Source organism: Castanea sativa, chromosome 5 (assembly GCF_040712315.1).
Source record: "Castanea sativa cultivar Marrone di Chiusa Pesio chromosome 5, ASM4071231v1".
NCBI classification, from domain to species: Eukaryota; Viridiplantae; Streptophyta; class Magnoliopsida; order Fagales; family Fagaceae; genus Castanea; species Castanea sativa.
In genome coordinates, this window is record NC_134017.1 from 60,719,757 (window position 1) to 60,791,845 (window position 72,089).

Here is a 72,089-nt window from a genome sequence, read left to right on the forward strand (position 1 = left end):
ATAATAATCTAATATCTAATTATTTTATTTACAAATTTACATAATCCAATATCAAGTCTATATAAGTGTATCTTATACATATAGACATATTAACATATAATTTTTATATATTTAAATCAAGAAACATACTTACAAGCTTGTTTGCAAATACTTTTTTTTTTCTAATGTTTATGTTATATGTATGATTCGTTTAATAATTGATTCTATATTTAGACTTGCAACTTGCCTGATAATTTGCTAATTAAATGAATATAAAAAATCGTTTTCTCGAATCAACCTCTAATTTTTCAAAAAAAAAAAAAAAAGAAATCATTTACAATCCTAACCTTTGTGATAAAAATACATTGCACGGTTCATTGTAAACCCATTATTTTAGTTAAAATGAGATAATGCAAATGTACTCAAAATTGTAGAGTTCTCATTTTGGCTTAAAAATATAAATAAAAAAGAATAGAAATGCACAATGCATTCTTCAAAGAGTATATTTCACAAAATTCAAAAAATTAACCAAACACACAAGCAAAAATTTACAAAATACATTTCATTGCCTAGCTAGGAAATTTATGAAATGCATAAAGATGCCAGACATTTGGCCTCATTAACTAAAAGTTGCTCAACTCCTTAAAAGAAATATCCTTCTATGGTAGCTAAGAAACAATGAAGGTCGGTGGTAAGTGTGATGCGCGCCACCTCAAATTACGGGTGGCTCGCTTGCTCGATATTAGACAACGCAACTATGTTATGTCTTATGTACATGTGTTTGATACTGCATGCGATAACAACATCGATTCCCAGCTATATACAATATATATCTTAGTGATAACTAACTGCAATTTTCTTTGTTCATTAATGTATGAAAGTACTTCCAAAATGTTAGTCAACAAATACTTTTCGAAGAGAATAATGGCTCAGAAAGAAGGAAGCGGAACACAAAGACAAGCTAGGATAATATTATGCAATACGTAATTTTGCTAAACTATATTCATCTGTCTATTATAATTAAAATATTCATGATACAATAATGTTTTGCTATATTTACTGTTCCCCTATTTGTTAAAAGGTAAGATAAAAACTGATTTTAATCAAATTTATTGATTAATTTTTGGATAAATCTGTAAAATGAGAGTGTTTCGTTAATTCACATCAGGTTTACAGGTGGGTGATTATATATACACACGCATGTATGTTTTCAAATTAACCTGATGTGAATTTGACGTGAGATCGAGACTCTCTTTCCTTGCTCTCTTTATTCTATGCTTATCCATATCTCTCAATGCCATTAATATTGGCTAATATTAGGAGTTTGTTGAGAATTAATGTACCGGATGATAAGGAGCATTTTTCTACGATTGAGAGCTGTGGATGACAAAGGATTGTTGTGTGGAATGATTTGTCTTCGCCTGGCTATGTTGATACGGGTGCACCCACACAAGTGCATGACCTATTTTGCACTGAACTCAGTATAATATTGGCTAAGTAGAGAAGGCTCTATCGTCCTGATGCATGCGAGAAGTCCGGCCATGAGCATCTATTACAAAAGTCAGTTTTTCTCGAGTTCATTTAGATAGAATTTATTGTTGAAAACTAAAAACTGAAAATACTGTAACAAAATAATATTGGAAGAGTAAAAAGTACGGTCAAAAGTTATTGTTCATTGGTCAAAAATTACTGTTCATTATCAATAAACAGTAACAGACGCGCTGAAAAAAAAAAAAAAAAAAAAAACCCAGACGTGTACGGGCTATCCAAACTCCACCTCTATCTTTTTAGCAAATAAACTGGCGGAAAATGGGGATGCCAAACGCAAGAAGCACGACCCATGTTCACGTACTAAACCCTCTCCCCTACTAGTATAAATATAGCTGATCATGTTCACCTTAACCCAATGTGTGTTTCCTTCACTGACCAGCAGACATGGCTCGGTTGATTTTACTTTGTCCAACTTTCAAACTTTTGATAAGCTTTGCCCTCTCTGTTCACTCTGTAAGCCCTCCACCAACTCAGACAGTGTCTCCTCTCACTCCGTCTCTTCCTCCCACTCTATCTCCTCCTGCGGTTGGTGCTGGAGGTGGTGGCAGTGGTGGTGGAGGAGGAGGTGGTGCTGCAGCTCCAGGTGGTGCTGGGACTGGGTTTGGTTCGGGCAGTGGCTCTGGCAGTGGCGGTACTGGCAGAGCTGGTGGTGGAGGAGGAGGTGCTGGAGGTGGTACTGGGCGTTCTACGGGTGCTGGTGGTAGTGGCTCTGGTTATGGTGGTGGCAGTGGTTCTGGTGGTGGTAGTAGCAGTGGAGGAGGAGGCGTCCCAAGCATACCTTGGAAAGCTAGGAAGACTGCGCCAGGCTCTGATTAGAAACACATGATCACTATCACTATGTAGTGTCACTGTATTTACTTCTAAGTACGTACTTGTCTCTGTTGTGTTTGCTTCTACTTGTATGAGTTGTGTTTACTTCTAGCCTTCTAGGTTCTAAGTACCTGCAATTGTATGTGTTGTGTCTACTTCTACTTGTTTGAGAGACCATTTACTGTATGTTTGTAAAGTAAATCGTGTCAGCACTAAGCATAAATAAATTCTACCTACATATCCATACATAATTAAGTATGTGTTTTTTGTGTATTTTCCTTTGCTCTACTCTTTTTCAAATTTCTATATTTTGTGTATCACTATTGTGAATTTGTGTTTATTCACCGTCATGAGTCGATATTTCATATTGCCTTATGATTATATATATATTCTCTATTTTTTAGACTATATTTCAATTTGATCTCTAATCGATTATAATGGTATTAATAATTTAATTTTTAACATTTTTAGTTCGTGTTATTCCTTATATGAAAAAATATGATGGGTCAAACAAAATAATAAAAATTTATTTTTCATGCCATGTCAGATTAAAAATATAAAAAATTACAAATGCATAAATATCATCATGCCCGCTGAAGGTTTTTATACAATAATTACCAGAACCATCTCGTAATCGTATTTTCCCATCAACACAACTTGTAGCCAGTTAATGGAATGCACCAAGCCATGTCAAGCATGTCATTCCATCCTGTTAGAAGGTAGAAGTCCCTGCAGATCCCAAATAATAAGCTTTTGATCGATGCCTCTAGTTGCAGCTCAAAGAGAGCAACCATGCACAAATCAAGACTAAAGAGTAGTATGAATCATCAAAGAATTATCACTATCAATTTCAAACAGAACGATAGAACAGAGACAACAAAAGTCTCATCTAGAAAATAGAAGCCAATCCTAGAAATTTCTTCCAAGATATACAAATGCATAAATATCCGCTAGCAAACAAGAATATCATGAATATCAAGACAAGGCTGCAAAGGGAGGCTCTGTTCTGTCGCTTCAACAGCCACCAAACCCAAAAGAAAAACCATAAACAAATTGAAAAAAATCCCACATCTCAAATGAAAATCCTCTGTTTCAAAACCCCCAAATTCGAATCTCCAAATCAGGGATTTTAAGGGAGAACTAGAGAAGAGATGGAGTACTAACTAACGAAGGAGAAGAGATGAAGTCCTAATTTTAGGGATTTTTCCAAACTTATCTCATTTGTGGATATTTTAATTTGAGTTTTTTTTTTTTTTTTTTTAAAATTAGCATGTCAGTACACTGGGTATGGAAAATAATTTTTTAATATTACGTTTGGCATATCAGTTTCTTCCATGTAAGAGATAATGGTAGAAACTAAATTGACACAGCATTAAAAAAGTTAGGAACCAAGTTGACACAATTGAAATATTAATGACTAAATTGAAATATGATGTAAAAGATATAGACCAACTTTGTAATTATATATATATATATATATATATAGAATGAGATGGGTTCAAGTTATACCTACGCTCTGTTTGTTTCAATGAAAAATTTTGTGTAAAGATAGTTTTCCTTGTTTTCCAGTATTTGATAACATAAAAAAAGATGAGTCAAAAAAAAAATTATCTTTGGTCAATATAAAAAGTATGGCTTATTTTTGGAGATTGTTTTCCATTAAATTTTTTTTGGAAAACAACTTTATCTCACAACAAGCTAAATAAGGGAAGTTAGGAAGTTATTTTTCAACTCATTTAAATTTGCTACCAAACATTAGAAAATGATATAGTTTTATAGAAAATGTTTTTTTTAAAAATAACTCATTTTCTAGAAAACATCACTGCTGAAACAAACAGAATACTAGTGTAACTCTAAAGAGTTACACATTTTCTAAACCATTGAATTTAAGTAGATCCAAGAGTTAAAAAAGATACTCATTAATGATAATATTCTAATTAGAATCTCATTAATTATATACCTATCTCTGAACCAAAAAAAGCATCTACATTTTTCTCTTTCTCTCCTCCATAATTCACGTTTTTCTCTGCTCTCTCTTTCTCCTCCATCACTCAAATCCCTCAAAGATGCAGTTGAAATTTTGGAAAGCTGAGTTGAAGAAGGAAAAGTGACACATGTGAATAAAAATCTGTAAAATCTTTCCAAGTCCCAGATGGGAAAAAGGTTACATTAGATCTTATTGGGGATCACATTTTAAACACCAGCGTCAAAGACCAGAAATCAATCTTACTTCATTGTGGTGAAAAATTGAAAAGAAGGTTAAAAAAAAAAAATTGACACTGTACACGGAATCAATAAAATTAGTGTGCAGTTTCCTTTTTAGTTTACAAGGGTTTTGTACATAGACACTCTTTTCTCTGCCTCAGATCATTAACAATTTCCGCCAATGCCAACGTAAATCCAATTGAGAGAGCAAAGGTATGCGAAACTGCACAATATTCTCAGCCATTTCGTGCTCATTTAATGGTTCCTGCCTGCACAAGTTTGTCATATGTGCAGGCTTATTCCGGAGAAGCAAGCCGTTAAATAATCCATCATCACATCTTATTCTATGTTGATTCACTATAGGGTATCTCTTGTCACATTGGTGTTATTACATAATAAAAAATTCTCAGCCGTCTTCGACCATGGTGTAGCCCATTCCACAGACTGTAAATCTGGGTTGAAGAAGTCCATCCATCTCTTGTTCTCAACCCAACCCATGAGGAGGAGCTAAGTGCCTAGCAGAGAGCCTAAAGAGAAGGGAGCAATTGCACCAGAGTTAGCCCAGATTCACTATAAGAGTATGACCGACTTAAAAGAAGGAAAAAAAAAAAAGAAAAAAAAAGAGCAGTATGAACTCAACCAAAAAAAAAGTATTGCAAATATATTTGTAAAGTCATTGGCGAAAAAAGGAATATATGTAAAAGATTTTAAATAATAAATCAAGAGAGAGAAACAAAATTGCTATTAATTAAGTGAATGAGGTGTAAGTCAATAAGCATTTAATACTATTTTTTTAACCATTAGATCAATTACAAATCTATGGTTTACAAATAGTGTAACTCTTGTCAAGTTACACCAGGTGTAACTTGAACCCATCTCATATGGAATTAAGTAATCTTGTTTGAAAGTTTTAAAATAAAATAATGAAAAGTAAGTAACCTTATTTGAGAGTAATATAGAAGAAAAATAATAGAAACATTTAGGGTTTGTTTGAGATCCGATTATTTTGTTGAAGCTGAAATTTTTTTGCTTAAAGTACTATAGATAAAGGTAAAAATTAGCTGAAATAGTACAGTGAGACTCATGAATAGTACCAAAAAGTGCAATTGGATCCATAAATAGTAGCAAAAATAAACTGAATAATAAAATATGCTTCCAAATATAATCTATCCAAACACAACCTTAATCACAATCTTACTAGCTATTAGACACCTGTTTTAAATAAATTGCTAAATATATAAGGATATTTTGGGAGTTTTAGTAAATATTTCATTAAACCTCTATGTGGGTTCTTTTTTTGGACAATACCCAAGCCCAAGTAGAAATAAGGATCCTAGGCCCTATACTTATTGTTTGGTGAACTGGGTTTGATTCACCGCAGCTAAATTGGGCTGATTACGAACCAAGTTGTGCACAAAACATGAATCCTACAATACATACACACTAATACATACGAAATGTATACGTATTGCACAGTAGGGAACAATAAAAAATGATATAAGTAAAGGAAAAGTGAATAAAAAACATTAGGGGTCCTCGGAATAATAAATAATATTTCATTATTTCCTAAGTTTCTAATACATTATGTTCTTTTTGCACTGAGATATGTTACAAGATCCAAATAAGTTCAAAAATCACAAACTTAGATGGCTTTTTTAGGATTCTAAGACTTGTGAGGTTTAAATCCCTTTAAATCCAAGTGTATCCACTAGTGTCGGTCTTAGGATCCCGGGCGGTATTTTCCCTCTTTTCTCCCTTTTTGAATTCTAAAGGAATTTTTTAAATGATCTTTTCTCTCTAATTCACTGTTGCTGATTGGTTTTTGCTAGCTTCACCCCCTTTTTATAGCATCTTCCTAGGGTTTTTGATGTACCACAAATTCCCTTCATTTACTACTCTGGGTACCAGAACCAATGTTGTGTCAGCAACATTGGTGGTTGGCCCTTTCTTTATTTTCTCACTATATTCTTCTTTTGAGATTTCTCTCCAAAAAGTCCACAGCTAACCTTCCTCCTTTGGAGAGGTCCTAGGGGCTGACCTTCAATGCTTCTTTCCTTAAAGCTTTTAGACACTACTTTTCAAGCCCATTTTTTGGCTGCTTCACTTTTTTGTCTTTTTCTCTAAATGGGCAGATTCCTTTCTCATCAAGTTGAAAGATCTTCAGCCACATTCTTTCATGGTACATCTCCCCCCGAGGTACCAGACTTCTTTTCATGAAGTGCTGGTTCCCAAGTCATCTACCATTTTCTGCATCATTGGACGCCTGATGGGACATATCCATTTTTGTTCTTCGTGTTTATGGGCACGCTCCCTTGAGCTGTCTCAATCCCAGCTGGTCTCCTACTGCATATCCCAAGGATCCTGTGGTTTTGGCAGTCCCAAGGTAGGTTCAGTCCTTTTCCAGGCATCTAGAAAACTTTCCTTGGGCTGAGCTTCCTTTTTCCTTTTCCTTTCTTTTCAAGACCCTAAAGCTTACCCATTCATAAGTTTGGGCTTCCTTTTACCTATTTTAAATGGATCTTAGCTCGTGGATTGGGTCTTTCCTATCCTTAAGGGCTCATTAGTTTTTTTTTTTTTTTTTCAATACTTGTAATATTTTGGACCTCAACAACCTCATTTCATTCTCTTCAATATTTTGGAACATAAATATGGGAGATTTTGAGGGATTATAGATGAATGAATGTTCTTTTCTATTCATTTCATTCTTTCCTACTTGAAGTTCCAAACAAAGAGATAAACTTCTATTCCCTCCATAAAAACTCCTAAACAAGAGAAATGAATGAATATTTTAAAATTATTATTTTCATTCGTTTCATTTCCCTTCTCCCAAACAACCTATAAGTATTTGGGGAAACATAAAGAGAAAATGAGTACAAATTAGGAGGGCAACATATTTAGTATGTAATCATTTCTAATTATTTCAAAAAGAAAAAACAAAACCATATAATGTGCCGAATTAATAAGATGTAGTGTTTGAATTTAGGCTACATTTAGTAGACTATAATAGACACTGTAATGTAATAGTTATTCCTATAGTTTAACTATTCAGTAATTTGATTATACTTTTATTACAGGAAATAATCATTCTTTATTAATAACTATTCTTTAAAATGAGGAATAAGTATTCATCTATACAAGGGTTGTAATAGGAGAAATTATTATTTACACTAGGAGGATTGTTGATGTGATCCTTTCTGACCAAAGAGATAATGTCATCTATGCAAATATATGTGTGAACTTCCTAATCAGCACAAGGAATAAAAAATAAAAATTACCAGATGATGTCACATCTGCATAAATAACAGCATTTTATTGGTTGAGATGTCAGAGAGGACCACATCAACAATCCTCCTGGTGGACCTAATAATTTCTTGTTATAATAGTTATTCCTTAGTAGGTGTATTAATTTCTAAAATTAATATATTTCCAAATAAACAAACTCTCTATATGCACATAACAATTATGAAAATAAAAAATCATAAAAAAAATAACTAATCTCTCTTTCAAATTTAAAAAATATTATTTTTTAGGAAATATAATTATATGAGTAATATTTTTCCTAAAATATATCTTAAGTTTGATTTAGAATGCTTTTATATCATTGTCTTCAAGTTCTATTAATGTGTTGTCACCAAACAAATAAATAGTAACATGTATTAGATTACAACTGTGGGGGGCAAAAAGATCCTGATGAGAATGTGGGCCTTTTGGGCCGTGTTAAGGAAGGCTGACCTGCTACTGGGTTTAGAATTTGTTGGTACTATGGGTCGGCCCATACGCCGATGGTCCGAGGATCCAGCCGAGGGTGAACTTACCCTCGGATGGACACCGAAGAACTTGGGATTTCGTAATAAAGATTAGGGGATGACACGGTTAAGGCCAATGGTTAAAAGGGGTAAACCCTAGAATGCCCCAGAAGCACTGGTGTTGAAGAAATGTCAAAGATAAAGGCTGCCACCTCCACATTAAAGACCCTGCACCTACCACCCTGGCCGCATTTATAGGGAAGTAACACCTGAACAGTGGAAGAGAAACTTCTGGTTACTATTCAAAGGCACTGAGAAAAGAAATATCTAGGCTAAAGGGGAGGTAAAACAACACGTGTACAAAGTATTCAAAAGAGTAGTATTTAAAGAGCAATTTAAGACAGAAAAAAGGATCCCCCTATTGGTAACCTAAAGGAAAGAGAAAAAGAGAGAGAGAAATTATATAAGAACAGTTCTCGGCTTACGTCCGAGCAGATTGACTTATAGCATTCTTTGTTGTTTTTAAGTGTTTATAATCTTTGGTTTGCTATTTAATCCTCAAACACTTCTAACCTGGGTTTCAAGCCCACACTCTACAAATTATATTGTTTAAGGCTCATTGGGCCTGAGCCCATAACTGTTCTTGGGGCCAGGTGCAATTGTGCACTTACAACATCTTTTATTTCTTGTAATACCTATTTCTATGTAATTAACATTACAGTCTACCAAACGTGCCCTTAGTGTATTTCCAATTCAGTCATTCCCATTAAAATTGTATAATTTAAGTACTCTAGTTTAATGCATGAAGTAGATGTTTGATTGATCTTTGTGAAGTGTAAAGTAAATAAGAACCTACTTTTGAGTTAATTATAACCCTAAATCTTTTATTCAACCATTAGAAATTTTTTTAGTTGAGTTAACTAGAATTCACTTTTGATTCAATAATAAGGGTTATAAATTGGTTATCAAAACTTCCAAAACATACTGGCATGGCAACTCCTCCTTTCTGCCTTAGCCCATGAGGCTTGTGGCACACTCTAAGGTCCATGTGTAGGCCAGACATGTTCGCACCGGGCAACCTGACCCACTTCGCTATGATCTATAATTAGAGACCCTTATTGAAAGTTGAGACCAATAATGGGTCTAAATCTAGATGCTCACGGATTTTGTGAAACTCTTCGTGATAGATTAGTAGGCTGAGGTGGGCTAGGTTTACTGAGAAGCAAATGCCAATGTAAATGTGTGTAAATGTGTGTGTGTGTGTCTATATATATATATATATATATATATATATATATATATATAATTTTTTTTTTTTTTTTTTTTTTGACACCCCTTACCAGTTTTATAACATCTTTTATAGATGTTATGCATCAAGAGGCACCCTACATTACGAATTATAAAATAAGAGTTATGTTATAAAAGCTGTGATTAATTGGATCAAACAAGTGGCTGCTTTTATTAAAAGTTTAGGTAAATTACATAGTTTCTTTATAATTTAGAGTAGTTTAAAATTAAATCCTAAATTTTAAAATATATTAATGAAAATCATGTACTTTCGAAAACATTTCAAGTTACACACTTAATGAGTCACCATTAATTAAAAGTAATAAGAATTCATATAAGTTGCGACTAAAACAGCTCTAATTAAATATCATCAATTTTTAATTATTAATTTTATATATTTGCTTTCTCCTTATATCATGTGACATACGATAAGTAATATATAAATAATTGACATAATTACTCTAAGTTAAACTCTATTGCCAAAATTTCAAAAAAAAAAATCTAAAAAGTTTTGCTAATTAAAATTTTACTACAAAGACTTTCTAAAAATTCAAGAAAAGTTTCTTTATTTATTTTAATTTTTAAATAATCCACCATAACTTTTTGTTTGCGTTAACACAATATAATGCAAGTTGTGCAACATAATTATGATCATAATGTACATATTGTATTATTATACTTTCCTTTAAGTGGAACTTTTATTAATGAAGATTTGAAAGAAAAAAAAATTAAATACCATTATGATTAAAGTTTAATTTATCAAAAGTTTCAATAAATTTGAAAAGAGTTTCATTATTTATTTTTGATCAAGTATACTTTTTGGTTTTCAATTATACATTTAAACTGCGGTTTAAATACTCTTTTAGTAGGGAAAAAATTGTTACTTTTTATTTTGTAATTTGTTTAGTTTTGGGCATAAATGTGAGGAAATGATAAAATAATAATAAAAAGGTTAAGTGTACATTTTGAGATTTGCTTTAAAAAGTTCTTCTTTTTTCCTTCTTGTTACAGCTTTTTTTTTTTTTTTTTACTTTATAAATAATTAAACATTCAAATTTTTGAAATAAAGAAATTTTTAACTTTTTGCAACACATTTAACATTAAAATTATAAAAAAATCATTGTTATAAAGATTAAACAAATAATTAAGTTATCAAAAATAAGTAAAAATCAAACTAAGGAAAAAGAAGCTAAAATGTATAGTTTTTAAAAAAAAAAAAAACTGGACACGTTACAACTTTTTTTATTATATAAATAATTTATTATTTAACTTAACAATACACCCATTAATTTTCTCAAAAAAAAAAACTTAATTGTTTTATTGTTTAGTTATATAATAAATGATTTTTTAAAAGAAAAAAAAAATTCTTTAACTTTTTTTGCTTCAAATCTGACAGACGGAATTGATATCAAGTCATGAGTCATGACAATGATGTCAGGCATTAAAATTGCACACCGTGCAATACCTAGGGTATTGCACGGGATCTCAATCCAAAGCTGAACACCTGGTTGCCATGCAAAATAGGAGTTCAGTATCATACATTCATACCATCATTTCATTTACTGCATGCCTTGTAAAGTTGTATGTCAGTCAGAGCAAGCAAAGGTCATAATAACCGTGACTTGCGGTCACCTCCCCAATAACCGTGACTTGCATTAAAAAGTGACATGCATGCATGCACTATTCTTGGTTGATTTTCGTGATCTTCACTGGAACATACTGTTCATGATAAAACTTTGGTTTCACAATAACTACACTCACTCTGTTTCAATGGATATATAAGATTTTTTTTTCGCCTTTTTTAGTATTTTAAAATTTTAAAAAAAATTAAAGAAAAATTATTTTTAATCAACTAAAAAGTGTGATTTGTTTTTAGAGGTAGTTTTTTTTCTAAATCTTGTTAGAAAACATCTCACAATAATCTAAATAAAGGAAGTTAGAATATTTTTCAACTACCAAAATGAAATAGCTTTATAAAATATACATTTTTTTAAATGATTCATTTCCTTGAAAATATCATCGCCGAAACAAACAGAACTAAGCTAAGTGGAAAGTCACTTGTATGCATAAGAGTCCAATTATATTATAAAGTAAATATATTGGAGCATTAGAAAACTTTGATATTTGAATTCAGAATAATTAATTAAGTGGATAGTCTATTGCATGTTAAAAGGTCCATTGATAAAGTGAATGGGAATGTTAACCAATATCCTTAGAGTATTGGTTTATGAGCTATTTTAAAAACATTTTATTGAAAGAACGATAAAACAATAAATGTTGTTGACAACTTTTTATATTTTTCCTGAAAAATTCTTAGGTAGTTTCGGAGTATAGTGAAATGGTGCTCCCTACTCTCACATTCATGGTAAACCCTACCATGAATTTAATGAGCGGACCCCACCATAAATGTGAGAGGAGGGAGCACCATCCTCCGTGTTTCGGGAGTATCTAAAAATTACTCATTTTTCCTGAAAGTAATGTTAAAACTTTTCTATTATGGTTTATTAACACTTGCCCTAAAAACATCTGTTAAAAACATCTGTTAACATGAGAAATCTTTCCTATTATTGGAGCATGAGAAAACTTTTGATTTTAGGATAATTAAGAGGACAATCTCTTGCATAGTTGCATGCTTAGGAGTCCAATTATAAAGTAAATTTATTGGAGACACCAGCGAGAATTCCAATCAATTTCATCATCTCAAGACAATAAAGGAGGTAAAAATAACAATGCAATATAATTCATGTGTACGTTTATGGAGTAGCTAGACCTCCAAATGATGTCTTCAAACTTAATTGTGGTGCTTCGATCGGTGCAGTCAGATACAGCTGTTTTTGCTGTTGTTCTAAAAGACTGGAATGGCAAAGCATTGCAAGGATAGGCGAAATCAAATCCCCAAATGTAGCACAGTAGTGGCAGATCGAGGCCATGGCTAGCTTAGCTATCAGATATGGTTTAATATTGGTAGCAAAGAATTAACGTAGGGCTAACAAACATTATTATTGTAGGAAGTGACTTAAAGATGTGTGTTAATAATGTGCTGAAATGTAAAAGGAAAATGAATCACCTTTGTGGGAGCTGCATTAGGTTTTCTCAGATATAGAAATTCTTAGTAGAAAAACTAATTTCTAGACTGTAAAATTTGTTGGGTTAGTAGTGGCTACTGGCTCATCATTGCCTTTTTTGTGAGGTTCTCAAGTTGTCTTTTGTCTTGGTCTCCTCTTTCCCCTCTCGTCTTTTAAAAGCGTTCTAGGGAAAAATAATTGTACATTTTGATCCTCCTTTAAGCGTTCTACATGATCTACCCACGTTTAATTTGCATGCATAATGAAGAAGAGGGAGAACTTTTGGCAACACTTGAAACATCAAATAAAAAGCCAGAAACTGAATCACATAATATCCAAATTGATTCAACCACGGATACAACTAAAACATGCAAAATAGGAAACACAACAACAAATACAACTGAAAATCATCGGACCTCTCATATATATAAGAGGCTGCTAACAACCAAAGTACGTAAGAACAAAAAAAAGCCAACATAAACCACCCGGACCAAGACCACCTTCCTAAATCAAGGAGAATCAAAATAAAGCAAAAACTAGCAAACTTATTAAGGAGTTGGAAGATATCCTTTATGCCCAGCAAGTCCGCCTATTCCACCACCCAAACCACCAACTCCACCAACACCGCCAGCTCCTCCATGGCCAGCAATTCCGCCATTTCCACCACCCAAACCACCAACACCGCCAGTTCCACCACCCAAGCCACCAGCACCACCAACTCCAGCTCCGGCTCCACCACCTGCACCACCTAGACCACCTACACCTCCTGCACCACCTAAACCACCTACGCCACCGAGACCACCAAGACCACCTGCACCACCGAGACCACCTAGACCACCTGCACCACCCCCAATGCCAGTGAAGCCACCTATCCCTCCAGCCGCACCAATTCCACCATATTTGCCAATCCCACCAACGCCACCAAGGAGTGGCAATCCTGCAGCCCCTGCATAGCCACCTACCCCTGCAAACCCACCAACACCACCGTATATAAAATTCTTCTTATCTTTAAGGGCTGTGCTGCCACTTGGTGATTCTGCCACTGGTGCAGTAGCATGCACTTGTAGTGTTTGGTCATCGTGACCAACATCACTACTGGGCACGGTACGCGCATTTGCATGTACTACTACCACTAGGACTAGCACAAAAATCACACACCAATTTGCCATCTCTCTCTCTCTCTTTCTTTTTTTTCTCTCCCTCCTATGTATGACTTCTGAGTTTGTGTTGCATGGACATGGAGGACCTTTATATAGGAGATTATGGGGTAGGGGACGGTTGAGAGTAATAAAAGTTTTTTTTTTTTTTGCACTGAGAGTAATAAAAGTTTGGAGTAAATAGGAACGAGACTTTGCTTTCTGGCAATCTCGGTAAGGGGAATTTCTTTCAATTTGAAGTCAGAAAGTTGGTGATATCAAAAGAAGAGAAAATTTATAGAAATGTTGTCATATCATTCATGTGTGTTGCCAGAATTGTTCATGCTAGCTCTTGTGCCGTAACTATGACGGTCCAATGTTCTTCTGTTATATATTGGCCAGTAATTGATAGGATGCAAAAGAGTACTGAATAGATTACTAACTCATAGGCTCAGAGCCAAAAGTCCTATATTTGAGTTGACATTTTTTTTATAAGTTTAGGTAGTAAAGAGTTCGAACCACAGGGTTAGTAGAATATTGTAATTATCTTAACAAAAAAAAAAAACAAAAAAAACTCATAAGCTTAACCATTGCTGGTGTTAATTACTAAAATTAATGAGCTAGAATATTTAATTTTGGAAAATGTTAGAGATACTATATATATATATTACAATCAATTTCATTTGAAATAAAATTAATATGGAACCTATGTGTTTCATAATATATAATTATATTGTCACACATGTCCTTAAATTTTTTTTTTTTTTTGTGTTAAAAGGAAAAAATAAATAAAAAGTCAAAGATAACAGCGAAGAAAACTAAATTAACTAATCTTACAAAAGGAAGAAAGATTCGAAATGAATGAAGAAGGAACCTGTGCAAGAGCAACGGCTAGAAGGTTAAGCCAGTGGCTCTATTATCTCCTCCATATAAAGACAGTCTTGTATAATATAGATTAATCAATATAGTCTTCTTCTTCATTCCTTTCTAATCTTTCTTCAATATCGTTGTTAATTTTTTTTTTTTCGTTTTCAACTCAATAAAAAAAATAATAATTACGGTTTGTTTGACAATATAAGTATTAAGTACCACATGTGGATTCTAGTTAGTTTAACCGGTAAAATCTCTGATGGTTGAATAAGAGACTTGGAGTTCAATCTCCGCCTACACCAAAAACCAATTGATGTCTTGGTTTAATGATAAAGAGTTACCATCAGGAACGGACGTTATAGATTAAAATGTCGGGGAATAAATACCTTGGGGAGTTTCCTTGAGTAATTAATATAACATATAGAGACACACTTTAACCTAAAAGGCCTAAGCCCAATGAGCATGTGCTCAATTATATTATATTAACTACTCATTCTTCTTATCTTTATTCAATGTGGGACTTCACTCACACGTGTAACTCAACAATCTCCCCCTTACGTGTGAGTCTGCCTCTCTGTGGGTTTCGAGACCTCTCTGTGGGCCATAAACAAGTCATAGTCACTCCCCCTTGCCTAATGGGCTTTTCACTTCATCAATGCGTCATCCATGGGTCTCTTGTACGCCATTCATGGGAACCACATGTCAACCCCGCACATCCATGTCCATAGGAACATCGCACTACACCGTTATTTAGCACCATTAGCAATATTCCTTTATTGGGCTTTTTCTTTTCTTTTCTTCTCCAGGATCTTTGTGTGTGGGCCATTTAGGCTTTCTCTGTCCTCGCTGGGTATGGACCATGAACACCTCACCACCTTCGCCACACACCACCATGGGCTTTGATACCACTTGTCGGGGGATAAACACCTTAGGGAGCTTCTTTGAGTAATTAATATAATATATAGAGACACACTTTAACCCAAAAGGCCTAAGCCCAATTGATATGTGCTCAATTATGTTATATTAACTACTTATTCTTCTCATCATTATTCAATGTGGGACTTCACTCACACATGTAACCCAACATAAAACTCTCTCAAAAAAAAATTATTAAGTCTACATCAGTTTGAAAATAATACACAATAATAAATAAATGAATTTTCCCTATTAATACATTTTTTAAAATTATATAAAAAATTTTCAGGTAATTACACTATTTTCTATATACATTGCATGTTATTAAAAGGAATCAAGAATATAAACTTTTAGATTAATGTAATTATTTTTTTTATACAAAATAGAAATTCTACTCTAACCTAATTTAAATGTATATGTGTGTGAAACTCACTCTTGGAGACTTAAACCACAACACTTGCCTCCCATACCCTACAAATACTTATACTTGTGGAGTGACCACCGCATCAATGGTGCACAGTGGTTAGATTAATATAATTAAAAATATAAACATATTAATTCAAAAAATAATTAATTATTATGACTAATTCACAAATGTACTTTAATTTTGTCCAAAAATTAATTTAGTTATGTAACTTCTAATTTTTTTTCATTTCAATCCTATTGTAGGGAAATAACACGATATTCCTAAAACCTGTGAGAAACAAAATAAAGAAAATAGACACCAAAAGAAAAATAATCACATGCACAAGACAATATTTACGTGTTTCGGCAATTTGCCTACATTAACACAATTGCAGGGATTTTACTATTATCAGGAAAAAATACAGAGTGTGGTAGTACAATTTCGGGTCGGGTCGGGTCGGGTCATCTCGTTATCCGGATCAAACACAATTAGGCTCCACAAAGCACTACACCTATAACTTCTATTTGTTTTTAATATTTATTCTGTTGACTTCTGTTAGAGTGGTTATCATTAAGTGTCTCAATATGATGTAGTTTTGGTATTTTTGAATTTCTTAAGTTACAAAAGTCCAATAAAATTAATAAAAAATATTGAATTTTTTTATAAAATAGAAAATTTGATTTTTTTTTAATCATTAAGTTGAGAGAAAAATCAAATGTTGAGAAAATAAGAGGAATATTTAATGAGAAGAAAAAAATGTATTCGATATGCAATTTTTTCTCTCCAAATTTGTTTGAATGAGCATAAATTATATCATAATTCAAGATTTCTATCACAGACTCAACCAAAAATTCCAATACATACGTTCAATACACAATTTACATACAAAGATCCAACCAAAGTTAGCTCACTGAGACCCCTCAAAGCAGCAAATTTTAAGCTTCCCATTGGCAATGATAGACATAGTAACTCAAATTCTCCGAAAAATTACACACCCTACAAATTAAAAGGTCATAAAAAGAAGGGTAAATTGCAAATTATATCCTTGAAGTTTGGAATTGCTTGGATTTTGGAGTTGCTTGGATTTTAATTTGAAATTTGATTTTACACTCTAAAGTATGGTTCTGTTAGCAAAAACGCACCCTAAGCTAGTTTTGAGTGTTAAATGACAAATCATCGTGTTGGCTTTTTTGTTGTGCTAAATCAGCCACAAACGACGTTATTTCACTTAAATTGAAGTGAAGAGTTGCTCTCCAAAATAGAGTCATTTTGCCCAAAAATCAAAACACAAAATTTGGTTGCATTAATTATTTAATTATAATAAAATTTTGATTTCATTTTTCAAAGATTCTTATGAGAAACAATTGGTTTGTAATATGGTATTCTTGCTCATGTTTAGTTGCTTTTGCAACAATTGAAACAAAGTCCAATAAAAGAAAAAAAAAGTTTAATATAACACAAATCAATAATGATAAAAACTATAATTGAAGGATATTTACATTTTATTTTTCAAAATGAAATTTGCATTATGGAGTAGGCATGAAATATGTCAATCTATATCATACAATTTTCAAATTTATAAACACACATTGTATGATCAAATCATTACAACACTCTTATTGTCGTTTTATTTTGCCTTTAAAATAGAACATTAAATATTAAAATTTTGCCTATAAAATTTTTTATAAGAAAAATTATTAAAATATTGGAGGAAACTAAAAAAAAGTAAAAATTCACAAAGCAAAGGGATCTTTGGTGCTGGAATAAAAGTACCCAAAAGATTACTAGTGAAGAATGGCTTGAGGTGAGAGAGTTAGTTAAGGATTGTTATATATTGAAGAATGGATTGAAGATGAGAGATATCATGAAGAAAATAAATGAGAAGATGACTAATTAGTATAAACTAGTCACTAAAACGTGTGATGCACGAGAAAACTATTAAAAGTGAGATTTGAAAGAAATTATTTGCAAAATTATAATATTAGAATGTATTAAAATTCATGTAATATAAATACCCTCTAAAATAAATAGAGGATAAACCCTTTTTTTGCATATTTTATAACACTATTAATAATGTAAATTTTCAGTTAAGTTTGTATATTGCCTTGTAGAGAGGTGCATAATAGTTGCATATCTAACTTCATAGGATCTATACATTGCTATATATTTCTTTATACATTACTATATATTCTTCTTAAACACAATCTATATTATTAGGAAATTTTCTAAAAATCAAATTGAATTAACCATTGTCTTTTGGAGAGAGAACCTCTCATATTAATGAATTGACTATAAAATATTATTAAATTCTTGGTCAATCACATTGACCATCAATCAATTAGTTATAACTTGTTCCATGACCATATTTAACACAAAGAGAGGAATCACTAATAATTACAAATTTCATAATTTAAATCAAAATACTTACATAGTAACTAAAAAAAATCAGAACCAAATACTTTTCACTAACTTCAACAATAAATTTTACAAACAGTTGATGAGCATATTCTAACATAAAAATTGATAAGTCTAGAGTTTTTTTTTTTTTCTTATTTATATTAATTCAATAGTTACAACGGAAATGATATTTTAAAATAAAAAGCAAATCAAAGTTGTCCTCATCAAAAAGTCAATCTTCTAAAGTATACATCAAAGCACTGTCCCAATAATTTTGGTTCGGTTTGGTTTTTTTTTAAGAGAAAAATTGCATTAATTTTTATTAGGAATAAATTTTAAACAACGAAAAGGAACCATCAAAAGTCTGAAAGCTTGGATTTGTGTTAAACCACAAGAGCTATTCAGATCCCAAATTAATAAATTACTGCTTGATTGATTTTACTCTAACTTAAACTAAGTGTGAAATAGAGTAAATGAGAGCGAACAAACAATAAAACAACTCTAAGCCATATTCAACAAATCACAGCAGTAAAATGAAAGCTAAAAGAGTAGGGAAGAGAAATGCAAATACAAGATAACACGCCGATATATTATCTAAAAGGAAACCAAAGAACTCGGCGAAAAACCTCTTCGCCGCCCTCCAAGCGGTAAATTGATCCACTAGACAATAAGTTGGGATACACAAATAGCAAAAGACCCTCCAAACCTAATATGCCCAGTGCACCTAAGCCCTCTAAGCTCCTACGCCCTCTAAGCTCCTACTCCAACAAAGCTTTTTGGAATCGTGTCTTGTTTAGCTTTCCGGATCCCGCAATGCGCCCGATTGCATCTACCAAAACTTGGCTTCTTCCAATACTTCCCAACAGCACCAAAACCTCACTTGACACTTAGTATGAGTGTGGTAAGTGTTTGGGTTATCAACCCTTCAAGGGTTTGGAAATAGAGAGGTAGAAGTAGAGAAAAATCACAATAGATGGTGTAAAGAATTGTGGGTATGGCAATCTCTCACTCTCAAGGGTTTGTGGCTAGGGTTTTCTCTCTAAAAAGCTCTCTACTCAATATGTGGGTAATGATGGTATATATATTGTGTATGAGGATGTAGTGGAGCAGATATGACAAAATAGCAAAACAGACTGTTTCGCGGGTATCTCGCAAGAAGGCCTTACCTGTGAGACACTCGCGAAAACCAGCTGTCACCATTTGTCTTGACTCTTCGCATTCTAGTTATGTGTTGAGCACATGTCTCACTTCGCGGGAAGGCAACTTGCGAGCTACCCACGAAAACTTCTTTTGTCTTCAATAGTTGCCTTGAGTCTTCACACACTCTCTCTCTCTCACATAACCCTTAGAAATAAATCTCACATGAAATACAGGGTACAAAAGATTAAACAAAATTACAATCAAATTTGGCACGGAATTAAAGACAACACAAAATAATTGTAAATTACAACTTTACAGAGTCACATGCACAAAAAAATAAAAATCTTTACAAAACAAATATAAAGAAAGACATTAGCTTTGAATACAAACATTAAACCCTAAATCTACACACAAAAAATAAAACAACACCAATAGTAAGCAAAATTGAAATAAACAACCAATGAAGAAGCTAAAGTTATAATCAAATTATGCCAAAACTATTTCAAAAACAAAAGCATGAATGAGAGAATTTTTACCTTCATGGAGAGATCAGAACACCCAAAGAGAAAGAGAGTAATATTTAGAGTGCTTTGTATATATGTAGAGATAACATCCCAAAGAGAGGGGGATTTCTTTTTCTATTTGATTTTGGATTTTACTTTATACGTTTTTTTAATCTTAAGTTTTTTTTTTTTTAAATTCTAATCCTAATTTGAGTCACTCTAAATGAAAAAAAAAATTAAAATTATAATCATGATGTGGTAAGTTCTGGAGAAATCAACAAAAAGTCAAAGGCTTCGATTTTATATATAGATAAATATAAATTGGTGGAGGCAGGTGAAGGACCTGGGTTGGCTTAAGAAGAGGAGGGTTTTACTTGTTGGTGTGTAGAAGGATTTTCGAACAGTAGATGGAGTGGCTTGGCAAGTGGCTAGTATCTACTTCTTTGCTAATTCACTCTATAATTCGCTAAACCTCATGCCAATCCATTAGTTTGGAAACTTCATTGCTTTAAAAGTAATTCATGTTGTCACTCCAATCACCAATTATGTCTATCTACTTTTTGATTCCGACGACTTGCTCTTTCAAATTCAAAAACGTCACTACAAGAAATCTAGGTTTAGGGCACATTTGTAAAACATCACTAAAAAACCAAAAAACATCGCTATAGACACAAATGATCTATAGCAACCTTTTTTTTGTGACGTTCAAAAACATCGCAATAGAGCAGTCGTTATAGGTCTATTGCGACGTTTCGAAAAACGTCGCTATATGTGACTCTTTGGTGCCGTTCAAAAACTTTTAGTGATGTTTTCTAAAACGTCACTAAATAATATAACATTTTCGAATATAATGAAGGAAAATACATTTAGCGACGTTTTTAAAATGCCGCAAATAATCACACCAATAACGACGTTTCAAAAACGTCGCAAAAGAATTTGTCCTCTTGCTGTTTAGTGATGTTTTTAAAACGTCGCTACATAACTAATTATTTGCAGTGTTTTAAAGGCGTCGCTAAAAAGGATTTCCTCTTACTTTTTAGCAATGTTTTTAAAACGTCGCAATACCTACTCATTATTTTTCTTTTAAAATATTAAAAATACTATATAAACCTGCTTAAAATTCAACAATAACTAACATAAACTTGTAATAGATCAAATATACCTATCATCAATATTCCACGTTATCAAATGTCCAAACTAACACACTAACACATTAGCCATAGATTCAATACATGTATCATCTTGAATTGAACAAAACACTTGTCTACTTACAAAAAAAAAAAAAAAACAACCACCTAAACTTTGACAATATTAAACACAGTATAATACTTTCAAAATAAATGTGGTTGTAACAAAACACTCGTCTACCTATACAAAAAAAAAAAAAAAAAAAAAAAAACCCTCCAAAACTATGACAATATCATAAACAAAGTACAATAGTTTCAAAATAATTGTGGTTGTTCAAAACAACAATGTAATAGCTCAAGGAGTCCTTAAAACACTGCATGTACTGCTATATGCTAGTTTCTTGATGGGATGAAGCCTGCGATCTATAAGGAGTTGGAGATTGATGATCTATAAGATGTCAATTTCTATCCATATCTTCATTTACACCAACAAACTCAAAACCACTTAGTTTCATAAACATGCAAATAAGATTACACATAATCTTAAATATAATAACCAAACCATATCAAGTCTATCTATATCCTCATGCACACAAATGGATTAAGTCTTGTATCTCTACAAACTAAGCAAAAACAATAGAAGTAGAATTACACATACACTTAAATATAGTACACAACATATCCAAAACCACATAGTTTCATAAACATGCAAATAGGGATTACACATAATCTTAAATATACTAAACATATCATATCAAATCTATCAATATCCTCATTCACACAAATGGATTAAGTCTTAAAGCTCTACAAACTTAAGCAAAAACCATGGAAGTAGAATTACACATACACTTAAATATAGTGCACAACAAATTCAAAACCACTTAGTTTCATAAATATGCAAATAAGATTATACATAATCTTAAATATAATAAACAAACCATATCAAGTCTATCTATATTCTCATTCACACAAATGGACCAAGTCTTGTATCTCTACAAACCTAAGCAAAAATTATGGAAGTAGAATTACACATACACTTAAATATAATGCACAATATATTCAAAACCACATAGTTTCATAAACATGCAAATAGAATTACACATAATCTTAGATATAATAAACAAATCATATCAAGTCTATCAATATCCTCAGTCACACAAGTCACTCACTTGCTCCAACACAACAAACCACCCAATACAATTATCAATATAATAATATAAAATGCTTACAAGTATTGAAGTCCAAAAAGTAATTAACAAACATAACTTAACAACATCCAAATTTTCAAAAAGAAGTAAACACTTCCAATATGAAGGTAAACTAACTTATAGCACCATGCAAAACGCCCGCTTGCTCTAACTCAACAATCCACCCCAACACATTATTAACATTTCAAGTACAAAGTTATAAGCAAAAGTTACTTACTATGCTCAAGTCAAGCAAACACCCTCTAAAAAAAGTCCAAACTTATCACAATAAATGAGTACTTAACCTGCAAAATAAAAGAAGACAATTAAATGATGTGAAAGGCAAATAAATGTGTCATTGCAGAAAATTTTTATGAGTTAGGACTTGAAACAATTAGGCAAAAAAATTAAGAACCATTTTGCAGAAAATATTTGAAGTATAATTGTATCCAAACTTTGTCATTTGGTACACATAAGGAAACTTACCCATTATGCCTAAATGTCTCAACTAGAAAAGGTGTTCCAAATCATCCAAATTTTGCATATGAGAATGCTATTGCAGAAAATTTTAATGAGTCATGGTACATGAAAATTTAGTAACAAAATATATATATATAAAGAACATCTAGTTGAGATTATTTACTCACGACAAGAGTGAAACCCCAACACCTAGGCTAATAACACCAAATGAAACCTGCCAAAAAAAAAAAAAAAAAGCCACAACTTTCTTAATTTTCCAAGATTCTAAAGAAATTACTATAATTTCATATAAAGTAATAATTGAAATTTCTAATATAATAACACACACACACAAACATAGCTTAATACATAGAATATAAAATCTTATCAAAATATATAAATAAGCATGAATACCATATGGCACCACACTATTGGCTCAACCATTCCTTAATCTAATCAACAATGAATTATACTAGGGACACAGCTTTTAGCACAACATTGTGCCACAACTCGTCATATGGTGAGTTTAGCACAACATTGTGTCACAACTCGCCACATGGTGACTTGTGATTGGTAAGGGTATGTTAGTGGACCATGTGGGGACACATCCATAGTAACTAACATAGTTGTGTTTCAATTTATATTTACCAAAGAGCTTTTGCAGGCCAGCCAACAGGGATGGAGCCAAAATTTGAATCTAAGGGGGGGCAAGCTTAATATGAACTCACGTTCATTAACATCGATATCTCATATTTGCATATATAATTTTGGATTACGCACCATATATATAATTAGAATTTCAAAATAGTTATACAAACAAATGAAATAATATTACAACATAAATGTTTGTTTATTTTTCCATAAATATACACCAACTTGTAGTAATATATTTTTTTAATAATATATGTCAAAACCCAAAGACAAATTTCTTTAGCAACTTTTACCCAACATGACAAAAACTCTTACTATCTATTGTCCTTGTAAATTGAAGAGAAATGACATGAAATAATATTATCTGACATTAACAATAGTAATGATTATAATCCAATGGCTCATTGTGTATGAATCCAACGGTCCCTAATCAAACCATCTCTTTATAGTGACTTTCATCCCACACTGCCTTCCCTCTCCTTTATTCTCAACCATAACTAATTCTCTCTTATTCTCATTCTCTGCATTCAATGAAAAATCAAAACTAAAGCAAGCATATATATATATAAAAGAATAATGATAAAACATTGAAGATATAATTTTTAAGTAGAAATCCTCACCTAATGGAAGTATCTCCTTGTACACATTAGTGGGCAGTGGGCTTTTAAAAAAAATTAATCTCAAGCTAGCTAAACCACATAACTAATAACAAAAAATTCAAAATCTACACACTATAGAAAAATTAAATAGAAAAAAAATTACAAGAAACTTGTACATAAACTAACAATGATTCAGCCTTTGATGCTCAGCCTTTTTTGCTCAAAAATCCAAATTTGAATAAGAGTTTTTAGTACCAAAATCCAACCAAAACAAGCAAACAACAAAAATTAGCACCAAAGTTCCATGACCCATTAAAGAAAAAGTAAATCAAAGCAAACCCATCAGTCAAAACACAAAGACTCCATGACCCATTAAAGAAAAACCAAATCAAAGCAAACCCATAAGCTAAAACACAGAGACTTACACTTTAAAGAAACTTGAACACCAAAAAAGAGGGAAAAAAATATGGTGGTGGTAGTGGGTAGTAGTGGAGGTCGACGATGGCCGCGGTGGCTATGTTGGTGGTGGCTAGAGAGGGAAGAGCTTGTACTTCGGTGGGTCGGCGATGGCAAGGGCGGTGGCAGCTAGCGGCGGCAAGGGCAGCGACAATGGTTGGCGGTGGCTAAGTGTGAAGAAGTGATGGGGGGTGGGAGAATATAGAAGTGGGATGAAGGGAAGTTGTTTGTTTGAGAAAAAAAAAATGATAAGAAAGAAAAAAATGAAAAAATGTGTAGGGAAAGGAGAAAAAAAAAAAGGGAAAAAGGAGGGACAAAACGGTGGGAATTGAAACTCAACGAAATTTTGTGTAGGAAAAAGACAAAAATGAAAACGTTGCTATATGTTTCCCCAAAATTTTTTGGACTATACGTTGGGCGTTCTTTAATAACTATAGCGACGTTTTCTAAAAAATGTCACTATAAACAAAACATACGCCACTAAGACTGTACTTTTTGTGGTGTTTTATCGGCGTTTTTAAAAAAAGTCACAATATACTATTTATAGCAGCAAATTAAAAAAATTGCTAAAAAAAAGCCGCTTAAACCCATATTTCTTGTAGTGTGTGCCAAAGCAAGCATTTGATCCTCCTATAAGAACACATCCCAAATTTAAACTGAACTTTTTACTTCATTAATACTAGTAAGTATATACTCTTTTTTTTTTTTTTTTTTTCTATAATTAAAATATATTCAAATGGCATGAGCAACTCACTAGGCAGTAGAGTCAGTATCTTACTGGCCCATATACTGTTTATTTCTTCTTCCTACAAGGAGGTAGGGGTTTGCCACATAAGCACATATTGTGGGCATGGTATGTGCAGGGAACATATTAATTATCCTTCATTGTGTCGCCTTGAAGCTTGCATGCTTTAGACTTTTGCGAGGTTCAATGAATGTTACCTATAATCTGATTGCCTAATATATGTTTTAATCTTTTGTACTGTTTTAGGGTATTGGAGGTTGAAAGAGAAGGTGAAATAAGTATATGTTAGACAGTACTGTAGGTAGTTTTACTTTTTTGCCTACTTTCATTTTTTCTTACTGATTGAAAGATCTACATTTAACAAAGGTTTATTTGTATTGTATGGGGTTGGGTCCTAGGCCCCATAAGCCTCGAGCCGAGCCTTGGTACGGAGATGGGCCCCAAACCCCATGGGCCTTGGGCCCAAATCTCGCGGCGCGTTGTTTGGCCCTACCCTCATTTTTGGTCCATCGGCCTTGATCTGGACACCCCGAGGCCCAATCTATACACCAAAACTGAAATAAGACCTCGCTAACTTAAATATCACGGGCAAATTCCCTCCGATTGTCTTTAACATGGTCGGAGATATTGTTGCTTAGAGAACCCAACTCATACCTGGTTGCCTGGTAGTGCATTCGGGAATATCACTACAGGGCGGGTTCATGATGGTGGGCATCATTTCCAATGCCACTATCACTTTCCTATTAGAAACCCACCTAAAAATGATAGAATTGGACCCTCATTTACACTAGGGAGGAGAGTAATCATGACACCTCCACTTATCTAAGGCTATAAATAGAAGAATGGAAGAGGGAAATGGGGTTGACAATTTCAGAGAGAAACACAGAGAGAAGAGAAAGTCTACTGCAAGAAAAAAGAAGAGAGACTTAGAGAAATAGAGGACCTCTCAGAGTCCTAAGTGATTGCATGGGTCTCAAAACGAAGGATCGCCCATAGTAGGAAACTCAAAGCCCACAAAACAAATAGATTATGAGCCCAAAAATGCAAACTGCATATTTTTGGCCCGCATATGTATCCTTTAGAGTAATGGAGTTTCAAAGAAGTAAGCAAAATAAGTATTTTATCGGTAATATAGTTTCAAAGAAGCAATTTTACATCATTGTAAAAGATGGCAGGTCTTATTGTTATATGCATTGTGAGAGGCATATGTATTACTTTTTGTGCATTCAGCAGCTGTAGTGATCCAACTTTTATAATATACAATAGAAGTTGTTGCTTTTGATAATTTAGCGAACATTATTTTCCACTTATACTTTTATTTAATTTATCCAAAAACCAAAAAAGGAAATCGAAGAAATTAGAGGATATTAATTTATTTAAAATATTTGTTTTGTGTTCTTTTTTAGTTGATATGGATGCTTTGTTGTTTATTTTTTTTGCCAACTAAAGAATGGATGTGATTTATTTATGCTAAGTAGATAAATTTTTTTTTTTGTTTCTCAAAAAAAAAAAAAAGTAGATAAATTTTTTTTTATCATAATCAAATCCTCTAGTGTGACACGTAAGCATTCCATTAATCAAGTTAGCAAAGTGTTTTTTTAAAAAGAAAAAATAAAAAAAAAGGGAGAGTAAGGATTAACATGAATTTCAAAAAGGTTGTGAACACACAACAATGAAACCATCTCCTGACTAAAAGCCTCTCTACAAGTCAAAGCTAGCCAGTGAGTCCAAATAAAGGTGTACATTCACCCTACCAACTTGATGCCTGAGTTGGTTTTCAGTGAGTTGATGTGTTGGGTTGAGTTTTAATTTTTAATTTTTAAATCCAGGTTGAGTCGGGTCAAGTCGGAAACAATTTCAATGCAAGTGGAATCAGTCCAAACCAATGCCATCCTATTAATAGTTAAAAGAAAATTATATAGTTTTGAATTTCTTTGTTTGATTTATATTAGATCTGGGTATTTGTTTAAATTTTTACTTTGATTTATTATGGTATTTTGAGATCTAATTTTGATAAAATTGGAGCATTAGGTGCATTTAATAAATTGGTCTAAATAATTAAATGAAAACTTAAAATTATTATTTTTTATTTTTATATATTAAGCTTGACAAATAACGAGATGACCCAACTCAACTTTTTTGGAGTTTTAATAGGATAGGTTGGACCAGAGATTTTTCAACCCGAAAAATGTTGGGTTGAATTGAAAAGATACCCCAAATAGATTGGCTAGGTTCCAAATTTCAGCCATTTGGGCCTAATTTACACTTGGGCCAGAACTTATCAATTGGACATATTTACAGAAATAAAAACCAACCCAATGTCCCAAATATGCCTCCAATTCCAAAATGACCACAAACCCAAACCCCCAAATTCCCAATCTGTCTGTCTGCGATTCCCCAACAATATATATTCAAAACCCCTTGAAATCAATCCTACAGAGAGTTCCCAAAACCCTGTGGCCTGTGGCCCTATAGCTTTCCTTACGCCGTCGCAGTCTTGCGCCATTGCCTGCCAGTATGTGTTTCTTTGATTCATAGGGTCACATAAGTTTTTACACTACAAACAGCACAGGTCTCTCAATGGGCACGGACCGAAACTTCTTTTCATTTCGTTCTACACTGCAGCACTAGTACCATCAACTGCGAATCCCTATAATCTATCTTGCCACTTCATCTACGGGTAATTTGTTTCTTTGGCTTACATTTTACATTTTTCTGTGTGTGTTGAGACTAAGTCACACCCACCACCTGTTTGATGAAAATTCACACAGAAAAAATAAAATGGGAATTTTCAATTTTTTTTTTGGTTGCTCTGATTGCTGATTTTCGGTTTGTGTTGTTGTGTGTAATAGCGTATGTGTTTGTACACAGCCACATTTAGACCATTTTCATGTCTCTGTTTATTTGATAAGCTTTGGGGGCCTATTTCTGCTCTTCATATTTTTAGGGTTTGGGGTTTTATTTTTCCTAAATATTTTGTAATGACTTTTGTTCTTAAAAAGGAAAAAAAAAAGCATAATTTTTCTAATTGTTTTTTGGGTTTCAGCCTTTTCTATTTATTAAAACTTGTTTTCCATACTTGTGAACTTGTAGAGATGGCGTCAGATATGGCAGGGCAGCTTCAGTCAGGGAATGCCTGCTGTAAAATGGTATGGACTTTCTTTGACTACATGGGTTTGTGTTTCTATTTTGAATTTCAAAGTGTTTTTATTTTTTTTTTAAATTAATTTTTTATTATGGGTACTTAATGGTGGTGTTTTGTGGCAGTGGAAGGAGAAATATGCGAGCCTAGAATATAAGCGGAATGCGCTACGACAAGCTGTGAACATCCTTCAACCTCAGATTGATAGATTTCAAGCTGAGAATGCCAATCTTAGGAAAGGTTAGTGGATGCAATCTTCATTCATACTCTATGTAGGGCTTAATATGAGTTAAATTTGTAAAAATAAAGGAAATTTGAAGTTTACATTGGGATCTATTGGGTAGCTTCTAGTTTTAACATAACTACTTCATTTAGCCATTCAAATGTTATTCTTCTTTCTTATTGCCTTTTATTTATGTATTTATTTTGAGAGTTTTTGGCTAAGGGATGTATAAATATGGTGTACAATATTAAGTTTTATATTATCTCCCCCAGTCATGTTAAAGACAATGCTGCACCTTTAATTTTGTGCAATTGGAGGTGTGAAACCTCTGCTCACATCACTAGGCACATAGATTTTGACCTTGTGTGCGATTATAATCTAAAGGATAGAATGGAAAGCATAGAAACATTGCATTTTGGAGGGCTGTGCCACATTGCATTGTGTGTTGTCTTTGGAAAGAATGGAATTCCAGAGGTTTTGAGGGATCTGAACGGAATATACTTGAAATTAAAGTCTTATTCCTTTGTACTTTGTTTGATTGGAGTGCTGCTTTTCTTTATCCACCTTGTTGTTCTCTTTTAAATTTGTTTGATCATTGTGTTTTGACTTGATTGTACTTCTCTCTCAGTACACTGCCGGTGTACTAGGGTTATTCTCTTTCTAATACAATTTTTCATTACTTATCCAAAAAAAGAAAAAGAAAAAGAATCTAAAGGATAGAAATGAAGGCAAATGGAAGACAATGACAGGCCAAAGAGGTAGGAATGAATGGACTTTTATGAAAAGTACCCATGCTTTAGTGATACATTCTGCATTCTGTCTCTGTATGTGTGTGTGTGTGTGTGTTTCTTAGAATGTATTTTGATTTGTGTATATCACTCCTCCCCTTTTGTTAACTTTGTACTTTTGTAGCATATGAGGAGGAGCAGACACGAGCAGACAATGAGAAAGAGGGGAGGCTTAAAGAATCTATGGCTAGAGTATCTTTGGAGAATGAAATCTCCACCTTGAAGTCTGAGATCTCTTCATTACAGCAGAAAACAAGCACAAATGCTCTAGATAGAAACGAGGAAGTAAAGCTTCTTCAAGTTCGTGTTTCTGAAGGGGAAAAAGAAATTAATCGGCTTAAGGAGCTTCTTGGGAAAGAGAAAAGAAGGGCGGATGCTGAAAGGAAGAATGCTGAAGGGGAGAAAAAGAAAGCTGCTGAGGAATTGAAATCTATAAAAGCTGAAAAGAGTAAGGCTGATGAACAAAGGACCTTTGCCAAAATTGAAGGAGCAAAGGCTGAGCAATATAGGCTTCAGCTGGAGATGTTGAAGAAAGAAGCTGATGACGCAAAATCAAAGTTAGCTTCTGAGACATTAAAGTTTGAACAAGCAAACAAAAAACTTGAAGCAGAGAAACAGAAGGCTATCAAAGAGAGAAAGCGTGTGGACTCAGAGATGGCTAAAGTGGAGGAGCAAAGGAAGCTTGCGGAAGCTAATGGGAAGAAGGCCTTACAAGAAAAATGTCGTGCTGAAAACTTGTCCCGCCAGCTGGAAGAGAATAGGCAAAGTGTAGAAGAGTTACAGAAGGAGATACTTGAATTTGTCTCCTCTGGAAATTTGGCTCCTTCTGGTGGTCAAGTTGATAATAAGTTGAATCCTGAATATGAAAAAATGAAGGATAAACTTCAATCCAAGATATCAAATGTAAAAGTGGAGGAACCAAAATTGGTTCTGGAGCTCTTTAAAGAGTCAAAGAAAAGGTTTGAGATTGAAAAACAGAAGGCTATTGACGAGAAAAAACGTGCAGATTTAGATTTAGCGAAAGTAGAAGAGCAAGCAAAGCTTGTAGAAGTAAACTGGAAGAAGGCCATGGAAGAAAGATGTCGCGCTGATCAGTTGACTCAGCAGTTACAAGAAGACAAAAGAACAATTGAAGAATTGCAGAAGAAGATACAAGAACTTCTGTCCTCTAGAAAGTTAGTTGAGGGATCTGTTGTACCACCTCACAGAGTTATCAATTCTGAGTATTCAAACGTGAAGTATCTGAAAAAACAACTCAAGTTTGAGAAATTGCAAGCAAAGCATGCCAAACAAGTGGCTAAGTTTGAAAAAAGTCGTAACCATATCATGCAACAAGAATTTGGTCGTTTGAAGATGGAGTTTGATAAATTTGCAAATCACCTGTATATATCGAACAATTCATTCTCACCCAGCACTGAAGGTACAGATGACCTGGAAAAGGTTGGTTCCTTCTCTCATTATCTAGAACTCTTTTGTTTTCATCTGAATTGTGTATTAAATGTTGCTTGTCATGGAACTTATCATTGAAGCATAGAATACAGGTTTTGGCATCTCAAACTTTCGTCTGCTAGTGGTTGATTTTTTCTCAGATGCAGGGTTGATGACAGTTGAACCCAAGTATTCATCTGATGGCTTTTTTATTTTAATAACCTGGTGGGTAGAGCATAAGTTTTTTGTTTTTTATAGTTAAACATTTCATTGATCAAATGAAAAAGGGTAGAGCACAAGTTTGCTTTTAAAACTACTTTTAATGCATGAACAACTTTAGAATTGGTTACAGAGAAAAGCAGCATGCTTTACACCTTGTGTAAAAGTTTGTTTACTACAGTTAAATCAGTCTGTTGAAGTAGCCTGCTTCTTGCATTTTCTTTTTAACAAGAACAAATAAACAAAACAACTGACCTTCCTCTCACATCCTATTTGTTGAGTATTTCCTCTCAGTCATGAAGTAAGCATCTTATTTTTACATTTATTCTGATAAATAAGTTAATAGTTTCAATTCTGTAATGAGTAGCTTTGTAACTCACAGTTATCAAATTGCATGAGCTGTTTGCTGCATGGTTTGAGAACTTGTATTCAACTTTCCTCAACACCTGGATAAGTTTCTGCTCGCAGTCTACTTACTGAATGGTTTAATGACTTTGCAGGCTTGGCACATTGCTTGTATGCAAAGGTTAAACATGAAGCAGCAGCTCTGTTGTTTGGAACAATCTCAGGCACACTTTCAAAGTGAGAATGAACTTCTGAAGCCTAGCTGCATGAATATGGATTCCTCTGATCCTGTCAGGAAAACCCTACAGTGTTCTGCACCATTGCTGCCTTTATCTGGAGGAAATTTTGCTGAATCCATTTCAGGTATTAATTCTAAATTGGAGCCTCCGCTTGGATGCTCTAACCGAAAATTGTTACAGACTTCTGCAATAAATTCCAGTACGGCATCTTTTTCTGATGGACAGTTGATGGGCTCACAGGGAAGGGGTGCTTTTTCTGTTACCACATCTGCAAAATTGGTTGAAGAGAACTTGAGTGCGCAACCAACAATATCCAACTTGTCTGGTGAAGTAACTAAAATAAGGTGCAATGAAAAATCTGCTGAGGTGGCTGAAAATAATGTCATAATTCCTGATAGAGATGATGTTGGAAGAGTTTGTGAGCATATTAGGAAGAGAAAGAGAGTACCTGATTCAGTTGAATCCATTGAATATTTGTATTCCAAGGGTAAGAAGTTGCATATGCAGATTGAAGAGAAGCTATCCATTTTGCATGGCATGTTAGGCAGACAAGTAGGAAGCCCCTTGGGAGAAGATAGATGTTCGACTCCTAATCTGCAATGCATTCCATATACTATTCTTGATGGGTTCCACAAGAGGAGGAAGTCTCATGATGAGGTACTTGAGAAGCAATTTTGTGAAAGTGACGAGCGAAAGATGACAGAAAAAGTTGTAACTGAAGTCCTTGTGGATGGAATAGATCTTGAAACTATGGTAAATTTTGAGGATGTAGCTGATGGTGACTATATGAAACTGCTGGTCTTGGATAATGCTGCTGATGAGGAACGTTACAAGATGGCCATGGAAGTGCCCCTGTCACCAACTCTGCCTAATATTGACTTCCATGGTGCTGAAAATTTTGATGTGGATAATTCTGAAGCTTTAGTAGTGGAATGGGCCTATGAAGGATTGTCAACTGATAAAGAAAACCTGTTGCCTGCACACAGCTTTGACGTCATTGATGTTGAGATTAATTCCAATAAACTAAAATATAATGTTCTAGAAAATTCCTGTACTCTGTTACTGCATAAAAGTGTAGGCCCTCTTGATTACTGCAGTGAGAATGGTTCCCGTAGTGTTATACAGGCAGGAAAAGTTGGTTTTGACCAGACCCAAGACTCTGGAGAGGTGTTGGCTATGTCAAATTTAACTACATCAAGAGATGAGGAACTGAAGTTTCCAGTTGAAAGCGAACTTGGACCATCACATGCCAATATTCCTAAATACTGTGTTTTGTTTCCTGATATGAGGGACTGTTACACTGTTTCTAGGATTATTAGTGCTGCCAAAAATTGTATAGCTCGGTGTTGTTTGCTTTCTCAAACAGAGTGGATGGTGCCAAAGATTCTTCTTGCTATTAAGATGGAAGAAAATCTTTTACTTGCGTAAGTGATTCATTGCCATCTGAGATGATATAGGTGTTCTTGATTTTAATTCTTTCATGAGAGTTCTTTAGCTTCAGTTAATTATTATTAACGCTGTTTTTCACCAATGAGCTCTAGCTCAAATGGCATCTCCTCCTCTTGTAAGACCAAATGGGAGGGTGAGGTTGTGTGTTTGAGACCCACTAGGTGCTTGTGTAATTACTGGTAAAATACTCTTTAGATAGATTTTAAGATGTAACCTTAAAAAAAGATACATGGAGGCTTTGAGATCAATAAGATGATGAATATTGCCATATTTGAGTTAATTTAATTTTCTTTTCATTGACTTTTTTTAGGGAAAAGGTCTGTGTGTTCTTTACACTGTTGCTCCTCAATCTGTCAACGGCTGCTCCAAGGAAATTTGGGAGCTTTTTGAATAGGGATTCCATCCTCTGCATGGATTCTTTCGCTGGGCATATACATGCAGGTCTGTTGATTTCTTGCATGTTTTTTATAATAGCTTATTGTGATTCAGTAGTTCTTACAATTTTGTGATTTGGCTGTTCTGAGATTCTTTTAATTGAACTTTATAATAATTTTTTTTCTTTTTTTCCAGTGATGTCTGATGTGGAGACAAGAAGCATATTTACAGATTTTGGTTTTGTGGATGAACTGCTTAGTCTCATTGAGGATTTCCTCATATATGGAAGAGTTACTGTGTATGATAATGCATCTTCTGAGACTTCTATTGAATGTGATCCAAGAATTGACATCCTCCTGGATGGTGTAAACATTAAATTATTGGATGTAGTTGCTTCAGCTGACCTGTTGGTGGCTGGGAGCATTATACTGGCATCAATATGTGCATCAATTGACCACATTGCTTTTATTTGTGAGACATCATGCAACATCATTCTGAGGCGTGCCTGTGATTCGTCATTGGTGCTGACTATCCTTCATGTGTTTGCTTATCTGGGTGGACAGAAGTTTTTCAGCCTGGGCGATTACAAGTTGATGATGATGGTCTTGAAATCTATAGTAATGTTACTTGAGGGAGTACATTTATCAGTCGATGCTGCTGCATGTCCTTCGTCTGTCAGCAGGGTTCAACTTCAGTTCCATCCATGTGTCAAATGCCCATTTTCAGAGGGTGCCATTTCTATAGATACTTCAGCTTTGTTGCTCTTAGAATTGCTCCAGAATATTGCCGTGCTTGGAACCACAAATCATGATGTGATTAAATCATTTAATGCGTCGAATTCCCAAGTTTTGTGTGACAACTTTAACTCTGAACGATATCCAAGCCATGAAGAGGTTCATTGTGTTGCTGATTTGAATTGTGATGCCTCCTGTGGTTTGAAGAAGTGTGAGATGCCCACTTCTCAATCAGACTCTGTTGATAATATGACTCTCTGTCACCTTAGTGATGTTTTATCGTTGGTGGAGCTGGTTGCATGCATCATGGTATGTGATTCACTTTCTTGAGTTCATTGTTCCACTGTCTTACCAATTTTTAGTTTTGTGTGCTTCTGTTGCATTGCTTGCCATCCTTTTTTTTGACTAAGAAGATAGGCATTGCTTGCCATCCTGAAATGTGGGTTGACTTGGAATTTTTCTGTGAGGTTTTTATGTTCGATTAGATTGTAGAATTTCATATATATTTATTTAGATATTATACTTTAGATAATTTTTTTTTTCCTGTTTTTATTATATAAGAAAAAATGATTTTGTGTCTTTATGTTTTACCACATAAGGAGGTGATGTCCTGGTAGACTTGGCTCCTTGCTAAGTGATTTGGTTTTAAATGAGCTTGAAATTCATGTGGAAGGCAGAATGTGAACTTGGCGGGTGTTAGGTAATTAGACTTGGAAGTCATCAGGGTTATTTATAATGCTTTCTTTATACAACAAAATAGCTAAAGGATGCACTTGAAAAGTATAAACAGTGGCTATAGTTTCATGCAAAAGTAGGTGGTTAGTTGAGTTTGGCTATTCATGGTGGAGAATGCTGGGGTACATTGTATGGATCCCATGCTACATTTTTCAGCCTTTTTTTATTTTTTATTTTAATCTTGGCTGCTGGCGTAGTCTTTTTAGTTTGATGTATTGGCTTTCCCATGTTGTCAAGTTATATGGGAATCCAGAATCCTAATTTTTATGAATGTCTTAATGTGTATCTTGGCTGCTAGCCTAGGCAACTTAGTATCCATTTGGATACTGCTGAAACGCAGTGCGTCTGCGTTTCAGTTTTTTTTTTTTCATTGAGAAGCGTGTTTCAATGCTGTTTAGTGGGTCCTGTGCACTGTTTACGGGACTCACAAACCTATTTTTTCAGCAAATTTTTTCATTAAAAATGGGTCTTACGGCACTATTCATACATTTAAAAATTATTTTACTACAGTGTTTTCACTTTTTAGCGGTATCCAAACAGATTCTTAGTTTTTTTAGTTTGACATACTGGCTTTCCAACTAATAAATATCAATTCTTCTGGGACCGTACACTTTGCCTCACACACATGCCAAATTTCATTTCAATTGGATATTGTTTACTATCTAATTTTAAACTCATGTTTTGTGTATAATTTTGAACAAAAGACTTGAAATTTAAATATTTTATAGGTGAGAAATTTATGATGGCCTTCATATTTTGCAAGTATGAAGGGTATAAAGAGAATATAATCCAAACCGTGGATTTGTTGTTTTTTGATAAGTAAAACCATGGATTTGTTAATAAACACAACCAAAGAAAGTTACATGTGTATAATTTAACTCATGTTATTAAGTGGCGTAAAATTGACAAAAATTACATTAGGTGTAACTTGAACCTAACTCTACATTGTTGTCAATTTATGTTGAATTTGTTTCTCTTTTTTACTTTTATGGGGCTTGTATGCACATTTGCATGTCACATCTGTGATCTGGTTTTATCAGAATAAAGTCCCCCACCCCAACCCTGTATTTCAATTAAGTTGAAAAAACTCAGACTATAGTATTGTTTTCGAAGCAATAATGTTTTGAAGGGAGTTTCATAAACCTTGAGGAAATTGTTAGTAATGCAAGTAATGTATCTATATAATCAAGTCATGATTCAGAATAAGCTTATTCTATGTTTGGAATCAATAATATGTTAACGCTAGCTACATGGAAACATGTAAATGTTACAACAGCTTTTAACTCTTTCATATTTATTTATTTTTGGTTTCTGTTTCTGGCAATGACAGAAATGGTTAGGGTTGCTTGATGCTGGTCCTTTGTCATTCTAACCTGTTACTTAGTATAGCCTTACAAATTAAAAAACTGGTTAAAAAAATGTTGTGTTTAAATTTAACGAGTCGTATATGTGGGGCACTACAAAGGATGCCATTACTGTTGGGCTGTCACTTGAACCCTAAAGGGTCATATAAGTTTAGGATTCAACTTTATCTTATTTTCCTCTAATCTTTTAGAATTTGGTTGAAAATTGTTGTTGTTAAATACAAGTTTTGATATGATCAATGTGTAAAAAAACTCAACAAATATAAAAATTCTAAGAATGAAGTAGCATTAGGGGTATTTCCCAAGAATGTCCTCTTGTATAGGCTCGCATCATCGATTGTATAAGAAAGAAAGTAGGCCTTTCAATGTTATTGAAAGTTCTTGAGGGCCCTACCAGTACAGAAACATAATAGTTTTTGAGATACTGTGGTTTTTCCTTGGGCAGAGCTGTTCTTTTGACTGCAACCCTGAATGATGCATAGGTCATTCTGTCAGTTGCAGGCTACCAGATCTTGGCTACATGTTTCAAATATTTTTTCTTAAGATTAATTTCAAGATTAATACAGATGTTTTTGGATTTTGGAAATTTGTTTTGTTCCTGTAATTGCCTTTTCTGTTGCTGGAGAACTTTAATTTGTTCAAATGGTTCTGGGAGGCAAAAGCCTGACATTCTGCCTGTATGACTCTTTTATTGCAGAGCTGGGACTGGACAAGCATCAAAATGGTCCCTCAGCTGTTGAAAATTTTGGAATCGTGTGTGTTGGAGAACTTTGCTGCTGCTGTTGTTGTTCTCCTTGGTCAACTTGGGAGGTAAGTTAATGTTTAAATTGCTTTTCTGGTGGGTGGCATTCGAATCCTAGAAATTACGCTACTATATTTAATAAAGTTCAAACATTAAGCTATATTGAAGTTTTATGTTACATTTATTTATTTCAAACTTGTTATTCTGCTTTTAGCTCTGAGTTTCCTCTCTTTTTAAATATATTTTTCATTATTTATTTATTTTTACTTATTAAAAAAATGGAACAAAGTCAACCTTCTAATTTTGGGGGTTTAGTTTCATGAAATTTTTTAAAATTAGGAATTGTGTAAACCATATTGATGGTAAAAAATTACTTATTAAAAAGGAGAAAATTTAGTTTGTGACATTAGGAAGAACCAAAAAATTGCAAGGCTTCACCCATCCTAGTCTTAAATATTTGGAAGGATGTGCTTAAGACAGTATTAGGGGGACCAAGCTTTGTTAAATGGATATTCTTTAAATGTTCTTTTATTGTAAATTGTCATGTTCGTGTACAAGTGCAATTGCATGCACACATTAAAGTCTTCATTTACCAACCAAGACATTCGACTTCAATTGGGCTGTCATAAACTTCAAATTGTCATGTTCATGTACAAGACATTTGATATTCATTGATCCATGTGCTTTGATCTAATGAGTTCTTTTTTAATTTTCAGGCTTGGAGTTGATGCTGGTGGATATGAAGATAAAGGAGTTGAAAACTTGAGATGTAATTTGTCTGCTTTTCTGAGTCGGGATGCAACCATGAAAGCAGGTCTTACTGTTCAAATTGCCACTGTTACTGCTTTGCTTGGGCTTCTTCCCCTTGATTTTGAAACTCTTGTTCAGCGTAATGTGAAGCTTCAGGAAACTGCAACTCAGTCTGTTCTAGTTGATTATATCTGGAAGTGGTTTTCTTTGCTGAGCAAGGAGCAACAGGAATTGTCAGTTAGTCTTTTCAAACGGCTGGTGCAAAAAAGAAAGAACTTTAATACTCTTCAGAGTTGCAAAACTGTGTATATTACTACTGCGAGGGTACTGTGACCTGAGTTTGATGCAAGTTCTTTTATTCAATTAGGATTGAAGTAAGAAATTTTGATTGATTTACCATCGAGAACTGGTAGATCTCCAGAAGATGATGATTCCGGGATAGTTATGGGAAGGCATTTTTGTTTGCTAGTTCACTCCTTCCTAGAGAAAATGTTATGTTTTTTTTTTTTTTTAGTACCGTGCAGTTGCATCGTGTCTCTGCTCAATGCTAGGAGCCCATGCTTGACTTCACTGTGTGCAACAAGTCTAGCTTAATGAGAGCAGTGTACAAGTTCATGGCAAGTTCAAAACATGTAATTCAAGCATGTGTGGGAATTGAGTACTAGTTAGTAGTTGAATGAGCTGGATGAGTTAGTTAGATGAGCCTGCAGTTAGCAAATCTTGGCCATTCCCTTGTAAGAGCTTGATGAGCTCAAGTATAAATACTGAAAAGAAATTTACTTGTAATTGTCATTCATGAAATGGGAATGTGATTTTCATTAAGACTTTTTTTTTTTGTCTTGGAGGCTTGAGCTGCCAAAAATTAGCCATATAATCCTTTAGCGGTTCCTCTGATTAATTAATTGAAATACCAGAATTTTAGCATTCAAGGATTTTAGTCTAAGATCTTTAATTTCAAGTTCCTTTTTATTTATTTATTTTTTTAATGGGGCTGCGATCTTGATGATTTAAGGGTTTCAATTTCATGACACTGTTATAATGCTCAATGAGTTACAATGAAGGTTCCATTTTTCTGGGTAAATTTGTGGTTCGCTTGTATTGTTTAGGTGGGATTTCCTGTGAACTGTTATGTTTGTGGTCAAGCGGCATTCATTACCAAGTTGCACTTTGTCATTTGTTAATTGTTATTGTTGCCTTTTCTTGTTCCTTATTTATTTATTCTTTTCTTGCTAAAGAGGATGATTGTAATGAAAACAACCAAATTTGTTCAAGTTATTTATAAATTTTGTTAGGTTCTATGTGCTATTTATTTTGCGTCAATTATAGACATGGAAGTCTTTCATTAAGGAACGCCGTATGTGTTTTGTTTTTCGCCTTTTATTTTGTTGTGATGTAGTAGGGCATTTCAAAGTGACAATTCTACGTGACGATGGTTTACATGGCGGAGTATGTCAAATAGAAATAGAGATGCATGGCCTGGCCGAGTATTCTATTTGGTGTTTATAAAATGGCTATAATTTGTTATGATTTAAAACGTGATTAATTATTCATAGGCTTTAACCTCATAGACTTACGGATTTTATCTCATTTCCCATGATGGTTGGAGGCTTAATAAAATATGTCCTTTTTCCTCCAAGGTTCAAAGCAAGAATGATGAAAACTTTCATGCTTTTTTATGCTATTTATTTTCTTTCTCAAACCGATTCAAATAGGATTGAAAATGTTAAGAGGGACCTACAAGATAACACCGTGTCTTAGTGAAAAAAAGGATATATATGATAAATAGAGATTTGATAGGGTATGGATGGGATAAATTGATGAAAAAAGAGAGGAAGATTTAGCAATTTCAAATGGTTGATAAAGCATTCATAGAGTTGCACGGAATTAATTGGGTGAGACTTACAGGCGGAGTTGAAAATAGATAATTGACAGCATCAACTATTTCTATTTTTTTTGTTTGAAATTTGGATTTACTTGCTTTATCTGCATGCACCGCTAACATGTATATATATTCTTGGTCTAGATCAGGAAAATCAGTATTCTGGAAGAAGTGGTATACTCCGTTCATTTCTGAAGAAATTGTTTGGATCAACGTTGCTCTTCACATGTGCTAGTCTCTTGAAGTTACCCTTGAAGTACTTCACACCCCAAACTCTTTGCTTCTGAGTAGCTCATGCTACCCTCTTTGTTGGTACCTAAATCAAGATCTCTATAGTTAAGATAGGTAGCCCTAGGATACCTGGACACATAAGGCTTCATGTACTTGTAAAGCATTCCTATCCAATGTACATGCGTGTTAGATGCCCTAATGCTATTCACTTCCCATTTAACTAGGTACCGTAAATTATACAAATTACCTTTTCTATGTGGGAAAGGTGTCTCAGATTCTGCAATCTTGTTCATTCGTCCCCCATAAGGATCCATTATCATAAACACCATGTCTTCTTTCAAAAACCTATCCCATACCCCTTCTAGTCCAATATCTGATATAGGTTCCTTAACAAAGTCGGATTTTGCCTTGAAGAAGCTCTTATGGAGGGTTCTGTCCAGTAAGACTTCTAACGGATCACCCTTCTGGTACCCATTAAAATAGAGAAGAGATTGTATCCAACTCATTTCAATGCAGTCTTGGGCCTCGAGTCCTTACTCTAGGAAGCTTTCATTCATCAATGGAATTAGTCTGTCAACTCCTGCAAGAAATAATGATTGGAAAGAAGCTTGGACTGTCTTTTGAGTCCCATTTTCCACATCTTGAATGATGACTCTAATAAAGAGATCGTCATGTAGCTTATCTGCAATGTGCTGCCATTTGCTGACAAGCTTGGTGGCACCTTGCTCAAGTGTTTTGCGAATAGTGAAAGCTGTCACCCTTGGTGGAACTCGAACCAGCTTGATTTTCCATGAAAGTATGATTCCAAAGCTTGCTCCACCACCCCCTCTAATAGCCCAAAACAAATCCTCTCCCATTGCTTCTCTGTCCACAATTTCTCCATTGACATTTATTACGTAAGCATCCAGGACATTATCCGCAGCAAGACCATACTTCCTCAATAAGGTATCTGTTAGAATAATGATTGAATAATATAAATTTCATTTTTCAATAGTTTAGGTTCTTAAAATAATTGATAATTTATCATCTTATCAGAGTAGGTTTTCATGAGTTCAAATCCTGATTTTGCTCAACATCCCTTTTAAAAAGTTAAAATCTCATGTGTTGAACCCCATTTAGTATGAGAGAGTTTTGGCTCACACATGAAGGGAGGTTTAAAATAATTGTTAAATAATCAAATTCACAATCTCTTAATAATTTATGTTTTTGGAATAATTACCAAAACCGCTGCCGCTAAAGTGCCCACCTACTCTTACGCTAGGGCATATCCCTGCTGGAAATTCGTGTATTTCATTTTTCTTGGCAATACTATAGTAAAGCTCACCAAGTGTTGCCCCAGACTGGACCCATGCTGTTTCATCTTCAAGATTTATCTCATTTGTTCGAAGATTGATAAGGTCAACTAAGATAAATGGGGTCTTGTAGAGGTAGGATAGGCCTTCATAATCATGGTCTCCACTTCTGACTCTGATTTGTAAGCCATAGTTTTTGCTACAGAGAATGGCTGCTTGGATTTCAGACTCTCGGAAAGGTGTAATGATGAGAAGAGGTTTTGGTGTTGTGGAATTTAACCATCTAGGATTTTGTTGGGAAGATTGCAAAAGATATGAATACGAGGAGGAGTTTGATGCATAGATAATCTCCACAAATTTGGTGTAGGGTCCAAATTGTGTTGCCATGCACTGCATGAAGGTTTCTTGGGTTGAATAAGATGTTGCCCATGAAATTGAAAGCAAAAGCACAAAAACTAGTGTAAGATATCTCATCTCTCTTTTTTGTGTGTCCCCTACGGGATTAGGCTTACAGATTGATATTGGCTATATATATAGTTCAAGATGCTCTGTCTTGGTGGGGTGGAATATTTGCTTAAAAGATCTGATGATATCGGCTTCTTGCTAGCTTTCACCAATCTCTACATACGAACAAAACTTGAGTGATAATTTCAATGAAGACTATTGTTATAATATGTGTTTGAATCTGAGATTTTGAGGTGCACATATTATGTATTACATACAATCATGTCTCCTAAAAATCCCGCTCCAACCAGGCTATAGTTTTTTGGTGTTAGCCGACCTTGTTGGCTTTTTCATGATATGAAACTGAAAGGCATGAGTATATGTTCGGCTTTTTTTGTTGTTTTCAAGTATTGAAAGTTGAAGCTGTACCACACCATTTTGATCTTTTGGTTTAGTGAAGAAATTAAGAATTCTTGTGGTATGCTAATTGTGACGAGATAGTGTTTTTATGAGGAATTATTTATTTGGATGTAGTTGGTGATTGGATTTTGTTAGTCTTTTTATACAACTTTTGTAATCTTATTTTCAAATAGTGAAATTTTATCCTTGAAGTTACCGGTGTACGTAGGTCTAAGGCAAACAACGTCTATTTTTGCCTTCTTTGAGTGATTATTTACAAGTGTCAAATTTTAGAGGCCAAATCTTCTATATCACTTGTAAAGTTGTGATTTCCAACTATGTTGTATTGGCTTTAATTTTGTGTCAAATTTAATTAGAATTTCTTCAATCATTTTTCCCGTATGTATGTGGGATTAATTGTAAAGGATGAGTGTGAGAGATCGGTGAAAACTCAAGCTTAAAAGAATGAACAAGTAGATTTCATGGCTGGCTCGAGACTATCTCGCAAGAAACTTACTCACGAAAAGAGCCACGTGTAGAGCACATGACTGGAAGATGAAGAATCGTTCTAGGCTGTATGTTTTCGTTAGTGTCTCGTGAGTAAGGCTAACCCGCGAAGGACTCGTGAAACTTTCTGTTTGGTAAAAAGTTATGTTTTGCTTTACCATGTCTTTACCCACACTATATATACCTTCATTACCTACAAATTGTATAGAGTGTTTTTCAGAGAGAAAACTCTAGAAAATACACTTGAGAGTTAGAGATTGTTATACCCACAATCATCTACATATTTCTTTGTGGTTTTCCTCAACTCCTACCTCTCAATTTTTACATCCTTGAGAGGTTGCTAGCCCAAACACTTACCATATCCATTCTGAGTATAAAGTGAAATTTTGGTGCTATTGAGAAGTATTGGAAGGAGCCATTTATTGGTGGATGCAATTGGGTTGAATTGTGGGATCTGGAAAGTTAGAGAAGACAAGATTCTGAGAAGTCAGTTGGTAGTAGGAGCTTGGAGGGCTCAAGTACATGAGGTAAACTAGGCTTGAAGGGTCTTTTGTTATTCGTGTACTTCAATTTTATTCTATAGTGGATCGATTTCGACTTGGAGGGTCACGGAGGGGTTTTTCGCCGAGTTTTTCAGTTTCCTCTTCGATAATAAGTCTTGGTGTTATCTTGTGTTTGCATCTCTCTTCCCTACTCTTTAAGCTTTCTTTTTATTGTTAATAATGGAATAATATGACTTAGGGTAGTGATAAAGGTTCTTTGCGCTTACTTACTCTTGTTCCGCATTTATTATAAGTTAGAGTAAAAACTATCTAGCCGTAATTTTTAATTGGGGGTCTGAACAAGCTCGTGTTTTTGCACAAATCCGAGCTTTCATCTCTTTTTATGTACTACTCTATATTCCATCAATCACTACTTGCCATGTTTTCATTTTACTTTCTTTATAAAATAACTAAAGTTTAAAATGGAAAGCAATTATACATATGGTAAGTAGTGCTTAGTGGAACATAGAGTGGTATACAAGAAGTGGTACAGAGGATTTGCATTCCAAATTTTATCCTTAAAGTTCTGTGTATGTAGGTAAAAACTCATTATTATTGCACTCAAAACAAATTTATATATCAACTGAAGTGTAGCATTTATTGTTGTTGTGCTCTTGTTTAGTCACATCATCCACATCGACCTCTCTTTTGCCTTTTCATCTCTTCAATACTATCTACCTTAATATCATTTTTCCTTTATCCCTATATCTTCCTTTATTTTTTCTTTTCTTATTCCTATTCTCTTGCAATAAATTTACAATTTTCTTTTCCATTCTATTCATAATTTTTTCGCACACAAAATGTTGATTATCTCTTTCTCTCTTCCTCTCTCATTTTCCACACACAAAAGGTTATTTACGTGATTAAATTTTGTTTTTAAGTTGTTATCTTTTTATTCTCTTTGATTTCATAGATGTTATTGATGAGGAATGAAGTACTCCAGATCGTCCACGGTCATCCACACTAGCAGCTGTCCAGAAGAAAGCATCAAGACGGGAGCTAACGCTATAGCCATCCATGGACGAAGTCAAACCCACGTCTCTCGTCTTGAGAAGACGACCACCTCGTCCTAACTAGACTCGTCCACACGAGGACCCCTGGACGAAAACGTACACTTGAATTACTAAAATACACTTCACCATTCCGTAATACACGCATAACTTCCGATGACAGTTGTGTGAGAAAATGCAACTATCAGGTGGTTATGGGACTTATCCAAGAACCCCGGACCTCCTGAAATCCAAGGGAGGTTGCAATTTTAATAACTGCCCCCAGGACACTATATAAATAGCCATTCAGACCAATGGAAGGTAGGTTGAACATTTTTCCCAAGAAATTGGAACTCCAAAGATATAGAGAGAAAACTGACTTTACCATCGGAGGGTTCTTGGCCGGCGATCCTGGTCACCTTTGATCGTTTTCCTTTGTTTTTCAGGCCATTAAAGAGCGAGTGGTCATTTCAAATCTGGAGCATCCAGCCTGCTGATTTTCCTTGCATCATCGGTTGGCGCCGTCTGTGGGAACAGAGCAAACAAACACTATTCACTGTTCTTTTTATTCGATTGTGTTTTTGTTGTCAAGGGTTACTCTGTCCTAGACAAAAGACTGAATGGTTCGAACAAGATCAAGGGCTACCAGCCCAGGCCACTAGGAGAGTAGGGATGCATCTAGTAATCCCCTTCGCGATTGCAGGTCAGCGCCTGTCATGCAATCTCCTTCTATTCAACACATACAATCCATGGTTGCCGCTATAGCAGAACTGACGTGTCAGAATCAAGAGTTGAATAGGGAGATCAACCTCATGAGGCAGCGCCAGGATGGGCACACGGAGGGACGGGCACCGAGTCAGGAAGGAGGAGAAGAAAATGTTGAGTCCGAGAATTAGACAAGGGGTACTACTTCAAGAAGAATGCCGCACTTGGAGAGAAAGATGGACCAGATAAGGAAAGCCATAGATGAGATGAGGGAGAATATGAGACGGGTAAACCCAGTGGACGATATGGTTCATCGAACGGACTCCCCTTTCACAGCTTCTATCAACAGTCATCCTCTACCCCCGAAATTCAAAATGCCTTCTTTGGACTTGTATGATGGAAATCGCGACCCTTGTGATCATATTGCAACTTTCAAGACGACCATGCACCTTCAAGGAGTCCTGGATGAGATTATGTGCAGAGCTTTTCCCACCACACTTAAGGGACCAGCGCGAGTGTGGTTCAGTAAGATACCCCTAAACTCGGTGGGATCATTTGAAGAGTTGAGTAAGTTGTTTGTCAACAATTTCATTGGAGGACAGCGTCACAAGCGTTCCTCCTCTAGTCTACTGACTATAAAGCAAGGGAAAAATGAGAGTTTGCGATCCTTTATCACCCGGTTTAATAGGGAGGCCTTGACGGTGGACGAGATGGATGACAAGTTATTGCTGGCCGCTTTCCACAATGGGGTCAATTCTGACTTATTCATTCATAAGCTCTACGAGCAGGAACCACAAACTATGGCCGAGCTTGTCCATTCGGCCCATAATTTTATGAATGCTGAGGACGCTATCATATCCAAGAAAAGAAAGAGGGCAGAACGCTCGAAAGCGGGTCACCATCGTTATTCGGATCAGGGACCTCGTCCAAAGAAAGCTCGGGTAGACGAGAGGAAAGATAAGGATGGTAAGAAGGCGAGTTCCTCCCCGAGGAATCAGCAATACACGCCCCTGACTATGCCACTAGAGCAGGTTCTTATGCAGATCAAGGATGATCCGTCCTTGAAGTGGCTGTATAAAATGAAGGGAGACCCCAACAAGCGTGATAGGAGCAAGTACTGCCGCTTTCATAGAGACCACGGGCATGACACGGACGAGTGCTTTGACTTGAAGCAGCAGATAGAAAATCTCATTAGACAAGGAAAACTGAGGAACTTCCTTGGACGAGACCAAAGAGATGAGAAAATGAAAGCCAAGGTGGAAGAATCATCACGTCCCCCACTAGGAGAAATAAGGGTAATTATAGGAGGAAACTCGACAGCACAGTCATCCAAGTCAAGGAAGACATACCTGAAGGTGGTGCAAAACATCCAGCTATCCGGACGACCTCCTAGGACGAGGGAAGTAGACCAGCAGACCATTACGTTCACGGACGAGGAAGCAGGACGACTTCATCACCCACACGATGACGCGATAGTCATCACCCTACTCATCTCTAACTACATGACCAGGAGGGTGTTGATAGACAATGGCAGCTCTGCAGACATTCTCTACTACCCCGCATTCCAGCAAATGAGGCTAGGAGGAGATCAGCTTCGACCAGTGAACTAGCTGTTGGTAGGATTCGGAGGAATGAAGCTGCAACCGGTGGGCACTATCACATTACCAGTGGTCATTGGAACATATCCACAGTAGATAACCAAGGAGGTAAATTTCCTTGTTGTTGATTGTGCATCGTCATATAATGCAATTATTGGAAGACCAACTTTAAATAGTTAGAAGGCGGTAACCTCTACCTACCACTTGTCCATCAAATTTCCAACCGAGCACGGAGTAGGCCAAGTACAAGGAGATCAGTTGGCTGCCAGAGAATGCTACTTAGCTATGCTGGCAATGGACGAGCACATGCAGGCAATGAGTATAGACGGGAGAAGGATTGCGGCGGAGCCCACTGAAGTATTAGAAGACGTCCCTTTGGACGATAACCAGTTTGAGAAGTTTACTAGAATTGGGGCGAGCATGGAAGAGGGGGCAAAGCACGCTTTGGTCCGGTTTCTAAAGAAAAGCCTTGATGTCTTTGCATGGAGTCATGAGGACATGCCTGACATTGATCCGAGTGTCATTACCCATAGCCTGAACGTGTGTCCCTATTCAAAACCAGTGCGTCAGAAGAAAAGGATTTTCGCTGCTGAGCGAGACAATGCCATTAAGGAAGAAGTACATAAGTTGGTCGCCGCGGAGTTCATCCGAGAAGTTTATTATCCAGATTGGTTGGGGAACGTGGTCATGGTCAAGAAAGCTAACGGCAAGTGGCGAATGTGCGTGGACTTTACTGATTTAAACAAAGCTTGCCCCAAGAATAGTTACCCATTGCCACGCATTGACCAGTTGGTGGACTCGACGGTAGGTCACAGAGTGCTTAGCTTCATGGACGCTTTCTCAGGTTACAACCAGATACAGATGGATGAAGTGGATCAGGAGAAGACCTCATTCATTACGAGCCAAGGGTTGTATTGCTACAAGGTAATGTCCTTTGGTTTGAAGAACGCAGGGGCGACTTACCAAAGGTTGGTTAACCATATGTTCCGTCCTCAAATCGGGCGAAATGTGGAGGTTTATGTAGACGACATGCTGGTAAAGAGCCAGGGCGAGGATAAACATGTGGACGACCTTCAAGAGACTTTTGATAGATTGCGGCGGTACAACATGAAATTAAATCCAAGCAAGTGTGCTTTCAAAGTTTCATCGGGGAAATTTTTGGAGTTCATGGTGTCGCACAGGGGAATTGAGGCAAATTTGAACAAAATCCAGGCGATACTAAATATGGAACCACCAAATAATATCAAGGAAGTTCAGTCTCTTACCGGACGGGTCGCTGTCCTTAACAGGTTTGTCTCGAAAGCTACTGATAAGTGTTTGCCTTTCTTTAAAGTCCTTAGGAAGGCATTTGAATGGACGGACGAGTGTCAAAGGGCCTTCCAAGACTTGAAGACATATCTCATGATAGCGCCGCTGTTGAGTCCATCTGTACCTGGGGAAGAGTTGTATTTGTATTTAGCAGTGTCCCCACACGCAATAAGCAAAGCGTTGATCAGAGAAGAGGGGAGAGTCCAGAAACTGGTTTATTACACAAGCCATGCAATGAGAGTAGCAGAAGGACGATACCCGATGATGGAGAAACTAGCCTTTGCATTGATCATGACTTCCAGGAAGCTGAGGCATTATTTCCAGGCACACATCATCAACGTCCTAACAAACCATCCCATAAAGAAGGCAATGAACAAGTTGGAAGCTGCTGGACGGCTAGTACAGTGGGCTGTTGAGCTCAGCGAATTTGATATTAGATACCTCTTAAGGAGTGCGATAAAGGTGCAGACATTAATAGATTTCATCGCAGAGTTCACCCCTAGCCAGGACGACCTGGACAAGGACGAAGAAATTGAAAGGTGGGTGATTAATGTAGACGGATCGTTTACACTGTATGCAAAAGGGATTGGAGTTATACTGAAGTTCCCTGAGGGTGACAGGCTGGAGTATGCAGCCCGTCTGCAGTATCAAACTACCAACAACGAGGCTGAGTACGAGGCTCTACTCAAGGGATTGGAATTGGCTAAGTCCTTAGGGGCGGAGTAGGTAACAATCAGAGGAGATTCTCAGCTGGTCATTAACCAAGTAAATGGAATGTGTGATACTAAGGAAGATCGAATGAAGAAATACCTCAACAAAGTGAAACGACTTGTACGAAAATTTTCAGCTGTAAGTTTTGTTCAACTACCCAGGGAGGAAAATACGGAAGCAGACGCCTTGGCAAAAGCAGCTTCGGCAGGGGTTACAGACGAGTGCGACAACATCCAATATATGCCGAGCATAGACATCCCTGACATACAGCAGATAGGAGGAGGAGAAAATTGGATGAGTCCAATAATGATTTTTCTCAAAGATGGAAGGCTTCTAAAAGACAAGGATGAAGCGAGAAAGTTAAGGGTCAGGGCAGCCAAGTACGTCCTCATAAATGAAGTGTTATATAAGCGAGATTTTTCCCAACCTTACTTAAGGTGCTTGGCTCCTGACGAGTCAAACTATGTTCTAAGGGAAGTTCATGAAGGAGCATGTGGAAATCATTCAAGAGCAAGGTTGCTAGTCCATAAGATCGTCCGTACCGGCTACTACTGGCCTACAATGCAGGCAGATGCTAAAGCTTATGTCAAGGTATGTGACTAGTGTCAGCGCTATAGCAATGTACCTAGACAGCCGTCAGAATACCAGACCCCAATGATGGCCCCATGGCCCTTCGCGCAGTGGGGACTGGATATCTTAGGCCCTTTCCCCATGAGAACCCGGCAAATGAAGTTTTTGGTGATAGGAATCGATTACTTTACCAAGTGGGTAGAAGCCGAGCCTCTTGCAGCAATTACTCAGCAAAACGTGAAAAATTTTGTATGGAAGAATATTCTATGTAGGTTCGGAGTACCCAGGGTATTAGTATCGGACAACGGACGTCAATTCGACAACGCACCCTTCAGGGACTTTTGCAATCATTTTGGGATCAAGAATCACTATTCCTCACCCTCCCATCCACAGGAAAATGGACAAGCAGAAGTAGCAAACCGATCCCTGCTGAAAATCATTAAGACTCGGCTCGAGGGGGCGAAAGGGATATGGTCAGACGAGCTACCAGGTGTTCTTTGGGCTTATAGGACGACTGTACGAACTCCGACAGGAGAGACCCCCTTTAAACTAGCCTATGGAAGTGAAGCTGTCATACCAGCGGAAGTTCATATGGCTAGTCACCGAGTGATGAAGTACCAAGAGAAAGAGAATGGGGAACAACTTCTTCTTGACCTCGATCTTATTGACGAGGTAAGAATGGATGCGGAGCAAAGGACAGCAAGGTACAAAAACCTTATGGCCAGACAGCATGATGCCATGGTGAAACCCAGACGGTTCGGTGTGGGGGACCTTGTCCTCAAAAGAGTCTCCTTGGCGACTAGGAACCCAGCTCATGGAAAATTGGGACCCAATTGGGAAGGACCCTACACGGTAATCAACTGCAAGAGGCAGAGGTCTTACTACCTGGAAGCTCTGGACGGACGAAAGTTAGAGTATCCCTGGAACGTGGCACATCTGAGGAGGTACTATTAGTGATAAGCAGGGATGAGAGAAGTCAGTGGCAAAGTTACAGCTATGATTTGCGTGTTCGCTTATATTTACTGTTGTGTTCTTACTACTATTATGGTGTGTTATGAATAAAAAGTGCACTAGTTCTTAAACTTTTGGACCGCTTACAGACCAGCTTATGAAAGACGAGGTTATGTATTTTTCTTAAGTATTTTAATAAGGCACTAGCTTATAAGCATGTGCCACGTTTGTGAACAATGTTCATGTAATAATATGGTTTGGATTTCTTATGTATTTGATGCATAGATTTAGTTTCCATAATAATACCCACAGAAGGGGCAAAAGCCTAAGACGAATAGAAATCTTCGGACGCAGAAACACTCGTCCAAGGCTTTCCTTTAAATAAGGATAAAGCAAAGAGAAATAAGCTAAGGCATACTCGTCCAAGGCTTTCCTTTAAATAAGGATAAAGAAAAGAGAAATAAGCTAAGGCATACTCATCCAAGACTTTCCTTTAAATAAGGATAAAGCAAAGAAAAAAAAGCTAAGGCATGCTCGTCCAAGATTTCCTTTAAATGAGTATAAAGCAAAAAGAAAAGGCCAAGGCCCACTCGTTTAAGAAAGAAAGTAGGCATCAAGGCATAGCATTCCAAAGACGAGCAGCTAGTCAAGACAAGTAAAACATAAACGTTATGAACTCCTTGCGAGAAGACGAGTAATAATCGCCTAAAGGATAAGCAAAAGTAATGGTCATCATTATCGTCCTAAGTGGGTCGTCCATAAAGAAATCGTGTAGACGATCATTCAACACTTAGAACATTGTTTAAAAGACAATTGCATAAATGATAACAATGTATAAGCTCGTCCATACAATAGGTAACAGATAAATAAAATATTCTTTAGTCTAAAGAGGGTAGACGACCACCGTCCAAAAACCCTTATAAAATAAGCATTAAAAGACAATTGTTAATAAACTCGTCCAAAACACTCTAGACAAGGTAATTGTACTTGAATAAATTTTAAATAAAAAAAAAAGAAAGAAAGAAGAAAGCCAAACAACAATAACACTAGTTAAATTTTTTTTTTTTCTTCAAGAGGGGGGGGGGGCATCAATGTTGGGGTCGTCCTGAGCTGGTTTGGTGGAAGCGTCGTCCTCGATGTTGACATCGTCTGAGCTTGTGTGAATGAGAGAACTTGTAGTAGCGCCAAGGTTGAGTTTAATGGTGCTAAAGTCAACTCCAGGAAAGTTGTCTATAGCGTCCATCCTAAAATCCTCAAACCCTGCTGCGTAATTCGTGTCCAGCAGGTCAGTGAACTCTTTGGACGCTTTGAATTCCTCTACTGCCTCGTCTTTAGCTTTCTTAAGAAGAAGACTCAGCTCGTCATTCTTCTTTTGAAGAAGGTCGAGACGGTCGTCCTTCTTGGCAGCGTCGGATTTCAGCTCCCCTACCAAAGCCTTCAACTTCTCAGCCTCGTCCTTGGACTTGTTTGCTACCTCGGCCCAAGTCCTGCAGTCGTTCTTGATCTCTTCTATTCTTTTCTCTAAAAGGATCCTCGTCCTGTCCATCTTTGTGGCTTGCCTGGACGCAGTTATGAACTTTGACATTGCCTACATGGAAGATAAGAGGGTTAAAGAGATAAAAATAACGTTGGATAACATGGCCAAACCAAGATAAGACAAAAATGGTTAGCTTAAAAAGATCGTGGACGCCAGAGTGCTCGAACTCCTTCAAAGACATGTTGTAGCACGCAGCCACGTTCTCGCCTTTCACAGCCTCTTGGAATCGTTCCCAAGCCAAATCCTCGTTCTCCAGCAAATTAGTAGAAATCCTTTGAGGAGGTTGGGACGAATCAGGGGTAGGGGACTTGGACGGAGTGACGCTGACAGGCGTAGACGAGTCGATGTCGACGACTGGGATGGACGGCTGGGAGGAAGGAGGATCAGGCCTAGCAGTTTCGGGCCTGGACGACCTATGCTTGGCCTTCTTTCCCCGACGACTGGGCAGGCTAGCCAAGTCCAAGTGCTTGGACAAGCTTTTCCTCTTGTCTCCGGCACGGGACGAAATTTGGGTTTGAAGCTCAGGGTCTCGCCGCCTCGTCGATCACCTCCTTTCCTTTATTTCCCTTCATGGTTGCCATTCCTAAAAAAAAAAAAAACACGTGAACACATATACGTACGAATAAATAATAATAATAAAATAAAAATGAAAAATACATATATCTTTAAGAAAAGCACTCACGTCTACAGATGGTTTGTTCGTGTGCTAAAGCTTCGACGGAAGGTTCGGGGCCAAGTCCCCACCTGTGTAGACGCTGAAGGGTCACCAACGAATGAAAGTTTCTCTCGGAATGTAGACGAGCCCTGTGGACGCGATCACGGTGGAACTTGCTCAAAGAAGGACGTCCAACAGTTGGAAAAGGAAGAGGGAAATTAAGGTTAGACCACTACTCAAAGATAAAGTATGACAAAACAAATAAAAAAAAATTAAGGAAAAGCATAACATACCTTCTGGACAAAGGTTCCCTAAATCTCCAGTATAAGGAGCAAACAAATCTCTACCAACCTCAATAGGATGCCCTGCCCAGAAATCAGAGACAAAGAAAAATTCTGTCTTCCAGTTTCTGTCAAACGAGGGCAAAGACTTAATCAATCTACAGTCATTGTCCCTAGCTGTAAACTGATCGAAGCCTAGAGATTGACTTATCTCGGAGGGTTTATAACAGTACAGGAACTCGTCCACGGTGATAGGACGGTTCCCGTCAAATACCTCCCTCCATAAGACTTGCATAGAGACAATTAGTCTCCATGCATTGGGGTTAAGCTGACACACTCCCAAGCCTAGCCTAGTGAGTAATTCCCTAGCAAAGGCATTCAAAGGAAGTTTGAGCCCCCCTAACAAGTATGTTTCGTAAACGCCTATTCCAAAATGAGGCTGGCAACACCATTCACCTCGGATAGCTAACCTAGGGTTTAGGTTGTCAGGAATTTGGAACCAACTCCTAAGAGCATCTAACCTCCTCTCGTCCGTCCTAGAAGGAACCTCTATAGCACAACTATATACAGTTTCCTCTTCGTCCAAAGGGGAGGACGGCGGGAAGCTCGTCGAGGTGTCAGCCCCAGAAGCTGCCCTCGTCCTAACATTTTCTTGTAAGGTCTCAATGGGAATTCCTGGGATGCCAGAGATATATTCCTCTGTTGTGTGACCACTACTACTGCTATTGTTATTGGAAGTATCATAACTAGAAGAGTCGTGATACTCGTCTATGGCTTTGACTACACTGTCGCTAGACGAACAGGAAGCCATTTAGGACGTCCTAACACTTAAAAAGGAAAGTTTGAGAGTTGAAGTAAAGAGAATACCTGGCTCTAGATGGAAGACACTAAGGACGCTGAGAATACTCCTAGACGAGGCGATGGACGAGGATGTCAAAACAGAAAATCTGAAAAAGTGAGAGGGGCACGAGAGGGAAACCACTTTTTATAGGTAGAAAAGTCTCGATATCCACAACGACGAGACCAATGAAAAAATGACACGTGGCGCCTACCTCGAAGGAATGAATCGACACGGCCAACCACCGATGAAAGTATGACACGTGGTACGTAAAAAAAAAAAAAAAAAAAAAAACTCGTCCTAAAATCTGGTGATACACTGCATGACCCCTGGACGAAGGGCAACTGATGAGGAATGAAGTACTCCAGATTGTCCATGGTCATCCACACCAGCAGCCGTCCAGAAGAAAGTATCAAGACGGGAGCTAACACCATAGCCGTCCATGGACGAAGTCAAACCCACGTCTCTCTTCCTGAGAAGACGACCACCTCGTCCTGACTAGACTCGTCCACACGAGGACCTTTGGATGAAAACGTACACTTGAATTACTAAAATACACTTCACCATTCCGTAATACACACATAACTTTCGATGACCGTTGTGTGAGAAAATGCAACTATCAGGTGGTTATGAGAGTTATCCAAGAACCCCGGATCTCCTGAAATCCAGGGGAGGTTACAATTTTAATAACTGCCCCCAGAACACTATATAAACAGCCATTCAGACCAATGGAAGGGAGGTTGAACATTTTTCACAAGAAATTGGAACTTCAAAGATATATAGAGAAAACTGACTTTACCATTGAAGGGTTCTTGGCCGGCGATCCCGGTCACCTTTGATTGTTTTCCTTTGTTTTTCAAGCCATTAGAGAGCGAGTGGTCCTTTCAAATCCGGAGCATCCAGCCTGCTGATTTTCCTTGTATCATCAGTTATCATATTGTGTTATAAAGACAATATATAAAGATATAATGTTATTTTAATACATAACATGACTTGGATAATTTGGTGTTTATTACTAGATTTTTTATTTTTACTTCTTTTCTTCTCATATTATTTTCTATAAATTACTTATTATTCTCTCACACATTTTCTCTTGAAAAAGTGTTATTCTCTTTCTCTTAATTTTTTTATTTTTTCTTGCAACTCTACTTTATTTTGATGAATCATTGTGATTTTTACGTTCCGTTTGTTTCAATGGAAAACCTTGTATAAAGATAGTTTTCCTTATTTTCTAATGTTTGGTAGCATAAAAAAATATGAGTCAAAGGAAAACTATCTTTGGTCAATATAAAAAGTATGGCTTATTTTTAGAGATTGTTTTCCATTAAAATTTTTTGGAAAACAACTCTATCTCACAGCAAGCTAAATAAGGGAAATTAAGAGGTTGTTTTTCAACTTATTTAAAGTTGCTACCAAACATTGAAAAATGAGATAGTTTTATAGAAAATGCTTTTTAGAAAATGACTCATTTTCTAGAAAACATCATTATTGAAACAAACAGAGCGTTAAACTCTATTTTGGGTTCATACATTTTGGTATTGTGTTTTTTATTTCCCTATCACAAGTACTCTCTCTCTCTCTCTCTCTCTCTCTCTCTCTCCAATAAAATTTAAAAAATAAATTATACATATTTAGTATAAGTTTGATATGAGTTTTGATTATCATGATAATTTCTTTTAAGAGAATGAATAATTTGAATAATTTATTTAAATAAAAATTGATTGAAGGGGGACCAAAATTGACCGAATGGAATGAATTGGACTGATTGGAACAAATTGAACCAAAGTAGACCTAATTGACCGAATGGAATGAATTGGATTGATTGGAACAAATTGGACAATCCATATATTCTCAAAACCTCAGTGTATTAGACAATCCATATATTCTAAAGTAACAGTCAAAACCTCAGTATATTGGACAATCTATATATTCTCAAGATGAAATTCATAGTCTATTAAAGGAGATACAAAATATTCCCTTGAGATAAGTTTAATGGGTTTGTTATTTAGAGAGTTAGGCCTAACCACTTTAGTATTTAGTAAGGAGTTACTAAAGTATATGTTTATGGAATTGGATTTCATAAATATATGATGAATAACTTAAAGGTTTAAACCGGGTACTCAAGGATAAGATGTAGTAATCTACAAAGTGGCAGTCTACATTCATGACTTTGTATTACTACGAATATTTTATGAAGGGGTTACATGTACAATAAAATTTTGGGATATAATTTATAAATAAGGCTTATAGTGCAACTATATTTAATACCACTAGAGCTAGTGGTATTAAATATAGTTAATGATAACTTTAAACTTGTCAAGAGTTGACAGAAAAGCTCAAGACCCATTAGAGCTAGTGTCTTATTGGTCCATTTTGGTCCCACTCCAAGCCACACACTTAAGCCCAATTGAAAAGGCCTAAAAGGCCAGCCCAATTAGATATTCAGTTAGATACAAAGGGAGAAACATACAGAATTTTATGTAAGAGAATTATAAGAACACCATTGTGAAGTGGTGTATGTGAGTATTAGACACTTTGATATTCTCCCTTTGTAAACTGATTGAGAAACCACACATCTTGGGCGTTAGTGGAATTGGAGTGAAGATTGAAAGTGTTCCCAAGTCCTTCTGATCTTCGGTTTTGAAATTCACCGCTCCAAGGTACATTCTCTTGTTCTTAAATCCTGAAACTTATATAGTGCATGTTAACATTAATGAATGAAGTAGATCCGTTATTTTTTCACTGCGTATGTTTTGTATGCGATACAAACATGTATTTTAACATCAATGTTTATAAAGAATTTCACTTAAATTTAGCCGTACCGAAGTGAACTGAAATGTTACATTAATGTGACTCAAAAAAAGCGTAGTAATAATAAATGCTATGTTTAAAATTTTAGATATATATATGGACTTAGATTAGGTGCTTTCAATCGAAACATGTCTTTTCCCATTATGTAAGTGCACAAAAATAGATTGAAGTAGACTAAAATGAATCGAAGTAATTTGAATGGACCAAATAGAACAAAGTAGACCAAATGGACAATATAGGATTGAATAGGAACAAGATGGACCGAATGGATCGAACAAGACCACACTGGACTGAATATGATTGAAGTAGATAGATTGGATTGAATATGACTGACGAGGACAGACTAGACCAAATAGAAGCAATGTGGATTGAATATGACTAAAGTAGATAGAATGGAGCGAATGGAACCAAAGTGGAAAATATAGATCGAATATGACCAAAGTGGACTAAATGGCTCGAATAGGATTGAAGTAGATCAAAGTGGACCAAGTAGGACCAATGTGAACCAAAATAGGGCCAAATAGAACTAAAGTAGATAGAATGGACATAATAGGACCAATGTGGACTGAATGGACCAAATTTGACTGAATTGGATTGAATAAGATCGAATGGATTGAATAGAACTTTATTGGACATGGACTAAATAGGACTAAATGGACTGAATAGGACAAACTAGATTGAATAGAACCAATGTGGACTGAATAAGAATTTTGAATATTTATCATTTTTATGGCTCATATTTCTAATTTCTAATTTCTAATGTCTATTTTAGTATTTTCTTTATATTTTTTAACTTAAAACTAAAGAGTTTAACCCAAATATAATAAAATTTTGCAATTTTCAACCCAAAAATTAAGGGAAAAATGATTTTTTGAGCTAAACTTAAAAAGTAAACTTATATAAAGAATCAATTTAAGGCCCAGTTAGTATTACAATGGATTGAAAGGGGACCAAAATTGACCGAATGGAATGAATTGGACCGATTGGAACAAATTGAACCAAAGTAGACCTAATTGGACAGAATGAGACTGAAGTAGACTTAATTGGATCATATAGAAATCGTTTAATTTTTTGGGAGAACAAATTATCCTAAAAAAAGTTTAGAGAAAAAATTATTCTCACGTATCGCGTGGGTCTACGACTTGTTTATATAATATTTAAAAGTTGAAGCATAACATTTATTGTTGCTACTCTTGTTGAGCTACATCAACATAGAATTTTGGCTAATTTTGGTCTAGTTCAGTCAACTTCAATTGCAAAAGTTATTAGTAAATTATTAAGCAAGTTTATTTAATTAGTTTGTCCAAATCTATTAGTGCATGAAGTCATTTAAGCTTTATATATATATATATATATATATATATATATATATATATATATATATATATATATATCAATCAAACAATAAGATCTTTTAAACAACGAATCTCATGAATGTTTTCCTGTAGTTTTTAAAAATTTTAAAAAGAACATTTAAATAATATTGTCTACTAACTAAAAAAAATTTACAAATTGACATGATTGGTTTGTTTCACATTAACAACATATTAAACAGAATTCCTAATTATTTTTTAGTGATACTTTAGTTAGTACAAATTTGACTAGATATAAGTCCTACAAATCTATATAATATCTAAATGTTAAAGCGTAGCATTTATTGTAGCTACGCTCCTTTTGAACTATATCAATGTAGCATTTCGGTTCACTTTAGTACATTTTGGTCCACTTCGGTCTAATTGGGTCTTAAATGATAAATTGATTCTTTTTGTAAGTTGTTTTTTAAAGTTTTGATCCCAAAAATTATGATTTTTTCTTAATTTTTGGGTTGAAAAGTATGATTTATTTATTTATTTGGGCAAAATTCTTTAGCTTTGAGCTAAAAAATATAAGCAAAATATGCATTAGAAATTAGAGATATAAGCTCTAAAAAAGCAATCTATATAATAATAATAATAATAATAATAATAATAATAATAATAATAATAATAATAATAATAATAATAATAATAATAATAATAAAAGGTGAAACTGAGAGAAACTCAAATTAGAATTCTAAATTAGAGTTCCAATTTTGCGCCATGTGTCCTAAATTCTTTATTCTTAAAGAGTTTTATTTTTTAATTTTAGAATTAAATGTGGGACCACATCATAAATATTCAGCCAAGTGAGTTATTAAGTATAAAAACCAAAAAGTCTAGAATAAGTGAGTGGTAAAAAACAAAAAAAGTGTGTTTCACAATAATTTTAAAAAAACATGGAAAATTTACATTTAATACTTAATAATATCCTTACAAATTTTTTCAAAGAGTTAACAAAATATAAAACTGACTATCAATAATGTAGGGATAAAAGGCCCAAAGTGCATTTTTGGGTCATGGGCTTTGTCCGAAGTTGTTTACTTGTCCGAGGACGGATTGATAGCGATAAAGATGTTAGACCTAGAGACCCATAAGCAAATTGTGACAGAAGAAACAAAGAGAAGTAATCCGAGGAGGGGTTTCTTCTCAGCTAAGCAAAGTAAGGATCAAATGGTACATCATGTTGTCTAGAATGATCTTCTAGGAGGTCTTGTGGGTGAAGATATGTTTCACGGGAGCATAGAGAGCAGAAACAGTTGTGAAATATCTAAGAGAAAGCTACTACCATCGCATTGAATACTCTATATCTAAATCCCTGACCGCATTAATGAGGAAGTAATATCTGAATAGTGATTTTCAACCTTAAAGCTATTACCTAAAGACTTCCGGAAAGTGTTGATGGAACAAGTATCAACATTAGCAGTCTAGATTTACACATGGAGAGTAGAATGGAAGGGAAGAAGGAAGTATAAGAGGGAAGGAGGTTCCGGAGAAAAAGGGGATCGAGAGAGAGGGAGATAAAACATTGTAGACTGAATATTTGTAATCGGTTTTTAAGAAATAAGAAAAATAAGAATCAGCTCCTCGGCTTGAGTCCGAGGACAATTTTCATCATACACACCAATCCCTCCCCATCATTTTGTGATCTTAGGCCACCGTTGTTGTTGTTGTTTAAGCTCATTAGAAATAAGATTTCTAACCCACTCTCTACAAATTTATGTATTGGGCTCTTTGGGCCTATACCCTTTTTATTATTAGGCTTAGGTACAAATTGCGACCTTATAAATAATATTTAAATTATATATATAGGAATTATATTATACATTTTATTTTATATCTTTAAGTGTATTCATATATATGTATGAGGTTACAAGCTAGTAAAAATAATAAATAATCAAAAGATTATCTTAAAATTCAAGTTTAAATAATACACGCATTATACTTATATTTAGAAAGAAATAAAATGTTGCAATTTTGAACTTATATAATAATTTAATCTTAATGGAATATGTTATATGTGTTTCATGAAATTGGGGTGTACATTTTTTTATATTATAATATTCTTGAATATGTTGAAATTAGTCAACTGATTATGGTATATTATTTCCTCTCAAAAAAGAAAATAAAAGATTATGGCATATTCTTTTTTTAACAAAGTCCTTGTCAATAACAATTTTTTTTTCCGTTTATATAAAACAATATTATAATTATGTATTAAATTAAAAAAAGAAGAATTAGGTATATATATCAATATGTATGGTTGTTGAATGCATAAAATAAAATCCAGTTTCCATATCTTCCAGGCAAGTAACAAGATCCACGAGTTTGCTCATATACAATCCACTTTTGTTTCATATCTCATTGCAAACATTATTACCTTATATCAAATCAAAACTTTGATAAACTCTAGCCCTAAAATTCAGCTAGGATCAGGAGCGAGCCACGATGCTCTGCTCATTCTTGAAGTAGTTTTCTGGGTCGACCTTGCCTTTTACAACTGCCAATCGTTTGAAGTTATTTTTGAAGTACTTTTCACCCCAAACCTTGGCTTCTGCAAAGGTTCCAATGGTATTTATGCCTATATCCAAATCCCTGTAGTTGAGATATGCAGCTCTGGGGAATTTGGAAACAAAAGGAGTCATGAAGTAGTACAGCTTGTTAATCCAGCCCAAATGCTGGGCCTCTGCCACAATACCCTTTTCTTGCCATTTGCTATAGTACTGTATGCTATACAAAATTCCTTTTCTATGAGGGAATGGAGTTTCAGATGGCGAAATCTCACTCATCCTTCCACCATAAGGTGTCCAAATCATGATTCCTGCTTCACCTACTTCCATTACATTCCATATAGCTTGTAAATCATTTTCATTGATCGGTTCTGTCACATAATCTGATTTAGCTTTGAAGAAGCCTTTGGTTACATTACGGTTCCCGTCCAGCAAAACCTCTATAGGCTCATCTGATTTACCGTCATTCATGTATAGAACAGATTCTATCCAACTCATTTCCCTGCAGTTTTCATACTCTAGACCGAGCTCCGGAAAACTTTCATCCATTATTGGCATTAGTTGATCCACGGTTCCAAGAAACAAGGAATTAAAATTGGCTCGGATTGTTCTTAGCCCATCATCTTTTTTGCCAACAGTAAGGATTATTTTTATATATAGCTCTTCTGGAAGCTTATTTGCAATATTTTGCCATTTATAAATCAATTTGGTTGCACCCTCGTCTAGAGTCTTTACCACGTTGAAGGCAGTCACTCTAGTAGGAACAGGTACCAACTTGACCTTCCATTCAAGAATGACTCCAAAACTTGCACCTCCACCTCCTCTAATAGCCCAAAAAAGATCCTCACCCATAGTTGCTCTATTAACAATCTGGCCATCAGCCTTGACCAAAATGGCATCCACAACATTATCAGCAGCAAGACCATACTTTCTCATCAATGAACCTTGTCCACCACCACTAATATGGCCACCAACACCTATCGTTGGGCACCCACCAGCCGGGAAACCAAGCGTCGAGGTTTCTTTGGCAATTTGATAATAGAGCTCACCAAGAGTAGCACCAGCTTGAACCCATGCGGTTGCTTTTCTTAAACTGACTTTAACTTTCCGAAGCTTGACAAGATCAATGAGCACAAATGGGGTTTTTGATTTGTAAGAGAGACCCTCATAGTCATGACCCCCACTCCGAATTCTAACCTGCAAGCTATGGTTTTTGCTACAAATAATTGCAGCTTGGACATGAGCAGAGCGTTTAGGTACAATGATGTATTGAGGTCTTTGTATCATGGAGGAATTGAACCTAAGGTTTTGAATAGTGTTTTGGAAGATAGAGTCATATGAAGGAATATAAGGGGCATAAACCACTGAGCTTATAGAGGGGGAAGCTGGAGAATGGTTGGCAAAGCAATTGAAAAATGCTAGTCCATTTGAATTGAGTAAGCTTACAAGATTTGCTGATGACACTGAGAACAAGAGGGAAAACAGTGCAAATAAAACATGTAGGTCCATTTTTCCTTAATGTCTCATTGCTTTTATGATCGGGGGGTTGTTAATTTATAGCATGATTTGTTTCAAACATCTTATAGGTTTTGTTAAATGACTCTTTAAAACAATTGACTTCTGTTTTCATAGCTTATGTAACTGGAGTGCAAGCAATTGAAACTGAAAACTCCTGTACATTAACATCATTAATTAATGATATTAATTAAGAACATTACTAGGATTGGCTTGAAACAATTATAACGTTACTAGAGAAGTTTATATTAATCACTACAGAAGTTATATTATCATATATTTTTGTGTACTCAATTTTTTGGTTGTTTGGACTCTGGAGTTAGTCCTATGGTTTTTCACGTAAATCTTGGTATATTGTGTGTTATATTATTTTGTTATTGGTTTGAGATTTTGATTTGGTAATTTTAATTGGAATATTTTTTTTTGAATTGAGTAATATATTGGTTTTCCTAAATTTATATAAGACTACTTTGTAACCAACAATTCTGATGGTCTTGGGTTAGAATCATAAATATGATCCAAGAAGATAAATAAAGAAATATTTATTTATTTATTTTCTTGGATCATATTTATGATTCTAAGTATATATAACCGCCTCCAGTGTTATAATATTATATTATACTAAAAATATTGTTTTTTTTTAATTTTTATTATTATTATTTTTTATACAAGATAGAATTCTACTCTAACCTAATCTAAGTATATATGTGTGTGAAGCTTCCTCCTAGAGACTTGAACCCCGGTCCTTGCCCCCCACACCCCACAAGCACTTATACTTGTGTTCAACAAAAAATTTGCGTTTCTTTTAATGCATGATCCAAAACAGAAAAGATAATTAAAATTCCTATTCAAGTCAATTATTCCATAAAAAACAAGTAGTACATGACATGGGAAATACAAATTGTGTGCTGTATTTTCTTTGTGAGAAAGATTGGCTAAGGATAATAACATATGAACAAACAATTAATTTATTAAAATTTGATATATTCATTGGAGGGAATGAAAGTCGTAGAAAGTGGTTGTGTAGTTTTAATTAAAGTTTTACTAACGTATGCACTTAAGACATATATTAACAAACTATTTTAAGAAATTTTTTATAAAAAACAAAAAAATGATTAACTTTGTTTTTAACACTGTTTTTAATTTTTTATATAAGGTTTTATAAAATGGATGATTAATGTATACCTTAAGGCATACATTATTATATAATTTTAGGCAAAATTTGCTCAACAGTACATTTTTTGGAAAAAATTCGATGGCTAGCACGTGTTTGAAGTTATTTAGTAAGTTGGATTGTTTTTTGAAAATCGAGTTTATGAAACTTGAGTTCCAACCCAAAATCGAGTTTCTCAAACTCGATTTATGCCTGACCTTGATTTAAAAAAAGAAGAAGGTGGAACTCGGGTATAACAAACTCGAGTTCCATGCTTTTAAAAAAAATAACCCAAATGGAACTCGAGTGTAGGAAACACGAGTTCTGTTATTTTTTTTTTAAATGGAACTCGAGTTTACTAAACTCGAGTTCCACACTTAAAAAAAAAAAATCAAAGTCTGACGTAAATCGAGTTTGAGAAACTCGATTTTGGGTTGGAACTTGAGTTTCACAAACTTGATTTTCAAAAAACAGTCCAACTTACTAAATAACTTCAAACACGTGCTGTCTATCTAATATTTTTTTGAAAAAATGTTGTTGAACAAATTTTGCCTTTATTTTTTACAAGTAACTATGTAGTTGGCAAACAACATTGTGATTTAGCGGTATTGTCTAAGAGCATCTCCAGCAGATTCTCCAAATTTTTGTATTTTTTGGAGAATGAACAGTGACTTTTACTTTTTAGTTACCCACTTTTTCAAATATACTTTCCAATAGATTTTCTATCCCATTCTTTATCTCATTTGAATATTATTTCTTCATTCATTCATTTTTATATTTTTATCATCATTTATTCTTCATATATTCATTCCCAACAATTATATTTTTCAATGAAAAGTGTTATATTCACAACATTTTTCGCAATACTTTCATAAGAATCACATCAAAATCTTATGTGGAAAGTTGTTACTAGTTCTAATTTGAACCCACCGCTGAAATTATTTTTTTACTCACCAATATTAACTAATAAAAATCTATTACTTAAAATTTATTGTGAAAATATTGTGGTAGCATTTTTCAATTAAGATTTTTTATTTTTTATATTACTTTTCCTTTCTTTCAATTCATTCTCATCCATAAGTTTTCATTTCTTTCTTTCTTTTTCTTTTTTTCTTGTTTTTCTCCTCCACACACGTGTCCAGCCTATCTCTATCCCCCCCCCCCCCAAACCCCTTCTTTTATTTTCTTTTTCTCCCTCACATTCAAGAACATTCCAGACTCTCTCTTTCATTCTCTAGCTCCCTTTTTTTTTTTTTTACTTTTTCTATTTCTACTTGATTCTAGAACACTTTCTAGTAAGATCTTTTGACTTCTATTTTCTTTCCCCTTCAGCTCACTTCACACACACACAACCGACATGGCCTTCGTCTATCTTCTCTTTAATTTTTTGTTCTGATTCACTTTATTGTTACAATGGAGCTTAGATAGGCTTTCATGCTCTTGATCTGTTGTTTTTGTTTTGATTTTAGATTTGTTGTTCTAATTAAATTTGTATTTTTCCCTATTCTTGATCTGTTGTTCTATTCTGATTTTAGATTGTGTTTGTGTTACCGTTTGAGAGAGAGACAGATGAAGAAAGAAGAGAGGAGGAAAGAGAAAGAATATTTTTTTTTTATTCAGCCGGGTATTTTTTTAAGATAAAATAATAGTTTGGAGTTGCTACAGTATTCTCTATATAGATAACTTGGACGTGAATCTTACTACCCGTGCTCATTATTAAAAAAAGAAAAAAAAAAGAAAAAGAAAAAGGAAAGAGAAGCAGAAACTTTATAAATGCAGTGAAAGGAGATCCAGTTGAAGTTAGGGATTATTTGAGGAGTAGTTGCAAATTTATTAATTTTTGTCAAACCAGTTGTTTTGTTGGGATTTTCTATATGTACTGGGCCAAGCTAATTTTCTTCGTCAGAATCTAAGCTAAATGGGCCATTAATAGTAATATCCATGGGCCTCCATCTTCTCATAACTGGTCTGGTTTTTGTTATTGGTGTAAGAAGATGGAAAGGGCCCGTCTGATCCTTGTTTTTATTCGTGGGGGAAAAAAAAAAAAAAAAAAACAAAGCCTCCAAGACAAGGTAAGAAATAAAGTGCAACTATGAAAAGCTAGGCACTAAAATCTGAGGGAAACGTGGGATGAGACCAAAGATCTTTTTTGCTTCATAAGTAAGTAGATATGAGACCAACGACTTTTTGTTTTTGTTTGAGGGAACCAAAGATGTAGAGCTTTATTGCAAGGTCAATCTCAAATTCATTGCAATTGGTAGTTTGGTACAGGGTTGGAGCCGAAAACGCATGTGAAGACACTGCATATATTGATGAATGCATACCCAACACTGCATTTATGCTGAACCAACATAAAGGCTCGCCAACTGGTCCCAATTAAAGAAGAACCAAATGACTAAAGCGCATAAAACGCACAAAATTCAAACAAAAAGGAGTTGTTGAAACTTCTCCTTCACTAGTACTTGGTATAATTACTTTGACATCAGTCGGCTGGTAAAGCTGGCCTCGTGGTTTTCATCCACATGCAGCAGCTAGCATCATTTTTTCATGTGTATGTTTAGGACATAATATCATCATGACTCAGTCATCCGATAGTGTAATAATATATATATGGGTTTTTCACAAATCGTGTCATCAAACGATTAATTTGTCTGATATAATTATATAATTAATTTAGGTAAAGTTTGTAGATGTTGTATGCCTATATGTTAGATTTTCCAATTGAATTCCACTAGATGGCTATATTGAATGATGCAACAAGGCTCTTGTTTATTTATTTATTTTTATTATAGAATAATCAAATTCAACAATACGTTTTATTGGATAATTTACCATATAGTTGAATTTAATTATAGAAATTAAGGTACAAAACTTAAGGATCTGCTCCTAACTTTTATCCTAAGTATTTACAATAGATGATTGTTGAAAAGATTACCCCCCCCCCCCCCCCTCTCAATCCAAAAACAAAAGATGATTGTTGTTGACGTCCGATTTTGTCTTCCTTTTAATGTAGCACAGATATTCTGAATGACCATTTTACTCTTGGTGGTGCATGGGTTACTAAAAATCAATTTGAACAAGCTCATTCTTGCTGATTGGATGTAAAAAAAAAAAAAAAAAAACTAACTTTGATAGGTTTGATTGAAGTTTGATGAAGAGTTGACTGAAAATCAAACCATACAATCAGGGTAAATGCAAATCCATCAATAAAAAGGTGGATTCCTTATGATTTGATTGTTCACACATCCAAATTGTCTTTAAATTGGAGAAGATATTTTGACAGAGAAATTTTTGTGCCGACAAAGTTGTGTCTGAATTGTTTCAACTTAATATAAATGATCGATTAAGCGTGTAGTATAGATTGTGTGTCAACCCGCTTAATTAATGAGTTGTGTTTACATAATTATTAAATAGGTCATGTTAATTTTTTTTTGGAAAGAGAAAAAAATTGTCACCGCTAACTAATTGATTAATTATTATATATTTTCACAATTCTCTTATAGTTATACAAAAGGTCTTATAATTTTATATTGAAGGATTTTTCGTGTTTAGATAAATTTTAATCACAAGGTATATGAATTTCTTATTACTTTTAGCCAACAATAATAATTGATTGAGGGCGCAAATTGAACCGACCTAAAAAATTTAAGTTTTATTTTTTATTGTGACTTGGTTAAATTCAGGTTTTAGACTTTTAGTTTGAAACCTTCTTGAAATTATATAACATTTATACTATAATTGACTCAAATCTTTGATAAATGGAAATCTTTTTATTGATAAACATCTATTACCATTTATTATACTTTAATAAATGGCAATCACTTGATACAAGGAAGGTCACTTTAATAAATATCACTTTATGGAAAAGATTACATGTATTTTCTTTCTACATCACCCTTTTTCTTTTTTGGAGACATCAATTCTCTACAACACTAGACTCTACATAAACATAACATTCGTTTATTACAATATTGACTGACGGACACTATAGCTGTAGTAACAGAGACAAAGTGAAGTTGTGCAGCCAATCCAAGCATTTACACCCATCACTTTGAAGAAACTGGAAGAATTGGGATGCTTTGTTCGTGCCTGAAGAAGTTGTCTGGGTCAACCTTGCTCTTCACTTTTACCAATCTGTCGAAGTTGTCCTTGAAATACCTGTTCCCCCAAGAACTTGCTTGTACAAAGTTTGTGTGGTTGTTTATCCCCAAATCAAGATCTCTATAATTCACATAAGCTTCCCTTGGAAACGATGAAACATAAGGAGTCATGTAGTTGTAAAGCTTCCTAATCCAGTTAAAATGCTTTGCTGCAATTTTATCACCTGCTTCTTGCCACAAAGTTAAGTACTGGATTTTGTACAAAGTTCCATTTCTGTGAGGAAATGGGATTTCTGACTCTGGAATCTTGCTCATCATTCCCCCATATGGATTAAAGATCATCAATGGACTGTCTTCTTGAAATAACCTTTGCCAGAGTCCCTCAAGTCCTGTCTCTGGAATTGGTTCTCTGACAAAGTCTGATTTGGCTTTGAAATAGTTCTTGAATGTGGATTTCCCTTGGAGCAAAACTTCTGGGGGTGTTCCACTTGGGAACTGAGCAATATAAAGCACTGATTTAATCCAGCTTGTTTCAAGACAATCCTTTTTGGTTAAACCCAACTCTGGGAAACTTCCTTTCATGACTTGGAGTAACCTATCAGCACCACCAAGAAATAAAGCATTGTAAGAAGTTGTGATTGTTTTCTCGCCTTTAGCACCAGCTTTGGGTGCAGGTGAGATGATGACTCTGATAAAGAGGTCTTCATCAAGCTTATCAGCAACTTGTTGCCATTTATAGAGGAGCTTTGTTCCACCTTGTTCTAAGGTCTTTGTAACTGTGAAAACTGTCACAGTTTCTGGGACAGGAACTAGCTTTATCTTCCACCAAAGAATGACTCCAAAGCTTGCTCCTCCACCACCTCTAATAGCCCAAAAATGATCTTCTCCCATGGCTTCTCTGTCAAGAATATTGCCATTTGCATCAACAATTCGAGCATCAATAACATTGTCAGCACCAAGACCATATTTTCTCATCATGGTGCCATATGCACCTCCAGTTATGTGCCCACCAATGCCTAAGCTGGTACAAAGACCAGCTGGGAAGCCATGGACTCCGCTTTTCTCATAAATTCTGTAGTACACTTCGCCAATAGTAGCGCCGGCCTGAACCCATGCACTATTACTTGCTATATCAACATCAACTGATCTAAGCTTGGCCAAGTCAACTATTATGAAAGGTGATTCAAGTTCTGATACATAGGAGAGACCCTCATAGTCGTGGCCTCCACTACGTACTCTGAGATGAATTCCAAGCTTTTTGGAACAAATCACAGCTGCTTGGACATGTGCTTCATGCAAAGGCAAGAAAATGAACTCAGGCTTTGGCACTGAAGGCACTAAGTACCTAAGGTTTTGTGCAGAGGAGTTGAGGACAGTAGTGAAGGAAGAGTTGTTTGGGGTGAAAAAGGCTATGGCTATTGGAATGGAAAGCTCGGAATTATCATCAAGACATTGGATGAATTTTTCTTGAACAGAATCTGAAGCTGCCAATGAAGCAGCTGACAGCACAAGGAACAAAAAAATTGAACACATTGAAGAAGATTTTGGGGACACCATTGTTTTTTTTTCTTTTTCCCTTTGATTAATTGTTTTTTGTGTGTCCTAAGTATAATGTTAACTGAACATAGCACTCTTATTTATGGGCTTTGGTTTGGTCTCTTATCGTGACCCCAACGTATACTTGACCTAATGCAAACGTCAAGACTCAAGGGTTGATTGGGATCAACGTTTACGTCACGAACCTCACAATGGTCTTCCGCGTAATTAGGTGATTGTGGAAATAGACCTATCAATTTGTTGTAGCATGAGTCCCAAGACCCAAGATATTTAGAGATTTATTTCTTCCTAGCTTGTAAAAAAAGGCCTTAGAATTGTCTAGACTCTAGAAACCACTTTCGGCAATTCAATCCAAATTTTTCTAGTTTACAGATTAGTTCTTCCTTGTGTTCAGATTTACTATAATTATTATATAAAGAATCAAATACAGATTAGTTCTTCCTTGTGTTCAGATTTACTATAATTATTATATAAAGAATCAAAATTTAGTGCAAGATTCATATAACTTAACCTGGATTTTTGTTCAATACAAACTCTTAATGCATATAATAAGCACAATTTGTGTTGTGATTTGTAGTCCTAACTAAGGTTCCTTTATCAATGTCACATGTGATTGTAATGTCATGACAATTTTTCAATGGCCTATATTGGGTTCATTGGTTATAGAAAAAGATTTGATTTTCCTAAACCCTGAGTAAACGCCGTCACTAAAATTTTCAAATTTATGTTCTATTGCCATCATATGAGAGACAGATTTTCAAATAAATGTACTGTAGCAATCAAATGAGAAAGAGAGAGAGAGCAGCTGATTGTGATTGTGCATTTAACTGTATATTAACTAAAGGCATAGCAATCACTTGACATGACATAACTTGTTTTTTTTCTTGACCCACCATCTTAAACCAAATCAATAGTCTAATTATATGATGTCTATATATATAATCACGGGCTTGAAAAAAAAAATAGTATTAGGCTGAATGAGGGAATTTATAAACCACAATAAAACAGTTACAATTACAACTCACAGACCAAAAAGAAACTCACAGAGTCACAGTAAAACAACACAATTGCAATAATTTCAAGGCCCAAAAAAAAAAAAAAAAAAAAAACACTCGTGAGGAAGAGTAGTAGCCTTTGTAAGACCACCCTTACAGGCAACCACAATCTATACAAAAGTAACAAAAGCGATTTAAGAAATGCTTTACAGAGTCTTCAAGCTAAAACTCCAAGTGTTGCGTATAAGTTTATAAACTCTGTTTGAAATAGAGCCTTCGTATCAACAACCTAAGAACTTGTCGGTTTGGTTTAGCTTGCTTCTACTTCTTCTTTTTTCTTTTTCCCTATAATTTTCTAAAACTTCATTTCAATTATACTTCTGCTCAGCATATTTTTCAAGCAAAAATAAATCAGATGACAATAATTTGTTTCATTAAAAACTTATAGTCTATATCATATTTAAATGTTTAAGGCTTAAATTAAGCTCCCTCGGAAAAATTAAAATTAAAATTTCATTACATTGGGTTTTTGATAGGATATAATTTCTTTTTAAAAGTACGCACATTGATTTGAGATATTGCATGTATCCAAATGGACTAATGGTGATGATTTTCAAGTCAATTTTCTTAATTTGGATAGTTAAAAAGATATGCATGATAGAGATACCAACATTTCAATCTCATAACAAGCAATATATTGAGTAATAAATAAAAATTGTGGAGTATAAATTCTTTATCCCATTACAAGTAAAATAGGAAAAGAATTTCTTACATGCGTTCAATAAAGCGGACATCTCATAAATAAGTGGGTTTCATTTCTGTTATTGATAATTTCTTATTATGAATAACAAGGATTACGATTTTTTTTTTATAAAATGGCATAATACATTTGAGAGGTGGGTCATATAATGTTAGGTAGATTATTAGACAATATTGTTCTAACGACAAAAAGTGTAAGACTTTAAAATTAATCATAAAGTAGGTTAAAGTTTTGAGAGGGTCAAAAACACATGAGAGGGTCAAAAATACAGAAAAAAGGAGAAGGGTAACCAGTAATTGGAGGATCATAAAATTCTTCCCAATTAAATTGAAAAACGTGGGACAAGCCTCACATGATTATATATAAAATAAGCAAACAAATCAATAATAGAAAGGGAAAGCTTTATCAAAATTTTGATCATGAAAAGAAACAAAGGAAAAAGATTGGTATGGTGAACAACGAACAATGCACTATTGATTGAAATTGAAGCTTTCACATTGATTCTAGATAAAGGCTTCTGTCTTTGGCACCACCATGTACTATTCCAGGTTTAGATAGGCAGTGTCAATGTCAAAAGCTTAGACTTTTCCAGGGCCCATAATTCACATGACCCCCCTCAATTTTAACTATACTAATTAGACAGAAAAGACTAGTGGCAATGCTTTGCAATTTCTTTCAATAAAGTCACTTTACATTTTACAAAATTATGAAATACTGTGTAATTTTATTTTTTATCTTTTTTTAAAGTTCCTTTCTTTTTCTTTGAATCGACTGGTGTGGATGTGGATGTGGTCTTGGAGATCAGGAAATATGAATCCGGAAGTGCATTATATAAAATATTTTTTTTAAGGGTGGCCAACATTCCAACACATTTTTTTTTATAGTGAATTACCCATAATTTCTATAAGAAGCACCACGTCAATCTTATGTAATGCTCTTTCACAATTTACTGTTTGCTGATACCATTGTACCCTTATTAAATTCGAAGGTGATGGACTGTACATTAATAATGTAACATTATTCTACTAACCCATTCTACCTACTATATCTCCAAAAATAAAAGAGAAAAATATCTACTAACCCCATACTTTTTGTACTCTACGTTTCAATGAACTGACAGTGGCTGCAAGAGTTATCTAATCTTCCCCCACATTTTCTAGTGAACTACCCACTCCCCCATCACTTGCTTTGGCATAATAGTTTTATCCCACACTATGTTCCACCATACAAGCTTCATTTCTAGGAGGTTCTCCAATACCATTTTCCAATTGATGGGCACAATAGAAATCATTGCAGCAGGGTAAATATCTGCTTCACACATCACTCTCATCCCATCCCTTGAGGATGCCAATTATCAAGCCACAACCTCACTTTACTGCCATCACCAACTTGTCTTTTGAAGTAGTTTCTCACATCTTCCCTTGGTTTTAATACCTTCCTCCATCTTTAGGAACAAATTTGAGGAATTTTGAGAGATTTAAATGAAATTTGTTTAGATATTTTGTGATTTAAATGGAGCATTTTTAGTAGTTTAAAATTAAAATGAAAAATACCCATGGCTCTAAAATTTAAAATTATCGCAAAACAATAAACCTTTTGTTTTGTTATAAAATGTTTTTAGGTAAACATTTTCAGTATTTTACTGTATTTGTTTCATTGTAAAAGTTTGTCAAATTTGAAAATGTTTTCCATTGATTGTAAAATCATTTTTAAACTCCCTGGTGAAATTTTGTAAAACATTTTGCAAAAAAAAAAAAAAAACCTTAGTAAAACATTTGACAAAAACACACAATGGCTCTCCACCCCATCTAGTGGCTGGATTGCAGGTTTGGTAGGCTAGACCGCCAGTCCGGCGGCTGGAGTTGCCAGTGGTGGTTGGGAGACACTAGTTTTGGTGGTTTGTGCTTAAAAATTTTATATCACATAAAAAATCTAAAAATGTTTTCACTAAATATATTTTAAAGCAAAACAAAGGGAGTGTAAGAAAACTAATTGGGATAAAAATTGAAATGATTGATCAATATTTGAATAAGCTTGTTTACTGTGAACTAAAAAAAAAAAAAAGACCCCTAAGTCTGACTGTTGGGTGCATGTGTTGTTTTTAAAGCATAATTTTGGAATACTTCACA

General features: G+C 35.0%; 4 protein-coding genes and 1 pseudogene across 4 annotated transcripts; 1 reads left to right on the forward strand and 4 right to left on the reverse strand.

Annotated features, from left to right (window-relative positions):
• Positions 1-12,943: 12,943 nt before the first annotated feature.
• LOC142636944 (uncharacterized) lies at positions 12,944-13,851 on the reverse strand. Its single transcript, XM_075811237.1, has one exon. The coding sequence runs from the start codon at positions 13,810-13,812 to the stop codon at positions 13,192-13,194; it is 621 nt and encodes a 206-aa protein (XP_075667352.1). The 5' UTR covers positions 13,813-13,851; the 3' UTR covers positions 12,944-13,191.
• A 13,730-nt stretch (positions 13,852-27,581) lies between these two features.
• Positions 27,582-38,589, forward strand: LOC142636291 (uncharacterized). The gene is made up of 9 exons (XM_075810460.1): positions 27,582-27,914; positions 28,328-28,383; positions 28,502-28,616; positions 29,512-30,827; positions 31,535-33,042; positions 33,378-33,508; positions 33,638-34,485; positions 36,973-37,085; positions 37,734-38,589. The coding sequence occupies exons 2-9, from the start codon at positions 28,330-28,332 to the stop codon at positions 38,098-38,100; spliced, it is 4,452 nt and encodes a 1,483-aa protein (XP_075666575.1). The 5' UTR covers positions 27,582-27,914; positions 28,328-28,329; the 3' UTR covers positions 38,101-38,589.
• Positions 38,590-39,800: 1,211 nt separating this feature from the next.
• On the reverse strand, positions 39,801-41,643 carry LOC142633356 (berberine bridge enzyme-like 22; annotated as a pseudogene).
• An 18,159-nt stretch (positions 41,644-59,802) lies between these two features.
• On the reverse strand, positions 59,803-61,389 carry LOC142635546 (berberine bridge enzyme-like 26). Its single transcript, XM_075809684.1, has one exon. The coding sequence runs from the start codon at positions 61,387-61,389 to the stop codon at positions 59,803-59,805; it is 1,587 nt and encodes a 528-aa protein (XP_075665799.1).
• A 4,909-nt stretch (positions 61,390-66,298) lies between these two features.
• On the reverse strand, positions 66,299-68,274 carry LOC142636822 (monolignol oxidoreductase AtBBE-like 13). Its single transcript, XM_075811119.1, has one exon. The coding sequence runs from the start codon at positions 68,203-68,205 to the stop codon at positions 66,595-66,597; it is 1,611 nt and encodes a 536-aa protein (XP_075667234.1). The 5' UTR covers positions 68,206-68,274; the 3' UTR covers positions 66,299-66,594.
• Between the last annotated feature and the right edge of the window lie 3,815 nt (positions 68,275-72,089).

Excerpts from the sequence above, each read along its gene's own strand:
- LOC142636944 (XM_075811237.1), bottom strand. The coding sequence starts at position 13,812 with ATGGCAAATTGGTGTGTGATTTTTGTGCTAGTCCTAGTGGTAGTAGTA.
- LOC142636822 (XM_075811119.1), bottom strand. The coding sequence starts at position 68,205 with ATGGTGTCCCCAAAATCTTCTTCAATGTGTTCAATTTTTTTGTTCCTT.
- LOC142635546 (XM_075809684.1), bottom strand. The coding sequence starts at position 61,389 with ATGGACCTACATGTTTTATTTGCACTGTTTTCCCTCTTGTTCTCAGTG.
- LOC142636291 (XM_075810460.1), top strand. The coding sequence starts at position 28,330 with ATGGCGTCAGATATGGCAGGGCAGCTTCAGTCAGGGAATGCCTGCTGT. Across the intron at positions 28,617-29,511 it reads GAATGCCAATCTTAGGAAAG|CATATGAGGAGGAGCAGACA; the intron begins GTTAGTGGATGC and ends GTACTTTTGTAG. Across the intron at positions 34,486-36,972 it reads AGCTGGTTGCATGCATCATG|AGCTGGGACTGGACAAGCAT; the intron begins GTATGTGATTCA and ends CTTTTATTGCAG.